Source organism: Peromyscus leucopus, chromosome 19, assembly GCF_004664715.2.
Source record: "Peromyscus leucopus breed LL Stock chromosome 19, UCI_PerLeu_2.1, whole genome shotgun sequence".
Taxonomy (NCBI): Eukaryota; Metazoa; Chordata; class Mammalia; order Rodentia; family Cricetidae; genus Peromyscus; species Peromyscus leucopus.
The window spans coordinates 41896261-41968349 of NC_051079.1; the positions used below are offsets into that span (position 1 = coordinate 41896261).

The 72089-nt window shown below is 41.5% G+C and overlaps 1 long non-coding RNA gene across 2 annotated transcripts; it reads left to right on the top strand.

The window, feature by feature from the left end:
• Positions 1-8650: 8650 nt before the first annotated feature.
• Positions 8651-36307, top strand: LOC114706096. Of its 2 annotated transcripts, none has more exons than XR_003736485.2 (3): positions 8651-8868; positions 27761-27829; positions 35569-36307. It is a non-coding gene; the product is annotated as an uncharacterized LOC114706096 (long non-coding RNA). The 2 variants fall into 2 exon arrangements; XR_003736486.2 differs by lacking the exon at positions 35569-36307 and adding an exon at positions 28716-29480.
• Positions 36308-72089: the final 35782 nt, after the last annotated feature.

Sequence of the window (72089 nt, forward strand, 5' to 3'; positions counted from 1 at the left end):
AGAAGCACTGTTCTAGATACCTCCAAATAGAGAGATCCAACTTGTACCTTCCCTTTTCCAATTTCCTCTCCAACCTGAGCTTGCAGGAGGAATTTATAAGATCAGCTATCCCCCCAAAATCCCTTGTGTTAAGTGGTGTTTTTGCCACTGTGATGAAATACCTCCAATAAACAATGTAAGGGAGGAAAGATTGGTTTAGACTCACACTTTCACAGATTTTGGCTCTCACACAGATTTCCTGGCAGAAATGTGAAAGCAGACTGTGCACCTCATAGCAGGCAAGAAGCAGAGGCAGAGACAGGAAGGGGCCAGGGGGATGATACCCCAAGATTTGCCTCCAGGAACTTACTTCTTCCAACTAGGATCCATCCCTGAAGCCCATTCAGCTACAAACTTGACAATGGATTAACCCACTGAGGAGGCTACCTTCCTCCCCAGCCAGTTATCTGTCTGTCATGCCATCAGCTGGTGACACATGAGTCTCTTGGGTGAACATCCCCATTCAATGACGCCACCTTCTTTACCCGAGGTGTATAATCCTCACAGGGGCCTGTGGTGGTTTTCATTTATACACACTCACAAGGTGAGTGAAGCAACTCTAAGCCAAAGTTGACCCTTCCTCATTGTAAATCTGAAAGTCCCAAAGGGTCATCTGCCTCCTGAGAGGTGCATCCGCACCTCCTGGGGAAGTGAGCATTTTAGGCTCCTCTTTTTACAGTATTCCTTGATGACAATCCATTTCCTCACACTTCCTATTGGTGACTTCAGGAGACATTGCCCCATAATGTGACACCTTGGCATGTGAGCAATCAGGGATGGCAGGACCTTATATCAACACTGGAGGACCTGGAAGGATGTTCAGACCTCCTCCGAAGCCAGTCATGTGACCACAGGGAAGAGGTGCCCCCTACACACTAAGGAAAAGACGTTTATCTCCAAAGGGAAAAAGTCACAGAAGAATGGAAAAAATGGGGGGGCATCAAGAAGATGTAAAAAAAATTTAAAAGAAAACAAGAACTCTATCAGCTTGTTTCCCCAATTGATTACCATTAGTCCCCCTTTTTGCTATAAATTCATTCAGCAAGGATTTAGACATAGACGTGTATTTAACTGTCTTTAGCTTTTACATTCTTCTGAAGGTTTCCAGAACACACAAAATGTCTATGAAACGTGCTTCATGTTTTCCGCTATACCACCTTTTGTGACAGGGCCTTTACTCTGAGCCTCGGATGGTTGAAAAAGATGCTTTGAACTCTCACTATCTCTCCCATGAGACTACTGTAAGAGGGCTTCCCCCAATTTAATAGAAATGCTATCTCAAGAATTTGCATGCACATATGCTAATTTTGTAATTAGACCAGCTTTGCTACTACACTATGCTGAGTTCATATTTGGTCAACTTGTGTAAAGCAAGAATTTTTAGTCATTATATGTATAATGTATTAAAATGTGCATCTGTGTTCCTGCTTATTCATCATTGTGTAGTATCTGCAAGGGTCTACTGACTAACGTATGCCGTAACACACGAATACACATAAATAGTGCCATTTATTTATGCTTTATTTATTTATTTCACAACTGCTGTTTTACTTGAGTTCAGGGACTATGATTTAGTCTGCAGCCATGTCCAAATACTGAATTAATTCTCAGAGACAAGTGCTAAGTTTCAGGGGGGCTCCAGTAGTGGAGCAAAGGTCATGTGGAGATGGACACCCAGCTTAGAAGCCAATTTCATCAACTACCAACAGTATAACTTGAGACCTGTTACTAAATTTTCTTTTGTGTGGTTCAGCATTCTAAAGTGGAAAATAAGAATAATAGTCATACCTAGGCAGGCCAGAGATTTGGCAAAGGTAGTAAAGGCGCTTGTTACCCAACCGTGCAAATCTGGTGAACTGGTTTCAATCCCTGGACCCCACTGTTAACAACATCACAGCACTGATCATGTGAGAAAATCAGCTTCACACAGGGGGCCTCTATACAATCGCACCATGGCATGTGCACTCTCTAACCCCCCCCCACACACACATATAATAATACATTAAATAAATAGAACTAAATGTCAGCAGCAATGTAAGATTGTTGGGGCGATTAAGTGGGATAAAGTGCTTAGGATGATGTGATAATAATGTGCAATAAAGCTTTTGGATTATTTCTGAAAACCCCCAATATGTCATCTTGACCTTTAATCCATCTCCTAGAACCAAAGTCAGTCTTGCGTGGATAACATCACCTGTGGCTAGAATCCAGGTTTCAGTGATGCTGGTTCCTTCCAAGGGTTATGAGAGAAATGTATTCAATCCTTCTCTCTTGAACTCTATCGACAATTCCCAACTTATCCCTGGCCCTAATCCATTCCTCCATCTTCATATGCTCTCTTAGTATCTGTTACTGTGGGGACTACCTCCAAGAACAAAGCCATTCTTGGTTAGGGACCAACCATTCTCCATTATGACCTCACTTAACTTAGTCCATAACAGTCTTATTTCAGATGAGGTCATACTGTGAATACTGGGAGCCCAGATTTCAACATCTTGTGGGGATGTACAAGTGAACCCAGAGTTCCTTCACAGCAACTCATAGATCCTTAATAGCAATTGTTGTTGTTGTTGTTGTGTGCGTGTGTGCATCCATGTGCTTATTTATTCATCATTGTATATTATCTGCGTGGGTCTACTGACTAATGTGTGAAATACATACATAAATACACATGAATTGCCTCATTTATGTTATATCATAGTCTCACAATTGCTTCTCCATTAATTTAACAAATTGTACTGGTAAAAGATTTGTTGTTGTTTTTATTTATTTGTTTGTTTATTGTTTTGCTCTTAGGTGGCACCTGATGTGCACTTGTTTCATACCACATGCACACATCCACTAATTTTACTGTGTGTGGGGCCCTGAGAAGTCAGTGTGATTGGGACAGATGGAGAAACCAAGGCTTAATGAAATGGCCCAGCCAGCATCCCAGTCCACTGAGATACCCTCCAAAGCTTTGCCATTCCACGCTGCTGCCTTTCTCCTTGAGATTCCGTGGCATTTTCAGCTGAAAACAATCAGTGCTGAATTTATTCACATTGACTGAGCTGCAACTTTTTCAGAGATCATCTTAAATATTTCAGGGTCAGAGGGCAGGACAACTCGATCCTCAAAGCAGCCTCTGTTGGTTTAGAATGTGAATTTCAGATACAAAGCTTTACCTGAAACCGTTCCTGTAAGGTTAGGGTCAGATGAGATTTTTTTCAAAATTTATATTTATGTGATGGAGCAGGGGCATTGGCACATGCCACACATGCCATGACATGTATGTAGAGGTTGATCCTCTTCTTCTACCATGTGGGGTCCCAGGATCGAACTGAGGTCTTTAGCCTTGGCAGCAAGCTCCTTTAACATCTGAGCCATCTCTCTGGCCCAGACCAGAGTTTCTAATGGTTAGGAAAGGTGCCCGTGGGTGCTGGAGGAATGTGAGAGAGCCCCAGCTGCATAGCCAATACAAGTTGAGTGTTGACTTTTACTACATTTTGACATTTTCATGTATTATTTAGAATGCAAATATATTTAGTCTACATATAAAGGTAGTAATTCAAATGAAGGCAGCAAACAAAACAGTCATATTGGAGGAACTGTCTGCTTCCTTACATCTCCTAGAATGTTCTCTGGAAGTGTGTGGATTGGTCTCAGAGCACACACAGTATGCTTGCACTTCTTGTCCACAGTCACCATTGGAGCCCCCTTACTCTCTCGTTTCCCCTTTCCTCGTATGCTCTTTTCTAGTGTGCACACACCCCTTTCTTCCCTGACTTCCCCCCTCTCTGTAGAGTGAACTTCTACTCAGCCTTTACCTTAAGGCAGGGTTACAGCCCGGGGCTTTGCCTGCCCTGGGTGCTGACCTAGACTTGTGCTCGGGGCGGTAAGACACCCAATGGAATCCTGGCTGTAGGATTATTAAAGGCTCCGTGGCACTTCTCACCATGGCATTAACTGAGCCATCTGGTCCCTTGCCCTCCCTGCCGCCTGGGCCTCCTGCAGACCCCTTCAATGAAGGTTTATATTAGCCTCTCATCTTCCAAAGACTGCACAGATTTGAGACAATCAAGGCCATTTCTAGACGAAATTTCTGCATTATTTTCCCCAACGCCCAATGATTTCAGACCATTCCCTGGCCCCCTGCACAATTTCAGAACTGTTCCAGAAGTCTCAGGTGGGTGGCATTATATGCTCTGAGCATGATGTGTGTGGGGGTGTGGGGGTGTGGGGATGCTTACCACAATATGTGAGTTTAGGTCAGAACCACTTCAGTTGTTGTCCTGACCTGCCTTGTTTGAGATCATGATCTCTCTCTTGTTCTCTTCTGCATACTCTGAGCTAACTGATCTACCAGCTTCCAAGGAGTCTCCTGTCTCCCCATCTAGTCACTGAAGTGTGATCCTGACTGCACTTCATCCCTGCCTACATCCGTGTGGAAAGTGGGAACGATAACATGTAGTTTGTCTTGATACAAAGACTAAATCCAGAGATGTCTGAAAGGTCTGAGCAGTTAGTGACATATGACAAAACCCAGTAAGCAGGATATGACTAAATCTGATCTATTATAAGGTTTAATGTGTGACTATTTCCGAGTGGTATTTTACAATCGTCAAGCAGATTTAAGTAAAGTAACAGAAGAGCCACATTGAACTCTCTGAAGCTTTGCTAGCTTTGATCCCATTAATGATGCATTATTAGTCTTATTAATGACCACCGTGCCATCTTTTACACAAATATTGAGCTTTGCCTTTTAGCCCTAGGCCTTTTATTCCTGTGCTCATTAGCTCTGTACAGAGAGAAAGTCATTGGCTGCCACTCTTTATTTTTGCTCCTTTAGGTGATTCTGAAAGCTGAGCATGGTGGTGTATATGTGTATTCCTAGTACCGAGGAAGCATGGACATGCAGATCTCTGAAGTTCACTGGCCAGCCAGCATAGCAGTCAGTGGGTTCCAGGTTCAGTGAAAGATCCTGTTTCGAAAATTAAAGTGGATAGTGGTTGATGACTACATCTGATGTTGACCCATGTCCTCTACACACACACACAACACACACACACACACACACACACACAAACACACACACACACACACATTCATGTACACAAATACCCACACATGTATATGTACACAATTGCACAAACATATATGAACCACATCACACACACACACACACACACACACACACACACACACACACTCATGCACACATCCACACAAAGATAAATGCATCAAAGATAAATAGATCCCCCAAATACACATGAATTTGCATTTAGCACCCTTGCCATGAGTGTTCTCCCCATTTTTTAAAATCACAGGTTGGATATGTTACAGTGTTGAAGTCAGACTGTAAGAAGAAAACGATGTTCCTTGTTTGAATTTCAGGCATACCATAAACTTCTGTGCTTCTTGTCTACTTTTTCTTTGCTCCCCATCCCTGAAGGAGAGCCTGAACATCAACATTCATGTTACCATCACCTGAATGCAGTCCCATTACTAGAAAAAAATATGGTCACCTCTTGCAGTGGGCTTCCTGGATTAAGTCAATGTGGCAGAAGCTTGGAACCCTCTATAGATGCTATGCCAGGCTAAAAATATTATTTTATCCCACTCTTTCCTTATGCCAAATCTTCCCTTCACTGAATTCTTAAGAATGAATGGATAAAATTTTGATGAAATGTTTCTGGCCTGGAGAGGTGGCTTGTGCTCACGAGCACTTACAGGTCCTGCAGAGGACCCAGATTCGATGGCCAGCACCTCCATCAGGCAGCTCACAGTTGTCTGAAACTGCACTTCCGGGGCATTTGATGCCCTCTGTTGGTTTCTGGGGACACCTGCATGCCCATGGTGTAAAGACAAACAAGCAGACTGGTTACCCCTATATCATGCTCCTATTTCACTAGGGGTCCTTACCTTCTTTGCAGCATAGCTAAATCTTACTCACTGTTCTAGATTCACTGCTATTGGGAGAGCTATTGGCAACTGGTGGCTGGCTGTCGGGGGAAAATTCACTCTACTTTGGAAAAGAGGAGATTGGTAGGATTCTTGTGCCCTTGTGGATGGCCATGTAGCCATATGCATATGGGCAGCACTAGTAGGACTCTGAGTTAGAGTTATTAATAATAAAAACACCAATGAATAAACAAATAAAAGAAGACAGGAGTTGGGAACAGTGGCAAGGTGGGATGCACTTGGAGCAATTGGATGGAAGTAGTAGTAGATGGATTTTATTGACATACATTGTATAAATATATGGGACTTTCAAAGGATAAAAATATTATTTAAAAACGGTGAGGAAAAGAGTGAAGGAAGAGAAACTTGGGCACACAAAGGACTAAAAGTGCCCAACATGAGCACATAGTGACAGATATCCCTTACTGACTGCAAGAGAAAAAGGATGTCCCATTCGGGGAAACTGAGGAAATTAACCTTGGCAAGAATATACGAGTCAGAAAAACATACAAGATGAAGCAGAATGGAAAAGGGGAGGCCAGATCACATGGTCCAGGAAAGGAGTCCAAAGCCTTGCCTTGTTTGGACAATGAAAAGCCTTTGAGGAGTTTGAAACAAAACAGCGACTTGGACTCACTTCCATTTTTAAAAGATCCTTATGGCTGAGGGGCAGAAAATGGATTAGAGGCATGCAAGAGCTAAAGAGAAGATTCACCAGCCTGTGGGAGAATCCAGGCAAGCAACGGCCATGACAGGACATTGCATGGGTTTCAAAGATGCTTAGGGTCAGGAAAAAATACCCACAGACAAGGGAATGTCCGTGAGTCACAGGGGTTAAGGAGGAGTCTTGGGATTCTGGCTTGAAGGCATGCCATTCACAGAGAGAAGTGACATGAACCATGGGGTAGATTGACAAGAGTAATGATGGCAAAATCTAGCTTCTTCTGGGTCGAAGTGTGAGAGGTGAAAACGTGGAAACAGATGGTAGAATGGATAGACTTCTTATTTCAGGAGGGTTGGCTATGAAGAAGCGCTGCTGTGGGTAATGGGAGGTTGGGGCCAGAGGGGCCAGCTTAAATTAAGCACAGCTGTGAAGGATTCCCGAAAAGAACAAAACCCAAGAGAAGGAAGCTGGAGGTCTCTGAAGAGGCACCCAGCAGCAGAGAGAGGACATTTATTTAGGGGAAGAGATTTACATTCTGCGAAGATGCCGATGAGAAGAGGATGCTGAGAAGGAAATAGTGGATGCAAAGAGAAATTGGGAGACGGACTCGGATGATGGTTCCTACTTCCTCTGCAGCGCAGAATATGATCTCATCTAGTGCAAATTAACAAGAAGGTGCTGGGGCCAAAGTCCAAAGAGAATCGAGGTTTGAGGGTGGGGGTCGGGCACCACAGTAGGAAAGTTGAGGATGATGATCAGGTAGCAAGGGGGAGCCCTGTAGAGGTCCCTGATGCCAGAGCTATAGCTGCCTCATCTCAGACAGCTGTGTGTCTGTCTGGCAGTTGTCAGCATGAGTTCAGGGACTATGTGTAGTGGCAGGAAGTGGGATAGAAGGCTTGCATGACTCTCCTCAGCTCAGAAAGTAAAAAGCAAGGTCTTGATTACGCCTTTATAGAAGAGTCAGCCTACGTGTTGAGGAAGACCCAGGTAAAGCTGATATGTTACATAAAGGAGTCATCTCCAATGGCATAAGGATTGGGGGGATGGTAGAGGCAGTGGGGATCCCAGGAGAGACCTGACACTCTGCCTCCTTCCCACCACAGGGCTCAGTACAATCAAGGCTCTACCCAATGGAGGGGTTAGAGACAATGCTCTCCTTCACATCAGCCACCTACGTCTCTGAAACCTTGCAGTCCACCTCTGTCAACTTTTGAGAGCATTTTCACACCACTGTGAGTTAGAGAAAACAATTCGCAAGGGGCCAAGCCTAGACTCAGTCTTGCCGGAACCTGCTCCTGTTGGAGACAGGGGCCCTGAGTGTTGCTGATGACCTTTCTCAGCCTGCAGGTCCCTGCATTCTGGACTTCTCGACTGAGGCCTCTGTAGCGGGATATCTGAGCTACAGAGAAGAGCCCCTCATTCTCTCTCAGCACATCTCAGAGAGAAGGCAAAAGCTCCCCCTCCCCCATCTGACCTGTGTAAGGTGACCAATCTAGAAACATCCACAAAACACAACGCATCAGTGAAAGAAGACTGATTAGGAGGGAACAGTTACAGCCCTTTGTGTGATGCTAAAGCTGATCGCGGCACAGTTGAAAGCCAAATCAAAATTGTTTTTTTTTTTTTTTTTAAAGAGTACCCTCTCCAGATACTCAGGCCGGAGAGTAGAGGAGGGATTTTTCTTTTCATTTTTCTTCTCTGTCGGATGAGTAATTTCAGCAGAACTGCTGAGTGCTGAACAATAAGACATTCAAGGACCCAAACTGGAGAGTCATTTTCCCCCACAACACCCTCGGGTAGCTAGCTGTTCGCTGTCTCTGGCAGACAAAATTATTTTCCAGCCGGCTCCTGGAGGACCATCTATAAACAAATTAGGAATTTCAAAGGGTTTGTTTTCTGCCTTCTGGCTGCCAGTAGGGGCCGTTCCCTTTGTGTCCTTCATATGAAAAAGTAATTTAACAAAGAAAAAAAAAAGAGAGGGAGCCGTAGTTCAAAAACAGACAAGCGTGTACACCCTCTCTCCCTCCCTCTGCCGGTCCCCCTCTGTCCATTGTCGTGTTTGGTCAGTTTTCTGTCAAAATAACTTTTATTGTCTGAGCCGCTCTGTCCTGCAGGGCTCCAAGAGCTTGGAAGACAAGCTGTTTTCCTCCAGCGATCCCATCAATAAGAAGAAAATGGGAAATGAGCGCTGATTTATGGCTGATTCTTCATAACAAATAGCACCAGTAAGTAAATGCCTAGCCGGCTATAGCTGGCTATGGAGAAGAAAAAAAAAAGTGTGTGGGAGGGGGGGGGGGGGGGGGAAGATATGTCCATTCCCCTTCCAGCTCAGAAACAGACCCAAGCCGACTCAGCTTGGAAGCAGGAGATCTTTCCAAGCATTTTTACAGCAGCTTGTCAAGTCAGGCACAAAGACCTACTTCAAGATAAAGACAAGAATCAAATCTGCCTCATGCTAACTCAGAACAGGAGTTGAACTTGATATCTGACACACGACCCTCTCCCCGCCCCTCCCCCCTCCCCAGCCCCCAGCAGCCTAGCTGCTTGAGAGTACCCCCTATAAAGGTAAGAAAAGGCTCACAGCAGCCCCGCCCCCTTGTGTCCTGCTAAGGACAAGGACGCTAAGACCCAAAGAACCAGAACCGGGGTGGGGTGGGGTGGGGGTGTTCCAGCTATGAAGGCACTGCACATGGTCTTGCAGACAGGACCAGCAGGCCAGGGTCGCTGCCCCTTGTTTCTTGTGGCCCAGAGGCAGCATGTGGAGAATGAGCCGCTTTCCTGAGTCTTGGCACGAAAAGCCTATTTTCTCATTATCTTAGTTTTCATTCTCTGGGATTGATGTGGGGCTTGGCCGACAGTCAAGCGCGGCAGAGCAGGAGGCTCGCAAATACAGTTATTTCTAGCATGCTGATGCTCTCCACTAATCACGGTTTAAGTGGCATGCCAAAAAAACGAGCCTTTGCTTTCTAGGGCCCCATTCTGAGGTTTGCACTTTAAGGTGAAGAGGTCTTAAAAGCCTTCTAACACAGCGCGTTTCACTTAAGGAAATTTTTGGCTCCGGAAAACCAATTTGACACTATTGGGAGTATGCCAATAGAGAAGAAAAAAATTGCTGTGTGGCCTTCATTCAGTTCTGGGTCGTTTTGAAAAACACACATTTTCATATACTTTTATTTGCCAGTTCCATGTGTGCTGATGATTTTGCAGAGAAGTTTCTAGTAGGCACCCCAGTATTGGGTTCAAATAAAGAACCAAAACTGCCCTATGGGAGTAAAGGCACCACAGACAGGTCGAGGGTTCATGCATGTGTATATGCGGGTGCTTGTTGTGGGTGGAGGCTAGCAGTGGGGTGCTGGGGAGTGAAATGGGAGCAGAAACATGGCATCCCAATGAAGGTTAAATTCACCTCCAACTTCGCTTCCTGGCCCCAATTAAGTTTTTCAGTTCATAAGAAAAGACCTGCATTGTGTTTTCACTACCTATCAGAAATTACTTGACTTGCTCTCCAACATATGCCCTACATATATACCCCAAAATGCATGTAGGGGAGCAGGTTGGGAAACAAACACCATTTGAAATGCATTTCTATTTTTGCAATAACATGCCCAGGAAACATATTGCTAATGCGTTTCCCATGAGGCGACGAAGCCAGCCCTTTCTGCGCATGTTAAAGAAAAGCATGATCCTTGGAAGCAGGGAAAGGAGTCAGTTTTCAACAAAAGTATTTATAGTCCTTGGGCTGAGAGGATTGACCTAGGTTCAAACGACTAATGGAGAACAGACAAATAGTCCTTCCGTTCCCCCGGTGCCATAAAAGAATGCAGTATTATGCTGAAGACAAGATTTAATAAGCTTAAACATGTGTAATGTAAAAAAGATGAAATGCAAGTCACAGAGGGAATCTAGGTAGTGTGTCCAGGACCATATAGCAGTTTTACAAATTGTTTATTTCCTTTACCAGATGGACCTTTTAAATTTTTCTCTCTGTGTACCTTAGTCCTAATGGAAAATCCCCCTGAACCGCTTCAATGACTGCATTACCTTTCTGGGACTATGGCCAGGCTCAGTGCACGCAGGGTTAACGCCAGCCTGGAGCGGCTCTCTGCCCTCAGTGAGGTTATTAAACAGGAACATTTGACTCATAATTTGTTCTCCTCATGTTAAGTAGATTGCAATAACTCAGCTGTCCAGGATCTGTTTATCAATGCTCTGTGGCTTTCAGCAGTAGATATTTTATAACCACTAAATAGATGTTCAGACCACTCATCAAATGAAAATCTCTTGTACTCGGGGCGGGTGTTATCATCACACCCCACCAAGTGAAGATCCCTGGAGAGGTAGGAACCCCGACCCACAGTCTATCAGGCTTAGCCAGATTCTCATCCACTAAATGGCTTTAATACAAACTGGTCCAGCCTCAGAAGTGAGTGTACCATCTCAGGGGCTCTTCATTAGCCTATACCGTCCTAATAAACTGCCATTTTATTGAATTTTCCTGTCTCCTTTATATGCTTTCAACTAGATGTCTTCCTATGCATTTCGATCAAGAATGGGGAGAAGCAAGGAAAAAATAACAAGAATAGGAAAACAAAAACCACTGCAATGCTTTAGGTTGCAGATTTCCTTTTTAATTTTGAAGTGTGTATGTGTGCATGTACATGATGTGTGTACTGTGTGTGCATGTGTGTGTATACAATGTGTATGCCTGCATTAATGTGTATGAGTGTGGGTACACCTGGGTCATGCCTTGTGCATGGAGGACAGAGGACAGCCTCAGGTATCTGTCCTCACCTTCACCTTTGTTTGAGACAGTGTCTCTCTTTTTGCTGTTACTGTAGATGCCACACTTGTAGGCTGGCGAGTCCCCACCTTCTATCCCACCTTAAGGGTACTAGGATTACAGATTTCTGCTACCATATCTAATTCTTTTAACTGGGTTCTGGGGATTTGAACTCAGGTCCTTGCATTTTCATGCCAAGCACTCTACTCAGCTGTCTCCCTGGCTCAGATTTCAGAATCCTTGCTTATACCCAAGGAAGATAGCTTGAGGGAGGGTAGAACCCATGTCATTATTAAATTCACTTATGACCCAAATACACACAGCCTGGGGTTAATTTCACACGATATTTCAGTGTATGCCTGTTTTTACTTAAGACTCACACAGGTCAGGGGTGGAATTGTTCACATATGGTGACATGTTGGCACTCAAGTGATTTTGGATTTTGGAGTAGGATAGATTTCAGATTTTTATATAAAGGATGCTGGTTGATGCAAACTGCATTCTGTTGATGCTGTGTCCTTCAAACTCGATCATTTTAAATTATGAGGACATTCTCATTATCATAGACAGATTTCCTCTGTGCTAATCTGATTTTTGTTTATGAACTACAGTGACTTGGGCATTTCCATCTAGCACGAGAAGTTATCTCCTCAAATGGAGGGATACAATTGTTTACTGACAATAATCAAACTGGAGCCTATAGAAACTCTCACATGGGATGAAAGATAGCACAAGACCTGAAGGCTAACATAAGACCACCAACTTTATAATTAAATGGAGATTCACATTCTAGAAAAAAAAAATGCTTGAACTTCAAACTTGAAGGCCAGCCCTTAGGTTTATCAGTCATATAAACGAAAGAATAGCCCCATTTGCATTAAGCTTAATTGAGACACTGTTCCCTGCAACTGAGGAGAACTCAGGATTATCTCTACTAGTGGCAGGTGTGGGCTTGGCTCAACTTGGATTGCTGGCACATGTAGAGTAGGACAGAGTCCCCGGAGAATAGGTGTGCCTCAGCTCTGTAGAGGCATACGGAGAGATACTTCCCCGAGGATTCTCAGTCACTGAGAAAGACAACCAAAGAACAACAAGGCCAACGTCTACAATTACTATCCTAAAACTCCTTTCTCTAACTGTCCACGCCGTCTGTGGGGTGTTGTTAATCACAGAATATTGTTTTTATCACCATAGCAACTACTAAGAATCTCATAAAGAGTGGTTTATAATTAGGAAAGAAGTTAAAAGATGATTAAGGGAAAATTCTCATGAGGAAGTGCTCTTTTTTTATTGCTCTGATTTATTAGCGTGTCTGACTACACACATCGATGATATTTGCGATGATATTGATATTGTAATACAGGCGTTCAACAAGCAAGATTTGTGGTTTCTCTTTAGTCTCCCACTTTTCATTCACTTTGTCCTTTTATTGAAAATAGGCTTATTTTCTCACATAAGACATCATAATTTGGTTTCTCCTTTTTACTCCCAGCTCTTCCCCACTTTCCTCCCATCTGTCTGTATCTCATTAGAAAATAAATATGCTTCTAAGGGATAATAATAAAATATGATATGAAATAACAAAATATAATAATATAAAACAATAACTAACACATCAGAATAGGACACAACAAACAGGAGGAAAAGAGCCCAAGAGAAGGCACAGGAAATAGAGATGCACTTGTTCAAATACTCAGGACTCCCATAAAAAACGGCAAACTGGAAGCCATAATATATATGCAAAGGACCTTTGGGGTAAAAAGACAGGGGAAAAAACCCATGTAAGTAAAATAAAATAAAAAATAATAAAATTAAAGATTTTTTTAAAAAAGGAAAAGTCCCAACATGACATGAAACAAGGAATCTCCAAAGATACCATTGAATTCCTTTTCTGTTGGCCATCTACCTTTAAATGTTTTCCGAGCCTTTGACCTGGGTTCCTTCTCTTTCTTCTATTCCTATTATTCTTAGATTTCATCTTTTCATAGTGCCCCAGGTTTCATGGATATTTTATGGCAGGACTTTTTTAGATTTAACATTTTCCTTGGCCGAGGTATCCATTTCTTTTTATCATATCTTCAATGCCTAAGATTCTCTCTTCCATTTCTTGTAGTCTTTTTCAGAAGGCTTGCCTCTGAGGTTCCTGTTCAAGTTCCTAATTCTTTAATTTTTGAATTTCCCTCGGTGTGGGTTTCCTTTACTGATTCTATTTCCACTTTCAGGTCTTGAACTGTTTTCTTCATTTTTTTCCCCCTGTTTGTGTTTTCATAGATTTCTTTAAAGGATTTATTCATTTCCTCTTTAAGGACCTCTGTCGTAAAGGCTATTTTCAACTATGTTGCTACACTCAGTGCCTATTGTGGTAGGGTTGCTGGGATCCATTGCAGATATGATATCCTGGCTGTGAGTGACTGTGTTTACACTGGTGTCTAGATATCTGGGTTTGGGAAGGTTGTAATTCTAGGTGCTGATATCTGGTCTTGTCTTTGTTGGGTGGGTGTTTTGTTCCTTGGTTTCTGTTTCCTCTCTGGTTCTTAGTGGAGTGGAGTGGTTGTGTGTTGGCTGTTAGGAAATTTTTTCTGGGATCCTGATAGATGTGGTCACTCAGGGTTCTGGTTAAAATGTCTTCTAGGTATTGGGAGCTGACTCTTAGGAATGAGGAGGGGGCGCTGAAAGGGTCCACACGAGGGAGTAAAGCAGAGTTTCCCTCCAGGATCTGCTTAGACTCCTGGGAATGGAGAGAGAGAAGGGGGAGGGACCACAGCAAGCAGCCTGCTGCAGGGCTGGGCATGGGACTGGGAGTTGGATTATGAAGAGGGGGGAGGATGCAGAACTGAAGTTTGCTTTCTTGCTTCTCTGGCCTGCCTGCTTCTCTGCTAGTCTTGACTGGCAGGTTCCCGGAGAAGGCCTGCTGGAGTTGGGGGCTGGGATGACAGGATAGGTGGGGAGGAAGATTGGAGAAGATCTGTGTGACCTGGAAATAGGGGCAGAGAGAGAGGGGGAGGCCGCAGCAGGTGGTCTGCTACATATTTGGAGTGAGACAGGGAAGAGAAGAGGAAATCAACACTTAAGCTACTTGCTTCCCTGGATGGAGGGCCTGTGGATTCCCAGGGAATACCGGTGGGAGTTGGGGACTGGGATATAGTGATGGTTGTGGGGAAGAAAGGTTGAGGAGGATCCACTGTGGGACCCACTAGAAGTGGGAGCAGGCAGGGAGGTGAGCCTCAGCAAGGAGTCTGCTACAGAGCTGGGGATGACATTGGGGCGTCCAATCTGGAGGAGGAGAAGAGAAGATCTGCAACTAGTTTTCCTGCTGCCCTGGCCTGTGTGTTCCGGTGCTTCCCAGGGAATGGCTGCTGGTGTCGGAGGCTGGGATACCCGGATGAGTGGGAGGAAAGAGAGATGGAGGAGAAGATCGGTTGGAGATTGATGCCGTAGGAGGAGATGCTACAGACCTGGTGCCGAGACTAGGGGATTGGAGTCTGAGGAGAAGAGGGAGAGGGGAAGAATCTGCCGTTTGAGGAAGTACAGTTTAATAGGAAATTTGACACATATATGGGAAGTAACAGATACAGGAGTTGGGTGGAAAGAACAGCAGAAGCAGAGCCTCTTAACTCTGAGATTATGAGAAGCTGTGCTCTAATTCATAAACAAAATAACAATATCCAGTTGAAAAGCGGAAACATTTAAGAACATGGGTGGCATGATTTTTTTTAAAGAAAAGAGCTAGCCTCAGTCGTACTACTCCTGACAACAAGTAAAACTGAAAGCTTACGGAACAATTGTTTTAAAGATGGGTCAGAAGAGGATGCAAGCTCAGACTCACTGAAGTTTGCAGAGAGGAAGAGCTTACTTACCATTGCTCTCCTACCCGGCAGGCCAAGGTTGAAGCAGAGTCCTGGGAAGTTTTAGGAGCAAGATTTGATGACTTTTAATAGCTTCATGTGGCGTGTATAACAGATTTCAATCTGCAGGAGCTCCAGAATGAAGGCTCTAAACACTCATTGTATCAATGCCATGAGTCTATACTGAGTGCCCAGGAGTAGTTCCTTAAAGTGGGTAAGGCAAGAGAGATCTGACAGAGAGCCCTTGGGACACACACAACTATAAATTATATATACAGCATATATTGTACATATATACCTTAGATATTGTGATACATATTATTACTTTATATTACATAGTATTATTTATTATGTAGATATTTTACCACATAATACAGTATGTATAAATATACATGTACAACATGTAAAAATATGTGACTTACTTAAAAAAATTTAGTATCTAAACAAAAATACTAAGAGTGAGTATGCATTTATGATATATATTGTAGTAACATATAAAATAACAAGGACTCAAAATGTGAGGCCATAGAGAGTATTATTCCATTTTAATGTTTTTATGAAGTTCATTATAATATATAATAATTTAATAGTTTATATTATGGACTCTAAAGCAATTATTAAGAACAAATTTAACACAGGATGTATAAACACAAGATGTAAGGCCAAGCAAGTACTAAAAGAGATGGAATTCCCTTGAGAAAAGACTGAAAATGAGGAAAAGGAGAAGAAACAAATAGGTTAAGCATAATAAGCATGAGCATGGGACACTTAAATGCCACTAGCTCAATATTTACATAACTGTAGCTGAGCGAATAGTGTGTTAAAAGTGGGGAATCGATTTGGATTTTAAAATCAAGACTACTTTGTACTACTTATAATAAACATATTTTAGTAATGAAGCACAGACAACTTGAAAGTAAAGGGAAGGGAGAAAGGATGACATGATTGGTGGGTGGTCTCCAAGAAGGACCCTATGGATTCCTGCCATGCCTGGACAAAGTGTTGCTCCTCATATCACAAGGTCTAATCTACTGCCCATGCCTTTGGGCTTGAGCTGGCTTTTGAGACTTGAATAGTGAACACAGTGCAGCAGACATGCTTATGCAGAGCTTCTGAAGGCACTTCACCATATATGCCTTGCAGAGTCTGCTGGAGAGTTTAGAACATTTGCGCTTTGATTGCCCCCTTTGAGAAACCTACTGCCATGTTATAAGATACCCATGTCCTTCTCTGTGAAATGAGCAAATCAGAGGATAGGGGTAAGAATGATACTCGAATAGGATCCCTCCATATGGATGGATGGAAACATTTGAAATAGAAGTATTTGTTCATAAAATTCCTTTTGTTTTCTTTTTTAAATGTTTTAATAGAATATAGTAGGTATACATAATGGCTTTCATCATGAGATTTTCTTGACCCCTTCCCACTCTTGCTAAATCCATTTCTCTTCTCAGCTAGGCCCCATTGGACTTCTTTGTCTTTGTGTGTATGCATGCATGTGTGCATGTATTCAATCCCTGGAGTTTTCCTTGAGTTATTTACAGGGGCACAGGGATCTAACAATTGACTACACCACTGAAGAAAATGTCTCTTCCTGCTTCATCAACAGTTAATTACCCATAAATCCTCAGGGCAGCATGGGCTTCATGGGGTGTGAGTTCAAGAGTTCAAGAGCCAAATCATATCTAGAAGTCAGTGTTCCATGCTGCTCCCTGCTTTACTTTAAATGTAAATTAGTAAAAAAGTATTAAAAAGCAGGTATTATTTTGAATTTCAAGAGCAGGACTTTGTACGACTCATAATACATATATTTTAGTAATGAAGCACAAACTAATTGAAAGGAAAAGGGTGGAGGAAAGTATGAAAGGAGTTATCTCATTCTTTTTGTCCCTTCTTCCGAACAGTTCTCTGATTCTTGGAAGATTTTATTTTTCTTAACATTTTGAAAACTTAGTCATAAAATACATGGTCAGTTGTAGAAGGAAATAAGAGAGAAGGAAGGGTTAAAGTAGTGTTATGTCATGTCAGTCCTTTATAACATTATTCATAACACTCTCAACTGGGTGCTTTCTAGGACCATTTAAGGAGAAATATAAGGTCCAACCTCAGGATACTGTAGAATGAGTATGCGTGATGTAATACGAACAGTTTCAGGGACTGTAGCTGCAAAGATTCTCAGTCCCACCCAGCCCTGTGGTCCCGCAGCTGCTTATAAAATAATTACATAGAGACTTAACACAAATTGCAAATTCTATGGCCTATTGGCTCAGGCTTCTTGCTAGCTAGCTCTTACAACTTAACCTGTTTCTATTAATCTATAAGCTGCCACATGACCGTGGTGTTACCGGTCTGCTGGCATCTTGCTCTTCCTTGGGGGAGGCTGGCGTCTTTCCTTACCCTGCTTTCTCTTTCATTCTTTCTTGGATTTTCCCGCCTGGCTCCATCCTGCCTTGCCATTGTTTATCAACCAGTCACAGCAACATGTATTCACAGTGTACAGAAAGGCATCCCACAGCAAGGGACCCTTTGCGTTGAAGGCTGAAAATTCATACTGTCCTATTTTTTCACCCTAAATAATACCCAGGTGTGTTGTCTGTCATGAGTACATGAATACATGAATGCATCAATAATGGCATTAAGTGATAAAATTAAAATACCCAATAAAAGTAAATATTCCCTTATCATGCATAAGATGTCAACACATTAAAATGATATAACATTCTAAAAATAATTCCAAATTGAGATTTTTACCCTTAGAAGATTTTGCATGTTAACTTCATGGACGGTAAAATCTGGGTGTGGTGATGTGGACCTGTAATCCTGTAATAGCAACACTTCCGAGGTGAGATACGTCTACACTAATTTCCAAGGTTCTTCTTTCCTCCCAACCTTGATATTGTTTACTGTCATCTGTGGTGACCATTTTAATTGGGGTGAGATGGAATCTCAGAGCAGTTTAGTTTGCATTTCTCTGGTGCCTGAAGATGTTGGCTACTTTAAAATGTATAAAATATCTATTGGCCACTTGTATTTCTTCTTTTAGAAACTGTAGATGTGTCTATTCAGATCACCAGCCTATACATTGCTTAGCAGTTTGGGATTGTTTGGGTGTTTCATTTGTGCAGTTCTTTATATATTCTAGATACCAACTCCTTGTCAGAAGTATGGCTGACAAAGGTTTTCTCCTAGTCTATTCACTATCTGTTTATGACGCTGATAGTTTCTCTTGCTGTCCAGGAGCTTGTTAATTGCATTTAACTACACCTGTCAGTTGGGACTGTTTACTCTGCTGGTGGGGTTCCATTCAGAAACTTGATAACGACTGATAGTGTCCTGGAATGTATTCTCTTAACAGTTTCAGTGTTTCTAGGTTTATTGTTATTGTTATTCTTATTCTTGTTGGTGGTGGTGATGGTGGTGGTGGTGTGAGTGTGTGCATGAGCATGTGTGTTGGGGTGACCACAGAAACCAGGGGAAGGTATTGAATCCCCTAGAATCAGAGTGACAGGCAGTTGTGAGGTGCCCCATGTGCTTGCTGGAACTAAAAGCTGGGTCTTCTGAAAGGACAAGAAGCAGTCTTAACCTCTGAGCCACATTCCATCTTGAATGTTTCCAGTTTTAAATTAAACTATGATCCATTTGGAATTGTATTTTGTTCAGAGTGAGTGATACAGATTTAATCTTTCTTCCACAAATACATATCCATTTTTGCAAGCACTATTGGTTGAAAAGAATGTCCTTTTTATTCCAGTGTATGCTTTTGACACCTTTGCCAAAAATTAAGTATCCATAACTATGTAGGTTTATCTCCGGGTATTTGATAACATTCCATTGTTCTGTATGTCTGATATTGGGGGCAAAACAGTACTGTGTGAGGAGAGCAGAGGCAGAGAAAAGAATAGGGAGCTGAGAAGGGGAAGGTAAAAATCAACCAAAATGAAATATATATGAAAACCCCACATGGAACCCTATTATTCTGGTAGTTAATATTTAAGTAAATAAATAAATAAATTTGAAAATACAATGACTTTTTTTAAAAGGGGAAAAAAGGAAACTCCCAAAGCTGCCACTGCCACTTCAAAATCCCCTCCCCACAGAGTTTGATGAAGACCAATGTCATTACCCTGATGTCATTACCTAGCCTTTCTCCTCCCACAAACAGTCCACCAGCATATTCTCTTGCAACCAGTTTCCCATATTTTACACAATAACTTCAAAACATTTGTCAAGTTAAAGTAGGATGTCATGTTAAAAAAAGACTCAGTTTGCAAGTTTGCTCATCTTAGGTGGTAATATGTGCCTGCAGATGACTTCTGGGTCAATTATAAGCTGCCTTGTGTAGAAGAGCCTCAGTCAGAGCAGGCCATCTCTAGTCTGTAACCATGTGTTCACTCACCCTCCAGTCATTGCGGGGAGTAAGATCATTACACAGATAGATAGACAGACAGTGATAGATGATATGTATAGATAAATAAATAATAGGCAGGTAGATATAGATAGGTAAATATTAGAGAGAGAGAGAGACTATAGATAGATTATAGATAGACAGATGATAAATGACAGACACAAATAGATGATAGGTAGATAGATAGATAGATAGATAGATAGATAGATAGATAGATAGATAGATAGAAGATAGATAGATAGACAGATGAAAGATAGAAGATAGCCATAGGTTAGTAGGTAGATAATGGATTGATCCAACAGACAGACAGACACACATACAGGTATATAGACTTCCTAGAAAAAGAGACACAATGTCTCTTCTACTATGTTCTATTGAACAGAGCAAGTCACACACCAATCAAGTTTTAAGAGAAAAGTTATAAAATTTTCCATTTGATAAGAGGAGGGGCAAGGATACTTTGTAAAAGATAAAAACTACAGAAAGAGTAAAGGATATTGAACATTTTTGTAACCTACCATTTCATGGAGCAGAGATTCCAAGATAAGAACAATGAGTTTACAATCAGAGCAAAATGGGGTAAGAAAGTAGAAGGTTGTTGAAGGAAATTTCTAAGAGGGAGAACGGAACTGATATCCTGACATGTGCGACCAGATTGAAAAAAGTTTGAGTTCTCTCAGACAATATAACCACAGACTGTGAAACACAGAAAATAGGTCCTTCAATGGAACGATGGGTGCATAATTATGTTAAGTGGCCAGATTGTGGGTCAGCAAGAAACCAGTTGATGAATTTATATAAACATTCAAACTGTTAGCATTTGAGAAACTAGGAGCATTTCAAACACAGTGAATGTGACAGAACATGGACTTTATGGAATGTGGTCATGTTTATAAATTTAGCTACTGATGTAGATTCATGGTCATAACATCGATGCTGAACATTTATTTAGCAACACAAACACGTGGTATAAGGAAAAGAGAACAGGGTGGGGAGAGGTGTTGCTGGAGGGCTTCTCTCCAGGTTCCCCAAGCCCCACAGTCCCACAATCCACTTATAAAATAATCACTCAGACGCTTATATCACTTATAAACTGTATGGCCATGGAAGGCTTCTGGCTAACTGTCCTTTTATCTTTAACCCATTTTTATAAATCTATACCTTGCCACATGGCTGGTGGCTTACCGGCGTCTTCACATGCTGCTTGTCCTGGCAGTGGCTGCAGTGTCTCTCCCCTCAGCCTTCCGCTTCCCAGAATTCTCCTCTCTCCTTGTCCCACCTACTTCCTGCCTGGCCACCTACTTCCTGCCTGGTCACTGGCCATCAGTGTTTTATTTATATAGAACGATATCCACAGCATTTCCCCTTTTCTTCTTTTTTTAAAAAGTAAGGTTTTAACTTTAACATGGTAAAATTACATATAGCAAAACAATTATCGAGCAAGAATTACAGTTACAATATTAAAGAAGATGTCCTATCTATCTTATATTTGTGAATTTGAGGTTTTATATCTAACTTATCTTTTATCATAACTGAGGAAATTACAACTATCTAGTTTTCAACCACATCAAAGACCTGAGAAGGAACATAATGGTACCTGAGAAATGGTAGATGGATGCAAGCAACTTCAGGAATCTTGCAAAAGTAGACCAAGACAGCTGGCAGCCTGGACAGTCACCTAATGTTTCTCAGCATTGTTGGTGCATTTAAATTGGCTTCAGGCCTAGAGTATCTGACAGACCATTTTTAGAAGCAGGAATTCTGAGAGACCATCTTACCCTGTCTTGGCAGAGTACAGTGGTCACTTTCCTTGTGTCCCGCTTGTCCAGAAAGGACAGCATTATATCTGTACTGTTAGCCATCAAGGCAAGGGCAGTTCTTTGCCCAGTAGGCCATTTTGTGCCAAAAAGACAAACTTCCAAATGGAAATGTCTTAGAAGCCCAACATTCTCTCGGGATCAATTGGTGCAGCCAGGAGCAATTGTGTCTCACGTCAACAGAATTTTAAGTTATTTAAATGCCATATTCTCTAGGTCTATGAAGTGTTTGAAGATTACCTATCTATCTGAAATATATCTATGTATACCTAGAAGACTTAACTAACATGGCTACAAATATGATTATCATAGATGACTAATTATTAATCTATTTCTTAATTATCCATTACAATTTTAAATGAGTTACATAAACATAATACCTCAAACAAGAATATATATATACAGTATAACAAAATTAACTTCAAGTTTGTATCAATAAACTAAAATTTATAGCAATGTAAAACATTTTAAACATAAACTAAAATCTATACCAATGTAAAACATTTTAAACAAGTTGTTCTTTAAAAGTAGGTTCGTTAAACTACCCTTTTATCTTATCATCTCCATATCCTCCTATATATCTATATCATATCCCCTTTTCTTTTTTAGAAAGAGATCACATTTATAATCAACCTGTTTTAAATAAAAATATTGGTTTTTCTCTGTCCCACACCAGAGGGCTCTTCTGATTTGGGACACAAGAATCTCTTAAACATTTTTTTTTTTAAAGCAATATGTCTGGGTTTAGAGGGGGAGTGAGCCAATTCCACCTCTAAAGCCAGCTTGGTATATTTGGGAATTTGGACGTAGCATCTCTTACTACTTCCTGCTAGAGGGGGGGGGGTGCTGTATCTTATGGGAACACAAAGAAAATTTTAGGCCTATGGGGTAGTCCGTGAAGCTATATTGTGTGAACCAGTTGCCTTGAAACCGCTCTGGATGTTGGATCATCTGGGCCATGGTGTCATCGGAGACCTTTCAGGGGGTCTTGGCTGGTGAAACCTGATGTATCTTAATCTGGAAGAAATCCACAGCCTCTGGCTTTCTGTGGAAACAAAAGCAGAACCTCTTTTCCAAAGCAACATATCCTTAAATTCAAATTTTGAAGTTAAGGTACCTTTAAAATATACATTTGGCATAACTCAACAGCTTTTGTAATCAAATGTTTTTCTTCAGTTACGAATATCAAAGAGAACATAATCCAGATTCTCTGTGTGGTAGCCATCTTTACGTGGCTTATTTTTTATATTACCTTGAGCCTATTGCTTTAAACTGCACCATTCTAAGACTGAAAAGGCGCAGTGGCTGCTGGCTCCGCCCACTTCAGCTTCCCAACATGGCAGTGGTACGTTTTCTGCCAGCTCTGGGAGTCATCAAGTCTCAGAAATAGTGGGTCTAAGCTTTTATCAAAGCAGCGTGTAGCCCAGAAACCTCTTTTTTTTTTTTTTTAAAATACTAGTAAAGACTAAATCTACCACACAGCTTAATGTGCCGCTGGCAGACGCCTCATTTCCGCCATACTGCCGGTCAAACATACCCGCCAGAAACCCGCCAGTGTTCAAACCTGCGTTTTGCAGCGTCTAGCTGCCCGTATGAGACAAGAAGCAGGAACCTGGTTTTGGCTCTGTTTAGAATTGGTTATTAAATATTCTCAGGTTTAAGTTGGAAACTCGAGCCGTTGGGCGCCATTTGTTGCTGGAGGGCTTCTCTCCAGGTTCCCCAAGCCCTGCAGTCCCACAATCCACTTATAAAATAATCACTCAGACACTTATATTACTTATAAACTGTATGGCCGTGGCAGGCTTCTTGCTAACTGTTCTTATATCTTAAATTAACCCATTTTTATAAATCTATACCTTGCCACGTAGCTGGTGGCTTACCGGCGTCTTTACATGCTGCTTGTCCTGGCGGTGGCTGCAGTGTCTCTCCCCTCAGCCTTCCGCTTCCCAGAATTCTCCTCTCTCCTTGTCCCACCCACTTCCTGCCTGGCCACCTACTTCCTGCCTGGTCACTGGCCATCAGTGTTTTATTTATATAGAACAATATCCACAGCAGAGAGGTACATATTTAAGATGGAGAAAACAATTTTGGGGTTTAGGAAGCAAAACCCAAAGATGAGCAGTAACTTCCATACACCTCATAAATAGTTGGTAAAACTTGACAATGATATTTGGCTTACAGACAACCCCCAATGTGTAAGTCTAGAAACAGGGGTGTAAAGCTATGTAGTTATTATGAAAATTTTGTTATCCTAAATAGTATATTAACAGGCTGAGTCTGTCAAAAAATTATTTGAAGAATCTGGGCAAAATTATGCAAAGCTTTATTTGAAACGTGCTAATTGCACTCAACTAAATAAAGAGAAAGCAGTTTCATGATTTCTAATTACAGATGGTCAACCTTCATGGCTGTCTTTAAAAGAGTAGCTGGTGTAGTATAGAATGAGAAGGAATTTGAAACCTTGAATTTCACTGGGAAGGTTTCCAAAATTCATTAGCATTTGCTTGCAGGGTCTATGGCATGAGCAGGGGATTAAAGTCACTACTTTTAATGACTATAAATGTTCTTCTGTGGCTAGAGAGATGGTTAGAAGTGCTCACTACTCTTCTAGAGGACCCTGGTTTGGTTTATCAGCACTCACATTGGGTGGCTCAGAATTGCCTATAACTCCAGCACCAGCACTCACATTGGGTGGCTCAGAATTGCCTATAACTCTAGCACCAGGGGATATGATGCCTTCTTCTAACCTTGGGCACTCATACATATGTGCCATACATGGATGTACACATGCACATACACACACATACACCACACACACACACACACACACACATACACATGCATACAACACACACACACACACACACACACACACACACACACACACTACCACCGCCAGCGGCAGCAGCACAAAAAATAAAATAAATCTGTTTGGAAATCTTTCTTGGGGCCAGAAAGATAGCTTATCAGATAAAAAATGCTTTCTATGCAAGCCTGACAACCCAAGTCAGTCCCTGGAACCTATGTTAAAAGCCACATATGTGATATGCACTTGTAGTCCTAGGACTCCTACAGTAAGATGGGAGGTGGAGCTAGGAGAATTGCCTGGAACTTCATAGGAGCTGGGCAGCTGCAGAAACAAGAAGGTCCTTGCCTGAAACAATACGGAAGAAGAACTGATCCCCTAAAATCATCCCCTGACCATGTATATGACATGGCACACCTGTGTCCACAATCACATACATACATCACAAACACACACACATTAATAGATAAAATTTTTGACTTGAATGTAAAATTTTTTCTCTATGACAAATATGGTAATTTTGTCTTAAGTAGGACTTGCTATTTTAAGAACAAAATTAGACTTCATCCAGAGACAATTAATGTGTACACACAAAATGTACCACAGTAGAACATGAAGGCAAACACATCCCCGAATGGTGGTATAATCTTTCTATCTATTGTTTGTGGCCAGGTGCTTATGGGTGATTGAGAAGCTTTATAATATTATAAATAAGATTATCTATAAATCCTCCCTGTCAGGGAACTAATAATAATTGACAGTGTTTTTGTGTCAAGACTTTGTTGAAGCAATTCTCTTTCATTTTCTATATTTTGACTACATGCTGGAGTTGCTCCTAGAGGCCAATTAGATTAATGCATTAGCTTTGGGAATGAATAGAAACTGAGGAACTTGCTGGAGCCATTGTTCCCAGAGGTGTGTTCATGGGGCACTCCTGAGTCTCATTGGAGTCCTTCTGTGTAATGCACTCATTTTAAACAGAGTTCATAGGCACTAAATAAAATGTATTTCAGTGGTAAAACCTCTCTGTCCTATTGAGCAGACCACATTTTAGAGCCTCTTGGAAACAATGCCTCTGATGATTTTAAAGTGTAGTGACAAGAATCAGACCAGACTCTGGCTTTGGTGTCTCTTGTCTCACCTCCAAATTCTAGAATGTGGGAGTGGTGAAGAAAAATAGGAGGGTTTTAGTCAATCACTGTAACAGGTGTTTTTTGGTTTTTTTGTTTGTGTGTGTGTGTGTATATGTGTGTTGTTATAGAAAATTTCTATAGAAAAAAAAAAGACTAACACTTTGAGGAATAAAGCAGATGTTACTTTTCTAATTTAATTGAGTGAGGGCTATTGGATATCTTTACCTTCTGAAGAAGTCATGTACAGCTCACACCGAACTGATTAAAATAATACCTCTCACTCCCAGTGTCTCAATAGCTTACATTTTTGCCATGCACTCAGGTACTTCAGCAGTATTTGTAAAATGTAGGCAGTTGATAACCTTGCTTATTTGTTTGTTTTTCTGAGTTTGTAACTTGAGTTCTGAACTGGCTATCCATTCTCAGTTCACATCCTGTTATCCTACCTATATTTAACTACTTTCCATCATTACAGGACCCTGAATGTTAAATAGATTGAGTTTGCAGCCAAGAAATGGAGACAACTTGGATGCTCCTCAATTGATGATCAGATAATGAAAATGTGGTACATCTTTTTAAAAAATGTTTCGCAGGCTTATTTATTGTTTTATGCATATGCTTTTGTTTTATGAGTATGTGTGTGTACTACATACATGGCTGGTGCCTTCAAAGATGGTAACAGAAGAGGCCTTCAGATCCCCTGGAAATAGAATTACAGATGGTTGCAAGCTGCCGTGTGGAGGCAGGGAACCAAACTCAGGTCCTCTGCAAGAGCAACAAGTGCTCTTAACCACTGAGCCAACTTTCCAGCCCTGTGGCACATTGGAATACTATGCAACTGTTAAGAAAAATTAAAATCTGAAGTTTGTACTTATTGACTAGAACTGGTCAAAAAAAATTATTCTGAATCAGGTAGCCTGCTATGGAACAACCTTTTTGTATGCTATGAATATGTATTACTCTCATTGACTAATAAAAAAGCTGATTGGCTGATAGCTGGGCAGGAAGAGATTGAGCACAAGAGCCAGACTAGGAGATTTCTGGGAAGAGGAAGGTGGAATCAGAGGGCATGGTAGAGAAAGGAGTACCAAGGGGTACTTTTGAAACTTGGTACTCCTTTAAAATCATCAGAGGCATTGTTTCCAAGAAGCTCTAAAATGTGGTCTGCTCAATAGGACAGAGAACTTTTGAAAAAGTCATGTGGAAGCCCACTACTGTGGAAGTTTCCTAAGATATAGAAGTACACACAGCTAAAAAGAGTTAAAATGGTTTTATTCTATAACCAGTTGACATTACCCCTACCAGACACCAAAGGCTAACTCAGGAAAAGCTCAGCAATTGGTTATGCCTTTTGGAGTTGTTGAAGAGTGAGGTTCAATAAATCTCCAAACATTATAATATATAAACTGCCAACACCTCCAAAACTTGATGGTAAGACCCTATTGCGGAAGATACCACATACCCGAGTCACAGAACAAGGCAATAACAAACTGGTAGGACCTGGAAACCTCATTCCCATTGGCTAGCTTTCATCATGCTGTAAGGTACTATGCCTGCTACTGGAGGAGAAAAGTAATCATTGGTCTTACTTATCTTCAACTTATGAATTCTTTCTCACTCTACCATTTAATATCTGCATGCGTTTAAGCAAATTGTAATAAATTCTTCCTTGGACGTTAGTTTAATTGCTCAAAAATTGTGTGAGCTAACAGCACTATCTCCCAGCGTAGAGGTCATCAGTCTGAGTGATCAGTGGGAGTACAGATACCTAGATAGTAACCAGGGCAATAGTGGAGACAACCCTCCACTCCTAACTCCTGTGGTCCTTGACATTCCCACGTGGGGCTTTATTGTATATTTCACAACCTCTCTCCTCCCATAGTCATGATGATGGAGGAACATTTTCCTATGAGATACTAGGTGCATGGAACTTAATCATCCCCTCCTTTCCTCTCACATTTGTGATGGCTTCCACAACCCTTCTCAGGCATTTTCGTCTCTTTGACTGACTGACCTTTTGATTCTTAAACAATGACTCCAAGTTCATAACATGTGTATGAGAACATTGTGTATGAGAAATCCCTTCATTTCCACAAGCGTTCATTATCACTCACTCCAGAACGAGGCTTCATGGAACAATGTAACTGACCCCATAGTATTACCTGTTGCTACATACCTTGTATAAGTTATAATTTTTCCAGACATCCTCGACACTACAGTTTCTGTGCAGCACAACTCACTAATCCCTCAGCTCTTCCCTCATGCCAAAAAGGTGGTCCTGTAGAAGCTACAGACCACTCAAGAGGTCTATTTTTTTTTTAAATTCCTTAGGTCTTCTGCAAGAAAGAAGAGCTATGACAAAGTACATGAAGATGTCCCAATGGAACAGACTTTGTGCTGGTGAGAAATCTTTTACCACGCCTCACAAGTCCAGTCCTCACATTTGTGTCTTTTCATTTTATTTTGTGACTTGCTGAATTTAATCATTGCCAACTGTGTGACCTTGCGTGTTATACACTGGAACCTGGTGGCTCATCAGTAGGTACATGAGTGAAAACAATGCCTACCCGCCCCCTGGCCCCCCTCACCCCCATACCCCCACACTCCCTACTCCCCCACCCCGCCACCAAGAATCTACCAGTAGCCAATAATTCAGCAGGGAGGAATCAACCTTCATGGCTCCCTCCCGGATCCATGCCTGCCTGCTGAAAGGCTTGGTCTTACACAGGCCCAGTGTAGCTGCTCAAAAGATTGAGATCACATTGGCTGTATCATACCCTGAAGACAGACAACATTTTGCAGCCCTTCTCCCTACCTTCAGGCTATTACATTCTCTCCACCCCAATTCTGGAATGTTCCCTGAACCTGAAATGAGGTGGCATAAATGTCCTGTTTAGGGCTGATCACTGAACCCTCTTAGTCTCAGTGTATTGAGCAGCCATGTATTCCTGTATTCACAGGGGTCCACTGCAAAAAGAAGTTTCTCTGATGAAGGCTGAGAGTAGCACTTGTTTAAGTTTTAAACATAGATATTGACAAGACACCTTAAGCGAGAGAAACAGAAGTTGGAACTGATGGGGTGCGTTTATGGAAAGCAGCCTCAGCTGTGGAGCTGTATTGTTTAGTTAATGCTAAGACATTTGCCTGGAAGTTTGACAAAATGAGAACTATTTTAGAAAGATAAATTCACAAGCAACATAGATGACACAGTATAGCAGTTAAATAACAGAAACAAAAGAACACCCACAAGAAGGAAGTGTATGCTGCCTTTTGTTTGTCCACATAGTGAAATCAGAGAAGGAAGCGTGAGTTCAGAGTTGGGATCCACAGAACGTCAAACTCTGCAGTCTGGATACAGTTGAAGAAATGAAGATGACCATCCCATCCTCACTCTGGGAAGAGAACGCTAACTCACCCGATGAATTCTGGGAGAACTGAATTCAGAGAAAGAGTGGTTTTAGTTTGACGAGATGCAAATGCAAGGCATGACTGTCATGTAATACGGGCATACCAAAGGGAGCTTGGGAAAAAGAAGTAAGTATAACCAATATCGAGGTGGCACCCAAAGCTGAGGACTATCTAATCCAGTCCAAGGTGGAAGAGAAGGACAGGCAGAGTTGTCGAGGGAGTGGATGCTTAGGAGACAGTCATGGAAGAAATGCTGAGATACGGGATCGAGAAGGTGGTGATATTGTAGATATTCTTCCGCATTTACCGTTGGAGCCCTGCCGTGCTTGGTAACCTGGGAGACTGACTTACATGAGAAGAACCGTGACTCCCTGGTCTCTGAGAGAAGGTCTAAGGTGGCCCATGGGGAGATCTGATGCAGATCACAGGGCAGGAAGAGAGTGAGGACATGGCATCGATTCTCCTAGCTGCCTCACTTCTGTGTTGTCCCAGGTTCTCCACAACCCTATGTGAAGTCCACAGCTTGTAACAGGGTGTGATCCCAGCTCCCATATCTTGTCCCCCAGAATTGTCACCACATTCCTCTAGCCCCAGTGGACTCAGCATTTCTTCTTCATTTCCTGTACCTTGCTTCATCTTTCTCTTCTCTATTTTAAATTTTTTAATTGACAGGTAATGTCTCTATATGCTTATAGAATACACTGTGTTGTTTTAATGAATATATAATATGTAATGATCAAATAGGATAAGTGGCATACTCAGCAACTCAGAAGTCACATGGCTCCGCTGATAATATCTAAAATCCTCTCTAGCTGTTCAGAAATATCCAATCAATTATTGTCAACCAGAGTAACTATTGTCCTACGTAGCTATTAGAAGCTATTTTGCCTTTTCTAAGTGTGCACTCTGTTCCCATTAACCATCCTCTCTCCATCTCCTCTACCTCCAGCCGCAGGTAACTAGTATTCTGTTCTTCACCTCTGTAGGGTCAACCTGTTAAACTTCTATGGGTAGGTAAGGATATTCAGTATCTGTGTTTCTGCGTCTGGCTTAAATAAGTTTATATGGAACCTTCCAGGCTCATCCTCACTGTGCCTAATGGAAGCTTCATTGTTTTATAGCTCAGTATTATTCCATTGTATTTATGCAGCACATCTTTGCTATCCATTGTAGACATGCAGGTTCATTTCACAGCCTCTCTACCATGAACAGTGCTGCTGGAACAGACGTGAGAATCCTGCCTGTGTTCATCTCTTCCTTGTCTTCCCTTCAATCAGTGAGTGTGCATGTGACATCTGCCTCCTGCTATGATTCCTACCGATTGATTTCAGGGTAAACCCAGGAGGAAGCATTTCCTGAATCCACAGTAGAAGGGTTTACACAAGTGCTCTGACCACAGAATGAGATGAGAACTAGTGAGAAAAAAAACAAAATCACAATTTGCCTTGTTCAAGACTTAAAAAAAAATGTTTCTTCTTTTATTTATTTATTTTTTGACTGAGAAATGAGATGAGCTGGGATTCATTTGCAAGCTTTGGCAGAAAAAAAAATGATTACTAAAAGGAAAAATAGAAATAGTAAGTAAAACGATTGCTTTGACAAGGCTGGTAATTTAGGGGGCCAAAGAGAGAGATAGGACATCAGTCTGGAACAGAGCTAATCCATACCTTTAAAGTTAAGGAGAGCTGAAAATAGCACCATAAAACAGCTTTCTTGGGGTCAACCGCTTGATTGTCACATAAGGCAAATGGCCTCTTTAAATTACCAAATCACCTTCTCCCCAGGATTTTAATATGACAGAAAGGCTGCAAATATGACCAAGAGACAGCTAAAGATGAAATATCTACTTGGCTCTTACCTTTGTGAGCCATTGCAGTTATTAATCATTTATAGGACACCATAAGCCGGCACTAGGAAAACGATGATTCTTTATTGCTTGTTAAAAATATTTACATTTTTCCTCTACCAGCTGTATAGGAGGAATTGATATTTTCCGAATGGCTAAGTCAACAGCATCTTCCTCGCGCCATCAAAGGATTTGATAAACCAGCAAAACACGAGAGCCTCTGCCGCAAATAAGTGGGAGGCACTTGGGCTGTCAGGCAATTAAGTGGACCTGAATAAGCTGATGTAATTAAGCCTCTTACTGCATAATTATCTTTATTTTAAATGTGTCTTTTGACGGAACATCTGTTCCCTGCTCCGGATATGAAAAGAGGGACCCATGCTCATGAAGCAAACAGATCTGCAAGGGCTTCACACATGCTGCCTGGGCCACTCACATTCAAGGCAACACATGTTGTCATTTGTTCCTCTTTGCCTGCAAGAGGCAGGTGTCCTCACACCCTCAGCCCATGCCTGCCTGACCTCCGAGATTGCAGCAGCTGCCTGGAGTCTTGTTACACACAGCAGTCCCCGAGTGCCAAGGGCCTCTCAGAGGCAAGGGTGCAGCTAGAAGAGATAGGCAGGCGTCAGATGGGGCACCAGGGGTCAGCAGGACTCTCTTGGAGTTCCGCCTCTGGGTGGCAGGGCTCACGACCTGTCTCTTTGCTTTTTGGCAAATATAGTTCATCAAACCCGACCTGCTGAGACGCAATCAGTATCGTCTTGGGGAAGCGGCAGTGCCGGGCTTTTGTCCATTTTTTGAGTCTGCCAGCCACAAACTCCGTGTGGCGGATCCCTACGCTGGTGTGAATTGGGGATTTCTGAATCACTCTAATGTGCCCGGAATGCTCTGCTGAGAGGCTGATGGGGTTTTTTATATGCTGCTGCTGCTGCTATTTGTGCGCTAAGTGACCAAACAATCACTGTTCTTTCTGTCTTGATTCGCTCAACTTGGAATGTGCAATCACGGCACCTCCACACAGGAAAATGGCAAGAAATCAAAGGCCGGCAGAGAACCTAACGGCTAGTGTCTATACTACATTAGCTGACCAGAATATAAGCAACTCCTTCCCCTCCCCCACTGCTGGCCCAGGGACCTAAACACTAGCTTGTTGGTAAGTGCCGGGGCATTGGCTCTCATCAGAATCAGTCAGCTTCAACTCTCTACAGTGCTCCTCAGTTTGGAGAGCCAGAGGGCAGGCCTTTTAAGATGAGCATTTGAAATGAAGACCATCCTCACCGTTCAGCGGTCACAGCCCTCAGTCTGGGCCACACCCTCTCTGGTTCACAGTGGAGGCGAACCTTTCTGTTTTGACCTTGCACCTCCGTGTCTTACATCCAGTCTGATTATTTCTCCCCCTCAACCTAAATATCCTCCGCACTAGCTCAGCTTTGAGCATGCTGATAGATTGAGTCAAGGCTTTCATGCCCCTCCTTTTTTCTTAATAGCTTTGTTGAAACATGGCTCTCATACCATACAATCCGTCTGCTTTAAGTGTATGATGTATGGACTGTATTTTCACAGAGGAGGATGTTCATCATCATAGTCCATTTTAGAGCACTTTTACCACTCCAGGAAGAAATGTTACATCGTGTAGTCATTACTTCCTGTCCCCCTATAGCCCTGGGCAGCCACGAATCTTTTTCTGTCTATGTGGTTTTGCCTATTCAGGACATTTCATATAGATGGAATTATATAATATGTAATGCTTGGCATCTGTTTTTTTTTTTTTTTCACTCAGCATGATGTCATAAAGGCCATCCATTTTGTGGTATGTATCAGTTCCTAATTTGTTTTTATGGTTAAATAATATTCCATTGAAAGGGATATCTTATATTTATTTATTGATCCATCAGTTGGTGTGCACGTGATTCTTTCTACTTGTTTTGCTCTTATGCACAATGCTGATAAGCTCATTCCTGTCAAGGTTTTACATGAACAAACATTTCATCTCCCTTCTATACATGTTTAGTAGAGGGATTATTAAGTTATGTGGAAACTATACTTTTAGCTTTTTATGTATTTTTCCCCCTTAGTGCTGGGAATTGAACCCAAGATTATAGTGATATTTTATTTGTACTAAAATGTGATTTGTATGTTAATAAATAAAGTTGCCTGGGGGTCAGAGCTATTAGAGCCATGGCAAAAGCTGGGTGGTGGTGGTAGATGCCTTTAATCCCAGCACTTGGTAGGCAGAGCTAGGTAGATCTCTGTGTGGTCAAGGATATAGCCAGCATTGGAGACACACACCTTTAATCTCAATACCAACCATAGAAGACCTGGGGGTCTGTACAGACAGGCAGTGACGAGGCGGTCATGTGGTTGGGTTTACAACCAATGAGAAGGCAGAACAGAAAGTCTATATAAAGACAAACACACAGGAAGTAGGTCTCTCTTGGCTGAAGAGGATTGCTGAAGCAGGAAGGGTAAGGCTCTTAGCTCTGACCTCTTGGGCTTTTATCTTTACATTGGCTCTGTGTTTCTATTTAATAAGACGGTTACTTCTACACAAGATCTCATCCATGCTAGGCAAGCACTCCACTGCTTGTCTGCACTCTCGACTGTTTTTAGCCTTGGTAGGAGGAACCAGTTCTTCCATCTGTTTGGGTTTTGATTTTGAGATGTTGGTTTGTTTTGAGACAGTGTCCTGTGATATGATCCAGGCTGGGCTAGAATTTATGAGCCTCTAAGCCTTAGATTCCCAAGTGTTGAAGATACAGGCATCACCACCACTCTCAGCTTTCCTAAACTGTTTTCTAGATCATTTTTAAACATTTTAAGCCCCCCACTAGCCATACATAAGGATTCTATAATCTCCACACATTACCAACATGTGTGATTTTCTTCCCATTGCTCATGCCGTGTGTAACATGGTATTTCCTGAGGTTCTGGTTTCCACTTTCCTCATGGTTAGCCGCTCTAGGCTGACACCAAGGCCTGTCAATGGCCTCCACTACTAACTGTTCCTCCTTAATGTATCTTATTTGGGCTACTTTGCACTTTACACATGATCTAGAGCCAATATACTTTTTTTGCTGCCATAAGACAGTAACCTAAGAAGCTGCTTTGGAGCCCAGACTGTGTGAAAACATGAAACTTTCCATTTTACAATAAAAAAGACAGAAAGAGATGAGATGAAATGCTTCATCCTAAATCAAGGACTGTGGGAAGCGATATCATGTTAACTGCACACTGGGGAGGTGGGTTTCAGGGGCTGTGCCAAGACAAGATGGAGTCAACCCCTAGAACAAGCTTCTTCTTCTTCAGTACTGAACTTTAATCATCAGACAGTCCCACATCACTGGTCATGGAAGTGAATACCCCAAATCCAAAACCAGCACCAATGGCACAGAGTGTGAACTCTGCTTCCAACTTCAGATATAAGGGGTTAAAATCACTCACACTTGGTGGCTTTTTTAAATGTTAAATTATATTTATTTATTTATTTATTTATGTATTTATATGTGTATGTGCATACATACATGTATCTATATGTGCAATGGTCCATTCTCTCCTTCCAGTATGTGGGACTTGGGGATCCAACGTGGGTCATCAGGCTTGGTGGCAACTGTATTTACCTACTGAGCCGTATCTCTAGCACAGATTAAAATTTTTATTAAATAGAAGAAAAAAGGGAAAAGCTTCCTTAAGGAATTATTGTGAAGACTATTTAGGGTAAAGTTGTTGAAGCTGCTTGACAAACTATAAAGCACTGTGTCGATTTTATATCAGATGCTTATAAATAAGAATATCTCACATTGACTGAAAATTTTCTGGGTTTGGGAGTTGGACTTCGATTCTGGTAAAGACAATGTCTTTGTGAAACTTAGGGAAATAGGCCCCCACTCCCTGTAACCCTTATCTCCAATTGCTGTGTTATTATTGCACATTGTAACTATCAGCTGGCAATGGTTCTTCCTGGAACTCTGAAAGGGCACAGATGCTCACATCTGCATGCCAAGGCACACTAGCACTGTGGAAAAATATACTCTGTGTCCCAGTAATCTGGCTGGAAAAGGAGCAGACATGAGACCTTAGAATGAGGCAGACTACCAAAAGAAATCACTCCCAGGGAAGACCCAATCAAAGATAGACAAAAACACAGGGACACTGAGTGAGTGAGTGTGTGCCTTAACAAATGCTTATCATGCATTTATAATTTATTGACTGGGCTGTGCACACACCTGCATTCAGGTGGAAGTTTGCCTCAGCCAGAAGATTCAAGACAGCCTCATTCTCATTTGCCATCGCAGTAATGTGTGGGATGGAGCCGATCACTTCTTTATGTGGCCAATCATCTTTCAGTTGTCTCGCTTGGTTTCCATTCATGGTGGTCCTAGGACAAAGCTTCATGAACACAAAGGCTGACATATCATGTTAAAGTCAAAGATCAGCTCAGATGTAATAAAGTAGAGAGACAGACTACACCTCTTGATAGGATACAATGTAACAAGTGATTTATTTACCCAGCTCATAGACTAGGGTGTTGTGTATATGATCTTGCAATATTATTAAATTGGCTATTGATTTATTCATATTGTAGATAAGGCAATGGACCTAGGTTCTCACATTGCCCCTACCACAAATGAGACCCTACTCAAAGGTTTCCCAAGTATCCTACCACTCTCCTGAAACCACACGCTGCCTCTACCACCAGATAGCCCCTTTCTTGCTTTGTCTCCATGCCAACACACCCTCACCTGCTTCCCAAGGTGGTTTAATACTCTACCTGTTTTACCAGGCCCAGCCTCCAGGAATATGTCACAGTCACACCAAGTCCCTGAGGCTACACCTAGTAAGAGATCTGACCCAGTTTCACTCTCAAATCTGTTCTCTCTCCTATTAGGCACTCTCTCTAGACACCTAGACTACAAGACCATCCCTACCGCCTTGGACTTTTCAAAGACATCCAGTAGAACACCTGACCGAAGAACACTTTCCAGCAGCCCAGGCTTCTAGCAAGAGGCCTGCTACCCTCCACTCTGTCCACTCAAGACTTCTCATGCTACTCAGATCACTGCCTACTGGTGTGCTTAGAAAACATGTCAAAAGATACAACCATATCCAGATGTCCAGGACACAGCACAAAAACACAAGCAATGTGAAAAAATAAGAGGGTACATGTACCCCAAAGATCACCAAACCTGTAGTAAGTATCTCTAATGAGAAAACAAATAAACAGACAAAACCTTGGAAGAACTCAAGGCACGGAAGTCAAAGGAACAGTTAGTTATAAGATGTCTAAAGCGTTCCAAGAACTCAAAGGATGCCAACAAGCAAAATGACTTAAAGAGCACTCTGACAAGGCGGTGGAGACACAAGCTTGAGCGCACAGCTTAGGTGACACACAGGTTTGAACCCAGGTCCATAGGACACCTACTATTGATTGACTCTGGAGAGCTGAATCTTGTTATCATCAAAACTCCACAGGAAATTGCTCTCTTCTCTGTCCTCAGTATGTCAGGGCTGGAACAAATTGTTGCCTTCTCCGCTATTTATCCAGGAGACCCAGTTTTCCCTTTAGAAAAATTTAATGTCTTCTCCAAAATCTCTAGTTTCTATAAATATTTATTTTTCCTTCTCCAGAAATGGATTCTACTCAGAAGGCATGTGTTCTTAAATGGAAACGTTAGTGTTGGGGGTATGTGATGTCTCCTGACAAGTTATTGGTCAGGAAGGTCAGAGAGGTTCCCAAAACAGCATGGGCTGTTGCCTTTGCTCTTGGCTGCCTTCTAAAACTAGATGGTAAGATCCTGTTGCTGAAGACACAACACGACTTTGATTACAGGATATACAGAAGTCCAGTTGGAATTGACCTGAAGATTTCCTCCTTGCTGGCTAGTTTTTCACGGTGCTAGGAGGAGAAGAATCACCAATGGTCCTTCCATGTGCTGAAGACGGAATGCTGCAATAGTGTCCTGCCAGACAAGATAAGTAAAACAGTCACATAGATTATGGAGGTAAGCAATTGCCTTCTACAGGATGTGAGGGTTGATCCACAGGAGGGAATTCACACCTGGTACCATAAACTTCCACAAACTCATGACTAGGGGAGTTCACAGTCCCTAGAGGGAAACCTCCTACCAATATTTTGCTAAATGGTTATGTTGTCAAACTGCCTTCTAAATATTTATGTTTATACCAGTAGGTTGGTTAGGCCTTCTTTCAACTGTGTACCGAGAGGCTTCTTCCAAAGTCATCAGAGGTCGATGCAGACACTCCTGACTGGTCAAAGTGATGGTAAGTGTGTGTTGAGTGATTAGCCGTATGACACATCCATATCAGGCCTCCTTCCTCCAGCTCCCTAAGAATATCCTGAAAGAGGGAACAGAAAGAATGTGAGAGCTTGATGAAGAGGAAGAGTACTGTGAAATTCTGTCTTTTGGACATAATATGGCTGCTGTGGTATTAGCTGATTGTAGCTATGGTTCCCTGCACAAGACCTGCACAAGGTCAAGCCATCAAAATCAATTGATATTCCAGGGGGCAGCACTAATTAGACTCAGTAGGTTACTGAAAGAGAGAAGATGTGACAGCGAAAAAGGGACATATTAAGGGGGCTCAGGTGGATAGGGAGGGGAATGTCATCAAGACACATTGAATACATGTATGAAATCATCCAAGAACAAATAGAAGTTAAAAAAAACACATTTAGTGTACACACACACACACACACACACACACACATACACACACATGCTCATATATATATATGTGTGTGTATATATATATATATACACACAAAGTGTACATATATATTATTTAAGACACTATTTCTAGATAGCAAGTTGGGGGTGACTGTTTTCCTGTATATTCAGTATTAAATGTAAGGAGACGATAGAGAAAATATATCCCCATCTCTATGGAAAGGTAAGGAAAAAATGACAATTCTAAGGTCACATTCATAAGAACTCTGCAAATGGCAAGCTATCTGTTCTCAGGCATGTCATTTCAACAGCTTGTTCCCAGTCCTCTCATTTCTGAAATGAGAGGATGAAGTTGAATACTCTCTCAGCTCTTTCAGCTCTGACATATTTGATTCTGGTGCCAGAGTATAATCTCATCATATTCTCCACACAATTTTGTTCCAAAACACGTTGACATCATGTTCAATTAGGTTGACTCATGTTCCCCATGTAAACAATTGTGGTGATTGCCAAAATATGCCAACAAACAAAAAGACAAGAGTTTCAAGTTCTTTCCTCTAATGCTCCAAAAACATTTGTGATATGTTGAAAAACTGCTCTTTATTTGACTCATTAGGTCCTACAAAAAATTTTAGAGGGCTTTTCCCCTACTTTTTTCTGGAATATAATCCAAAAGTGAACGAAAATATTTGAACATGATGTCTTGATTATTTTTTCCAAGTACATCTGTGTTCAAGCAAAAGCAAATGCACAAACTAGATGTTAATCTTTCTGTTTGATAAGCCAAAGCATATTGATAAGCCCTTGCCAAACAGTTTAGATGTATTGTAAATGAACATAACTTTTGTTGGACTGCATGCTGACTGAGCTGTAGAATATGGCCTGGGGGCCTTTATAACTAGATTGGAATACCATAGAATAGAGTGTTCTCAGGAAAAAAACCACATATGAAATTGTGAAATGTTTTGGAAAGTAAGAATTCCAAACTAACCTCTTCCCAGCAGATCTGATTACTCTCATGTGTTCTGATTTCACAGCAAACACTGATCCAGTTGACATTTGGGAAGGAAATTTCCCAAACAAATCATTTGTGGCATCCTTGGGAAGATTTCTGGGAGGTTATACATGATGGGAAGACCTGGCATTATCATGCCTCAAGTTTATATCAGTGAGTTTCTTTAATTAAAAGAACTCTTGAGTAAAGACATGAGCTCAGACTTCGGCATGCACAAGTATCATCTGCCTGCAGGACAAGAATGTAGAGCTCCAGAGAAAGGAACAGCATGGGAACAGTGGTGATTGGAGCAAGAAACCATCTAGACATTGTCACCAGCAACCCCAGAGCCTGGGAGGATCTGAGGGTCCTAACCAAAATGGTTACATCTACAGCACAACTCATGTACATAAGGCTCAGGGAATGTCATGGAAAAGGGTATAGAAAGATAGTAAGAGCCAGAAGACCAGGACATCTGCTGTAAATGTGTACCTCTCAGAATGGACAGGAAAGCTTCACCCTTTTGACACCTTAACACTATGACTGTCTGTCTATACAAGACCTTGAAGTAAAACACTAACAGACATGCTGACATGGAAGCAAGAAGTCTCGTGGGGTCCCACCCCTAAACAAAGAGCTACAGGCAACTAAAGAAAGTGGAGACATAGTCTTTCCCAAGGATTAGCTCCCTAATTGGTTATCCACTACCCAGCAGTCAGTCCTGAAATCATATATGTAGAAATAACACTAAACAGACTGAGCAGGTTGTATGTCTATATTTCTATATTTTTCATATATATATATATATATATATATATATATATATATATATATATGAGAAAAAGAGTATGAACTCGAGAGGGAGCCAGAGGGAGGGGTTGTGGGGAAGAAAGGGAATGGGGGAAATCATGTAATTATATTTTAATATTTAAAATGTTTTAAAAAGAAGTAATATAAAGGGAGAAACCTGCCAAGATAGGATCATTGGATGAAGGACAGCATGTTTTCTCAGGGTATATATGGCCCCACTGATCTACAGTGAACACTGACCTACCCTCAACACCGAGTACTTCCCCAAAGTGTCCAGAAAAGCTGAACCAACTAGATTTCAACAGGGTCACTATGGCCAGCAATATCAGTAATTCCAAACAATGAGGCCCTGGGAAACTGAGTCAGATCACCAGCGAAAGCTTGAGGTGTGACAAATAGATTTGTCCTGAGTTGAGCTGAGTCTAATTTCTGCTATTTGTGGGAGCTGTCAGATGAGGGAAATGATCTTTTCCTTTCCCAGAAAGGAAAGACAGGCATTCTCTTGGTTGCAAGGAACAGCACTCAGCATTATATATTACATAAAAATATAGATTCTATCCCAGAGGAAATAAAAAATATTGATTTCAGGATACTGTCTTAGTGTATTTGAGCTGTTATATAACTAAAGTGTAACGTGATAGTTTAAGCAATTATCTCTTTTTTCTCAAGTTCTGGAGGCTTAAAACTCTAGGCTTAGGAACTGGAATATTAGGTGTGATAGGAAGTGCTTCTTGATTGGCAGGTAGCACCTTCTTGCTTTGTGTTCACAAAGAACAAGAAGCAACCTACCCTTGGCCCTCTAAAAGGGCACTAACGACACTCATGAGAGCATCACCACCATCATGACCTCCTTCCTAATATCAACATCCTGGAGATTAGAATTTTTACATGTCAATGTATGGATCATACCAGACTTCTGACCTTCCAAGTCACTGAATTTGAAGAAATTGTGTAACGTGACTAAGTCAGGAGTGTCAATGTCTCACTTGAAGTTTTCATTGTCCAGGACCCATTTTTCTGTCACTATCTTCTTGTGAGAGCTCGCTGTTTGCTAGAGAGACCAAGGTAGCAATTAAGGGCCATGTCATTCCTTACCCAAGGGACAAGCATAAGATCCATTTCAGCCAACTGAATGACCTTTGCTAGTATTTGAAACTCATCAGACACTTAAAGGCACTGGAAGCAAAAAGAACTCACTCCATGTCCATGATGACTCCTGCTCAGGCCACTGGAATGAATGTCCTGCTTCTCTGTCTCTGAAATTATCTAGTTTCCTTTCTATTCAACTTAATTTCATTACATTAATTTCTTGTTTGTGTTTGTTTGTTTACTTATTCTGTATAGAAAGGCTTATGTATGCCTTGGAGCACTTGTGAAGGTCAGAGAATGACGTGAGGAAATCACTTCCCTCCATCTAACATAGGAGTCCCAGGGAGCAAACTCAGGTTGTGAAGCAGGGATGCGAAAGCCGTTCTACCCCGAGCAAGCTCACCAGCCCATAGTTATCTAATTTCTGTTTGCATCCACGGCACCTTCAAACCTCCTGACAATTCATTGCCAAGTCTTTGAGATCCTTCTAATAAACTCATCCTCTCTCTACTTAACCAGTTTATTTCTGTAGCTTCTAAGCAAAGGCATACAAGGAATACACATCAATATTTAAGCAATGACTGACATCTCAGAGTACATTTATTTGTTTTCCCCCATTCACTCCTACAATAATATGGTATCAGTAGACCAGCTATTATTTTCATTTTATTTGTTGAAAAGTAGTCTCCAAGAGTTTAAACTGTTAGCCTATGTTCTCACAGCAAGAGCATTTGCTCAAGTCCAAAGCCGTTTGGCTTCATATCTAATGCTCTTTCTGTGACAGTGAGGTGCAAGCCTCTCATCTGTTCTCCATAAAATAGTCAAACAAGGACAAAAATAATTGGAAACACCCACACTTTTTTTTGCTAGCATTCATGTGACTACTGTCATGGGTGTCGCTTATGTTTTCCTCTTGTATGCACAGGGAACATTAGCAAGTCCTTCACGTACCTCAGCAATTTTCAAGGAGTCACAACAAAACAGTGTGACATATTCACAATCAGAGATATTGACAGGAATGGCCAGGTGGCTGTGGGGCCATTTCAATTGTTGCCTCATAGAGATAAGATACCAAAGTCCACCAGCACTGTGGCTGATGGCTTCCTCGAAACAAAAATATACATAACTATTTCCCACGGGTACCAACTGTAATCAAGAAGAACTGGGGCAAGGCCATGCATGAGCAGGAAGTGTCTGGCAGTTACTCCTCTGACCAGCTACAGAAAATGAGATGCTGTCTCACTGAACTCGGTTGGTTTTAATCAGGACTTTAAAGTATATTCTTAACTATCATTGAAAGCTTAGTTGATTAAAGCCAATAATATCCACTTGGAATTTAAACATCACCAATTTGTCTGAAGTCACATGTGAGATTCTCAGTGATGTTTACTGCAGGAAGAAAATAGTCCAGACTTGAGTTATGGCCCCAAGGGAGTACCCAAAGCAGAGGCCTTCACCCGATACTACAGCTAAGCCATAAACTCAAGAACTTTCGGTTCCAGCTTTCTCTGAGGCTCCTCCCCTAGCACAAGTATTTCTCACAGAAGAACAACAACAACAACAAAAAAATACTGAGAATATGATGTTTTCTGCTTCTCTCTCTTTCTCTCTCTCTCTCTCTCTCTCTCTCTCTCTCTCTCTCTCTCTCTCTCTCTTTCTCTCTCTCCCTCTCCCTCTCCTTCTCTCTCTCCTTCTCTCTCTCCTTCTCTTGTTCTCTTGTTTTGTTTTGTTTGAGGCAATGTTTCACTATGTAGCCCTGGCTGTCCTGAAACTCACTACATAAACCAGATTGGCCTCAAGCTCACAGAGATCCACCTGCCTCTGACTCCCGAGAGCTGGGATTAAAGGCGTGCGCCCCTAGGCCCTTCTTTTACAATGTTTTTCAATTGAGAAGGAAGAATGATTCAGGAAAATTTCTGTACTGTAAGCTCTAAAGAAGCAGACATGACAGGATTAAGTTCATGACCATGTTGAACTTGTTTTTTTTTAATCTATGTATAAATAAGTCTACTTGACAACATTCAGTTTAGGTCCTATTATAATAAAAGACACCATGGACAAAATATATTTCATAAATAAGAGTTTGAAACCTTGCATTGGAAAACTTGGAAACAAAGCTTATTTTTCGAAGTCCCTAAGTAAACAATTTGATGCTCTTTACCAAGGAAAACGTGAGGCCAAACCCTGGAAGTTTATTCTTTAATTCTCTTAAGCCTTGCTTTAATTTGAATCTTGAATGTCTCTCAAAGGCCCCTGTGTTAAAATCTCTAGACACTCAGTGTGGCATTATTGGAAGGTGATGAGACTTTTGAGAAGTGGGACCTAGTGCGAGGTTGTCAGGTCATTAAGAATGTGCCCTTGAAGGGGGTTGGGAAACCGGGGCATTTCTTTTCCTTGCTTTTGCCCCTGGGCCATAAAATCAATAATTCTTTTTTGCTGCATTATCCCAACATAATCTGTCGCCTCACCACAGACCCAAGGCCATGATGTCAGTGGATTCTAGACTGGAATCTCGGGCTCAAATCATTTTTTCCTATAAGTTTATTAGCTCAAGCATTCACTATGTGACATGAAGCTGACTTATATAAACCTATTGGTATTATTCATGCTTGGGTACACATTAACTCACTGTAATATGCTTTATTGGGTTTGCTTGATTTGGAATATTCCTTTACACTGTGTGAATATATGTCACTGTGATTCGTTTAATAAAGAAGCTGATTGGCCAATACATGGACAGGTAGAGGTTTGTAGATGAATTTCTAAATGGTCTTATTAAATAAAAATCATGGAGCCAAATATATGGGTGAAAGCCTTAGAGAGATCAGGGAAATAGGGAAAGCCACCAGCCAACCTTACCTTACCAACTCTGCAGCTTCCAAATGCTTCTTCCTATATACTCATGCTTATATGCTTTTTCTGCTCTGTTCTCTCATTGGCTCTCTTAGCCCAGCTACATCACTTCCTCTTCTTGCCCAGCTCTGTCACTTCCTGTCTGTCTGTACAGACTTTCAGACCTCTTTGGTTAACTAGTGTTGGAATTAAGGCGTGTGCCACAACACCCAGCTCTGTTTCCAGTGTGGCCTTGAACACACAGAGATCCTGCCTACTAAGTAATAGGATTAAGGGCATGTGCTACCATTGCCCGACTTCTTTGTTTACTTAAAATGGCTTGCAATTTCCTTTGATCTCCAGGCAAGCTTTATTTATTAAAGCAGAAATAAAATATTACCACATTTCAGCACAAATAAAATATTACCACAGAGGTTAGGTGGGACTGACAGACAAAAGGAGAGCAAGATGAAGAAGAGAATGAGTCTTGGGAGTTGTGAGGAGATGGAGAAGAAGCAGGAAATGAACAAACCATACTGAGAAAAGATACCGAGTCAGGTGGCAGAGCATAGGTAAGAAATATGTGTTAATTTAAAATGTAAACGTTAGCTAATATTAAGTCTGAGCTATTGGCTGAGCATTTATAATTAATAATAAGTTTCAGTGTAGTTATTTAGGAGTGGCTGCTGGGACACAGAGAAACTTCTGCCTACAGCTTGATATGCTTCTTAATTGCTTACAAAGCTGGTTTATAGAATCAATGCTAAAATATCTATGGCTGGAAATCATGAGCCAAAGTCCAAAACTGACCATCAAGCACAAGAAGTAAATAAAGCAAAACGCAAGTGAATAGCAGGATTTATAAAAGTCCAACAGTCACATAAGTATCTGATTTATCAATTGAAATGTTTCTAAATAATCATGGAACATGAGCCATAGTACTTGGTTGTTCAGCTCCCCATGGAAGTCAAATCAAAAATAGTTCTCAAAGTGATGGTTGACTGACACTCGGTGTCTAAACTGGATCAAATGTGACGCCTCTGTTCGTGTGTGTCCCTTTAGTAAGTTTCCTCCCTCTGGCATGGTGACTTATTCATGCTTTGATTATTGACTTCAACACCGGTTACTTCCTGCTCTTCAGCAGGTATATGTTTACCGTGTCTATGAATAACGAGTGAGTGTCCTTATTAAGCATTATCAACCCAAATCCAGTGTTTGGGAAATTAAGGAAGGGAATCTGCACAAAGTGATGGGGGTGTGTAAAGTGGGGATGAAAGTAATTCTGATGATTTTTCCCTGGAGACATCTCTTCTAAAACAATTATTTTGATATTATGAAGAATAGATTCTTTGTAGTATTCTAACTCTCTTGTTACTCTTTTTCTTTTTTTAAGTGCCACGAGCAATTACTTACAGGGTACATAAATGAATTCAGAGTGTAACTGAGTCCTTCGTTTTGGGGAGAAGGAGGTGAGAAAGAAGAAGTATCTACAAGTTGCTCTTTTGCTCAGACCTTTCTTGTGGCCCTCTGCTTTCTCCACCTCTATCGAACTCTATCTAAGCTCCTAAGATGGTGATGTAGGTCAAATTCCTCTGTTCTTTCCCACGTCTTTTTAAGAGCATTTCCTCTGAAGACTAGCTGACTACTTGGAAATTGGCAACCAAAGACAGGGAGCCAGGAGGCTTCATCTGAGGAATGATAGTCTCCATTTGTCTGCAGAGAGCACTGTGGGAGCCCCAAGTCATTTGTCGGAATAAGTAGCACTGCCCCCCCATCTGGTATTTCTGAAGCAGGCTTGTGGTGGCCTCTCTCTAGTTTCTACAAAGAACAAATTGAAGCCCCATAGCCAGTCACCCTATGGTGTCATACAGCTTATTTATCACAAAATGCCCATTGGTAAAAGGGGGGGGGAGCTTAACATTTTTTTTAATTTAGTTTAATTTTTCATTTTTTCTATTTTGGTAGACATTCACTTTCCTAGTCTCATCACTCACTGTTCATTCACCAAGATTGACTCCAAATGCATCTTGAGAGCCCGCTGAATCCAGAGCTTAAAAAAAAAAGATTATAGATTACATTCTTTGAATGTGTCAGAACCTGAAAAAAAGTGCATGCTAGAGACTACCTAACAGTGAGGTCTGGGTTGGTTTTATTTATTATTTATTTATTAATTAAAAGATTTTGTTGTATATATTTATTATTGTGGTGGTTTGAATAAGAATGGCTCCCATAGGCTCACATATTTGAATGTTTTGTTCCCAGTTGGTGAACTGTTTAGGAAGGATGAGGAGATGCAGCCTCGTTGAACAGGGTGTGGCTTATTGGAAGAGATTTGTTACTAGGGGTGGGTGAGCGTTGAGGTTTCCAAAGCCTACGCCAGGACCAGTCTTACACAGTCTCTCTTTGCCTCTTGCTTGTGGGTCAGATGTAAGCCCTCAGCTACTGCTCCGGCATTGTGCCTGCCTGCTGCCTGCTTTTTATCATATGGTCATGAACTCACAATCTGAAACAGTAAGCAAACCCTCAATTATATGATTTATTTTATAGATTGCCTTGGTCATACCATCTCCTCACAACCACAGAGCAGTAACTAAGACAATTGCACATCAATGTGGTAGTTTCCTTGCTAGTTGCATACAAGTATACATATGTTTGGCCATGCTTTCCCCTGTAACCCTCTGCCCCCTCTGTTTTACCATCAATTTCCTCTTTTCAAATAGAGTCCTTTTCTACTTTTGTGTGTGTGTGTGTGTGTGTGTGTGTGTGTGTGTGTGTGTGTGTGTGATCATTTAGATTTGGCATATGAGAAAATTATGATGTTTGTCACTATGAGACTGATTTATTTTGCTTAATGATTCCAGGTTCCATTCATTTTTCCTTAAATGACAAAGTTTGGGTTTTTATGGTTAAATAAAACTCCATGGTGCACATGCATCATGTTTTTCTTTTTTTTTTTAAAGAATAATAAGCTCTATGTTTGTTTATTTATACATGATCTAGTAATATATTTCAGCATAGTAAAGATGGTTTAACAATGAGAATATTATTGTGATTTATTATACTAGCATCTCTAAGAGAAATCATTTTAGGATTGTTTCTATAGATTTTTAAAGGTACTTGGTAGAATTAAGAGTCTATTCTTTTTTAAAAAATCCATATAATCAATTTTGATCATATTTTCTCTTTTTCCAAATTCTCCCCAAGTTCATATTCATTTGCTTTTTCCTAAAAAAACAAAAAATGAAAATCCCAACAAACATACAAAAAAATTAAGACAAAAACTACTCAAACAAAATGAAACAAAAAGCCCACAAGAAAACACAGAAGGAGAAGGAGGAGGAGGAGGAGAGAAGAAAGAGAAAGAGAAAGAAAGGGAGGGAGGGAGGAAGAGAGAGAGAGAGAGAGAGGGCTCAGCGGGTAAGAACATAGGCTGCTCTTTCAGAGAACCCAGGTTCAGTTCCCAGCGCCTACATGGCAGCTCACAACTGTCTGTAACTCCAGTTCTAAGGGATTTGACACCCTCATACAGACATACATGTAGGCAAAACACCAATGCATGTGAAAGAAAAACAGAAAAAAGAAGGAATGGGGGATCTGTTCTGTGTTAACTACTCCTGGCTATGGGACCTGCCCCTAGAGTGTGGTTAATGTACCCAGTGACACTTCATAGGAAAAAATGGAGTGTCTCTTTTCACTCAGGTGTCTATTGCAAATAGCTTTTTGGTTAGGGATGGAACTTTCTGTCCACTTGCCCTTCTCAGTGCTGGGATTTTGTTTGCTTCGAACTTGTGCAAACCTTGTGTATGCTATCACAGTCTTGTGAGTTCATGTGTGTATCAGTCCTGTTGTATCTGGAAGGCATTATTTCTTTGGAATCATCCACCACTTCTGGCTCTCATGAGCATCAACAAGTATAATTAAAAATTAATCAAGACATGTAGACTTGCACACACACACACACACACACACACAGAGAGAGAGAGAGAGAGAGAGAGAGAGAGAGAGAGAGAGAGAGAGAGAGAGAGAGAGAGAGAGATTGAGAATTCAACAAGGAAAACTAAATAACAGTGTACCAAGGAGGGAAAAGAGTATTCTTCAAAGAATGTTTTAGGAGGAGATTCTATATCTACTGTTCGATTCACATTTCATGAAGGTATGTACTCCAAACCTCATTGATTTTAAAAGATGTGTTCCTTATATTTGTGTTATATTCCTGTATCTATCTATATACCCCAGGATCAAGTGGCATTTGTGCCTAGGGCAATTTTGACACAATATAATACCCAAATGCTTCAGTCCTTTGTGCCGTGCTGTCTTAAACTTCACAGATAACCATGGCTTTTACACGTTGAAGGCTTCAAGTCTGTAGTGGCCATCTTCTCAACAGCACATGCTCACTTCTTGTCTCTGGGTTATTTAAATAATCTCAAACGACTTCAGGCCTTTACATGATTATTTTATCTGCTGTGATGACATTGATCTGTGGTCATTGATGTTACTGTTATAAATGTTTTAGGGTATCATGAACCAAGCTAATAGAAGTAAAAGTTAGGCCAGGCAGTGGTGATGTATGTCTTTAATCCCACCACTCAGAAGGCAGAAGCTGGCAGATCTCTGAGTTCAAGGCCATTCTGGTCTGCAGAGTGAGTTCCAGGACAGCCAGGGGTACACAGAGAAACCCTGTCTCAAGTCCTCTCCCCCACAAAAGTCAAAGTTAGTGTCATCTTATTGATTTGTGCGCCTTTCCCTGGTCTTTGTTGTGCCCCATAAGGCCTGGGCATGAGGTCCAGTGTAACTTCCCGAGCCTAGCTTGAGTTTGGCGGCAACCTGTCTTCGGACAGGACTTCCGCCTACAAGTGACTGAGCTCTACTTGACCTAGAATCGCCTCTGCTTAGTAACTGCTGAGATGGCATCATCTCATCGACCTGCTGTCCTCACCCCATCCCTCGTCACCCCAACCTATATAAGTCAACTCTGGATGCAATAAAGCAAGTTCCTGCTTTGACAAGACTCCGAGCTCAGTGTGCTTCTCCCTGGTGAACAGGGGAGGTCTGGTCCATCGATACTCACCATCCCGCTCAGCCCCAGGGAGAGACCAGCTGGACCCATCCTGCCTCAGCCCTACTAATCGGTCAGCCTAACAAGTATTCCTATTGTCTTAGGCACAACAGTGTTGGATTTAAGAACCAGATCTGCACTTTTTCTGATATATGCCTATATATCATATTATAAAAGAAAAAGTTATCTTGTTAATTGATGCTAAGAAAGTATTTGTCAAAGTTTTGCATTCTTTCATGATTTAAAAAAATTATTCAACATACTAGGCCTGGCAGAATGCTATTTCAACATGATGAAAGCAAATAAAAACACCACATTGAACATCCCAGTAACGGTAAAATTGCTAATTGAAGATGAGGGACTAGGAAAGGATGCTTAGTTCACCACTTCTATTCAGTTCAAGGTATTCTAACCAAAGCAATTAGACAACAAGAGGAAACTAAGACAAGCATGGTGATGGCATACATCTCTAATACCAGTACTTGGGAGTCAAGGAAGGAGGATCATGATGATGTCATTTCAGACTACACAGTAAGTAGGCCAACCTGGGGTACATGGTGAGGCTTGTCAAGAAGAGGAAGAGCAAGAGGAAGAAGAAGAAGAAGAAGAAGAAGAAGAAGAAGAAGAAGAAGAAGAGCAGGAGGAGGAAGAGGAAGAGGAGGAGGGGAAGAGGAGGGGAGAAGGAGAAGAGGAGGAGAAGGGATGAGGAGGGGAGGAAGGGAGGAGCATGAGGAGAGGAGGAGGGGAGGAGGAGAAGGAGAACGAGGAGGAGAATGAAGAAGGAGAAAAAATACACAGAAAAGGAGCCTAGATTAAAAATGAAGAATTAAATCTATCCTTGTTTACAAGTGTTGTTGTCTGTATAAAACCCCTAGAATTAAAACAAAATGAGTGAGTTATAACTAGCAAATGAATTCAAGAAAGTAGCATGAAATAAAACCAAAACACAATATTGGTTACATTTGCACATACCGCAACCACTTGAAAAAGAAATTGTGAAAACAATTCCATTTACAATAATATCAAACAGAATAAAGTAACCAAGAACATGGACAATTTGGACAATGAAAACTGCCAAGTATCATCGTAAGAAGACAAATAAATGGAAACTCATTCATATTCACAGACTGAGGAGTCAGCATTGTTCAGCTGTTTACAAGCCAATCTCTGTCAATACTTCAATAAAGGAAGCTCATGCTGAAACCCATGCAGGATTTCAAAGGGCCCAAAGAGTCAACACATTCCTGAGAAAGAAGAACAAAGCTGAAGAAGACTTCTTGACTTCCACATTGAGTACAATACTAATTAAAGTGATGTGCTGTGAGAACGAAGACAGAAGGATGGACCCATTGAGTAGACTAGAGTCTGGGAATACAGTTGAATGGGTTTTGAGAAGCAGGTTGTGGGTGTTCAGTGTGGGAAAAAGTCAATCTTTTACCAATCAGAGATTGAACTCTTATCAAGCATCACATAAAAGATTAATTCAAAATGGCTCAAAGATCTAACGTCTGGCATAAATCTATATACCTTAGAAGGAAAAAAAGGCAAATCTCACAGCATTATATTTAGTAATGATAACTGGGCATGACCCCAAAGCATTAGGCAACAACAACAATTAAAATAGACTTCAATTTCAATTTCCCATCAATGGGGGGAGATGTGCAACAAAGGCACCATTAACAGAGTCAAAGGTAATAAAATAATGAAATAAAATATAAATAGAAAGTATTTCTGATAAAGGACAATAGGCAGAATATATGGGGAATTCCTAAACTCAACCATAAAAGCCCGGACAATCCAATACAAAAAGGATCAAAGGACTTGGATAAACACTTCCTCAAAGATGCTATGCATATGGCCAATGTCACAAGAAAGGATGCTCAATGTCACTATTAGTGAAAGGTACAGTGAAGTACCACCTTGTAGCTTATAGAAGTAGGGATTGTTGTGCACAGTCTGAGGGAAATGTGAAATGAAACGAAGTGGCAGGGGGAAGATCCTGTGATCCAGTGCTCCAGAACTCTAAGAATGCAGTTACAGCAAGTGCAGCAAGCCTGAGGAGTCTGTCCTTAGGAGAAAAGACCCACAGTAATTGAAAGTAGAGTCTGAAGAGATGCTTCTTTCCCATATTCGGAGCAGTATCCAAAATGCAGAAGTAAACCAATTATCCATCAATGCTTGAGTAAACCATGTCATACACATCCAATTGGTTACAATTCAGCCATTGAAAGTTGGGAAATTCTGATCTATGCTATGATTGGTATGCATACACAAGAATTGTGTGGTAGGACAATTCTCTGAGGTGATGATTTTGTGAATAAACCAGCTCACAAAAAAGTACAAATTTCTGTCTCATTCAGACATATTTCTGATTTGTATGAGTGAAAACAGTTTGTATCAGTATATCATATAGGAGCTGGAGAGGTGGCTCAGCTCGGCAGTGAAGAGCATGAACTGCTTTTGCAGAGGACCCAGATTCAGTTCCTGGCACCCACATGGCAGCTCACAAGTGCCTGTTACTTCAGTTCTAGGGCATCTGATGCACTCTGGATTCCTTGGGCCACGTGGTACTCATAAACTCATGAAGACTCCTACACATACACAAATAGATGATAGACAGATAGACAGATGGATAGATAGATAGATAGATAGATAGATAGATAGATAGATAGATAGGTGATATATACATATGTAGATGTATAGGTAGATTAAATAGATGAAAGATAGGTAGATAAATCTTTAAAGTGATTAGGCAGTAAGAAACAGAAAATAGAATGGTGTTATCAGGGAGTAGTAGACAGGGTCAAGTGGATGGCAGTTATTTTGTAATGGATAGCTAAACAAGATGAAAAGAGTTCCAAAAACAAATAATGATTTGTTAATTAAAAATGCAGTTAATACTGCTGAGCTGTGCAGCTAATAATGGTTGCGGAGGTCCCCCTGCCATCTCTCTCTGTTTTGGGGGACAGCCTGACCTTGAACTTGTGATCATTCTACCTCAGTCTCCTGAGTGCTGGATTTATAAGTGTGTACCACCATGCCCATCTTATATCACCTGACTTTTAACACATATACATAGAGAAAGAAGGAGGGGAAGAGGAAGAGAGAGAGAGAGAGAGAGAGAGAGAGAGAGAGAGAGAGAGAGAGAGAGAGAGAGAAGAGAGGATAAATGACAAATAAACTAGAAATAGCCAAAATATTAAGAGGATGACTAGATAAGATACGGTATGGCCCATCCACACAAGAACACCATTGTGGTGGTATTGTGTTCCCCAAAGTATTGTGCACCCTAATAAACTTATCTGGGGTCAGAGAACAGAACAGCCACTAGATACAGAGGCTAGAAAATGGTGGCACTCACACCTTTAATCCTAGCATTCCAGAGGCAGAAATCCATCTGGATCTCTGTGAGTTCAAAGCCACACTGGAAACAGCCAGGCATGGTGACATACGCCTTTAATCCCAGAAAGTGAGCTTTAATCCCAGGAAGTGAGGGCAGAAAGCAGAAAGGTATATAAGGCGTGAAAACCAGGAACTAGGGCCCTGGTTAAGCATTCAGGCTTTCGAGAAGCAGTTCAGCTGAGATTCATTTGGATAAGGACTCAGAGGCTTCCAGTCTGAGGAAACAGGATCAGCTGAGGAATTGACAAGGTGAGGTTAGCTGTGGCTGGTTCTCTCTGATCTTTCAACGTTCACCCCAATACCTGGTCTCAGGTTTGATTTTATTAATAAATACCTTTAAGATTCATGCTACACACCATACAGTTGGTTAGATAAGTATGACCATCCAGAACGCATGGATGCCTTTGAAAAGCTCCCGCACCATGGCTTCTACAGGATGCACTCCCTACATGAGGATATCATCTGCCTCAAAGAATACTAGGGCTCACTGGCTGTACTGCTCCCCCACTCCAGGAAAAGGAGCTCTGGATCCCTAGTTTTCATAATTAAAAAGGAACATAAATAATATTTAACTTCATTGTGTTATTGTGGAGCTGAAGTTAAACATACTCAGAACAGTTCATAGCATATAAGAAAAGTTAGCCATTGTTTCTCTTTCTTTAACAGTTCACACATTAAACATTCTCTTTGTGCACAAAATTAACACACAGGGACACAGATAGACCTCTAGGAAAATGTTCCTGGAGGCTATATACTGTTATACATGAAGTTCTCAAAACAAAACAAAACAAAACAAAACAAAACAAAACAAAACAAAACAAAACAAAACAAAACAAAACAAAACAGCACCACACCTGTGCTAAGGATTCTACAAGGCTGATTGACTGATTTGAACTTTAGGGAGATGGAAGTTTACAGGTCTGGAAACTATCTGGGGCTATGTTTAGTCCTCTTAATTGCAATTCATTGCCCACACCTGTGTTTGACTTGGCTCCCTGTGATTATCAGGTAAGATCCCTTGCAGAATGTCCAAACACACCACTAGCCTCCAACAGCCCATAGCAAAGAAGCCATAAGGTAACATCTAAGATCTATACCCAAGACTTCTCCACTTTGCTATATCTACCAATATAATTGACAAATGTCTTGATTTATGACTTTTTTGTTGTATTACTATCAAACCTTTAGGAAACTGTTCCCTTTCCACATTAGAACAAGGTATTTGAGGCATCTTAAATCTTTATCTCCAGACAGACCATGGTCACAAATATTTGACTCCAGAATAAGCTATCCATTGTTCCCTTTGAGTTAAGAGCTGTGCTTTTGTGTCAATAGTGATTAAAGATGCAAAGGGAATCCAGCCTAAAGTTGGGGGTGTGTTGCCTTTATTAATAATCTTACAATGAGGAAATAGTCTTGTATTATTATGTACTAAAAAAAAGAAGAGAGTGAAGACTCCTGAGCGGAAAGCAGCCTGTTCAATTTAACAGACTCTATGGCCAAAATGTCATTATGTTATGTATGCCCAACATAACCATATAATTATAATCACATAACATGCAAGCAATAGAATTATTGGTTTCTAAATAGCATAAGATTAATGATTTTAGGCCCCTACAATATAATTCAATGATTGTTTGTGAGCTTCCATAACTCATTCGGGTTGAAATGAGTCCTTTCCTCCCTCTGATCACATACACCTTTTAGATTTTCTTCAATTATTTATTTTTTGAGGTTATAATATAATTACATCATTTCCCCATTCTCTTTCTTGCCTCCAAGACTTCCCATATACTCCTCCTTGCTCTTTTGCAAAGTCATAACCTCTTTTTTCATTAATTGTTGTTACACATATATGTGTGGTATATATATGTATATGTGTATTATGTATATGTATGTGATGTGTGTGTTCCTAAATACCCAAATAGAACCTGCTCATTTTGTGTAATGTTACTCATATGTTTGTTTTCAGGGCTGACCATTTGGTACTGGCTAGCTAATTAGTGTGCTCTTCCCTGGGAAACCCTCTTCCTCCCACGGTAAGCATTCCTTAGCTGCCTGTAGTTCTTTGTGTAAGATTGAGGCTTCCTGGATTTTTCCCCTTCACTTGGGCATGTCTATTGGTGCCATCCCTTTTCAGCTCATGTTTAGGAGTCATGTTGGTGAGAATTTACTGGTGTAGCTTCTGACATTACTTGGAGACAAAAATCTCACAGCAAACCCCATGTTCCTGTAGGGCTTATGATCTTTCCATCCCCTTTTCTGTTTTCCCATGCCCTTTTCTGAACGGATCTCTGAGCCTTAAGGGCAAGAGTTGTATTATAAATGTGGAAACTAGGCTCCACAATTCTGCATTTTGATTGGTTGTGGTTTTCAGTCATGGTCTCTGTTGTGAAGAGAAGTTTTCTCGATGAGGGTGAAAGCTATGTTTATCCACTAGACCCTGGGGAAGGATGTATATTGTGGAATATTACTTTCACTATATAAAGGTGTGTTACATTTATTTATGATGCATTTGTTTAATTATGTAAAGATGTGTTGCTGTTTTACCTTGCCTGCCTAAGGCACCTGACTGGTCTAATTAAAAAGCTGAATGGGGGCTAGAGAGATGGCTCAGAGGTTAAGAGCACCAACCTCTCTTCCAGAGGTCCTGAGTTCAATTCCCAGCACCCACATGGTGGCTCACAACCATCTGTAATGAGATCTGGCACCCTCTTCTGTATAGATAATAAATAATAATTCTTTTTTAAAAAAAGCTGAATAGTCAATAGCTAGGTAGTAGGGGGATAGGTGGGGTTGGCAGGCAGACAGAATAAGAGGGAGAGAGAATGAGAGAGAAGCGAGGAGAGAATGAGGGAGAAAAAGAGGGAGACACCTAGGGCCAGCCAGGCAGGCAGCTGCCAGCCAGCTAGACAAGGAGCAGGACATACAAAATGAAAGGTAAAAAAAATAAAACCCAAAGCAAAACACAGATGAAGAGAAACAAGCTAATTTAAGTTATAAGAGCTAGTGGGACAAGCTTAAGCTAAGGCCGAGCATTCATAACTAGTAATAAGTCTCCATGTCATGATTTTGAGGCTGCCTTGTCCTAACATTTTTTGTTGAGTTTGTTTTCTTTGCTTTCCTTTTGTTTTCATAGAACGTTTAGAACTTTGTAAAGTACTGTGTAAATCTGAAACATCAAACACTAACTACAAACTTATAAACTTCCTCTCTGCAGACAGAGGGATAGCAAGAGTGTTGTCCACTCCAGGCTTGACACGAAATGCCTCCTCGGTGAAGTAACCCCAGCCTCTGTAAAGAAAAGCCCTGTCCTGTGCCGAGAGGTATCTCCAAAGTCTACCTCAGCCTTCATGGAAGCTGAGGCAAGCTTACTGTAATAAGAACAGATAAATGCACCTTGAAGGCCTGAGCACACTAGGAACTTCAGAAGGTGGAAGCTGAGTGTGTGTTGGTATCCTCTAACTTAGTTTCAGCCACAGGTGGGCACAGAAGACTACAGGAATAGACGAAATCAGAGGGCTTTCTTAGACCCCACCTCCTTCCCATCCTAGCACCTTTACTGCTTGGAATGACCTGCTCAGTGTGCCCGCCAGCCTGCTCTTGAGTTCCGCCCTTCCCAGCATGCCTCCCCTACTCTTGACCACTGGTACCAAAGCAAAAGCACCCTACAAAGAAAAGACTTCTGGGCACCAACCCAGATGACAGGGTGAGAAGTGGAGTTATGTGTGGAAACTACACAAATCTAAACAGAACTTGGCATACATTTATACAGAGAAGTAGAGGGAAATATTTAAATAGGCTTCCCAGGGTTGGCCTGCTATATGCTTAAGAGTTTCTGAATCTGTTTATAACACCTAGTCTCAGAGGGACCATGTGTGCTGCAAAATGTCAAGTCTGAACCTCTGTGGCAGGGCCTGTCATAATGCTGAGGAGACACCCTGAGGAGGGTGGGGAGAGGCAGCCGCCTCATGCCTCATAGAAGGCTCCCTCACTTGTCTTTCCGATCTGAAAGTGTGCTTTACAACACACGGAGCAGATCTGATCTCATGTCACCAGCCCCTGATTCACTGTGTGGGGAACTTCTTGCGTCGGATGCAATTTCAGGGCTTTGTCTGAAACATAAAACAAAATCTTGCCTTTGCGGCTGATAAGATGAGAACCGTTTCCTTTCTTTCTCTGGGTTTGACTGAAACTGGCAAAAAAAAAAAAAAAATGGAGTTTCTGTCAAGCTGCTGTGGGTCACTTGCTTTCAGGGTGAAAACTCTAGCTTCGAAGGAGCTGTTTGAAGTTCTACTTGCTTCTATAGTGTGGGCTCAGCTAAGGTGAGGGCTAGGGTGGCCCCAGGATTGCTAGCCCAGGAAAGGCAAGGACTTGGCCTCTCTCACCATTTCCTTCTACAGTCCAGCTTAACATACCACTTGTTCCTAACACTGAGCTTGCTCTCACTTCTATGATGTTTCCATAGTCTAGTTATTATCCACCGCAAGGCTTAGGATTCGAAATGAATGGCTTTTAAGAACAATTGCTAATAGGACAACTGATCCTTGGAGAAAGTGTTTACAGCACAGCCAATTTAACCTTGACATTCTTAACCTTTATTCTGCCCCGCCCCCACCAATTCCCATTTAGGAGGCAACAAAACTTTGTGCTGAGCTCTGGAGCTGCCCAAGTTACTTCAGACCTTGAAGGCTAATAGGGAGGTTTCACAGTCATAGCTCCTGTGGTGTGGCTATACAGTCTTGCTATCAGCCAATCAACAGCCGCTCTGCTGTACTCTAGACATTTGCATCTTTTTGTTTTTGTGTGAATGTGTCATGTGTGTGTACTGCTTCTCTGTATGTGAACCACGTGCCTGCAGTGCCCGAATAAGCCAGAAGAGGGTGTTATCCTGCTGCCCAGAGCTGTACTTGGGGGGCGGGGGGTGAGACACTTGACTCCGGCGTTGGGAGCTGAACCTCGGTCCTCTGCAAGGGCAGCCGTGCTCTTATCCGAGGAGCCATTTCTCCAGTCTCCACGTTTACTCCCCCCCCCCAACTGTGGGCAGCATTATCATTTCCGATTCAAGGCAGAGTCCTGACAACTGGGTTTATGACAAGCAGATTGTAAAACTGGTTCATCCAAGCATTGTGCTTCTGAGATCTTTCCTAAGCCCAAACCTTCAAGGCAGCAGGGCACACTAATTGCCATTCTGCAGCAGTGACCTTTTCAACTGGACAATGCCTGGATCCAGTTCCACATTGCCGACCCTCCTCTTTAATCACAGTGTACCGGCAGGGAAGCAGCACTGGAGGGTACTGAATACAGCAGTGTCTGGTGTGTGTGCCCATCTCGCTCTGCTGACTGAAGGGCTGAGGCACCTGGTCTGTTCACTTTGTTCATTTGGATTCCAACAGGAATTTAAGCCAGTGGGATGGGAAGTGCCTTGGGACATAATAGCAAGACCTTCAATGGGGACATTCATTTTCAAACAGAAACAGTCAGTAGGTGAACAATCCAGAGACATCTATTTCAACACTGAATCCCCACGACGTATGGTTTGAGTCAAGGTCAGTGTTTGTGGTTGCAGCCTGGTGAACGTCATCTCACTGTGGAACTAACTATGTGCACCAGCTCAGTGACTTTTGCGTATGCAAATCCACTTTGATTAATCTGATCCAGGCAACAATACCTGGGCTGTCACCGAAAGTTTCCATGGAGATTAGCAGATGTTGGCACCTTACAAAGGACTTTTCTGTACAAGAGGACTTTGGTACAGACAAGTAAAGAAAAATCTGTGGGAAACACTAGTTGAGTTGACCTCATAAGTCTGTAATGCCACCCGCAGGTTCAAAAAAAAAAAAGACAAAAAAAACAGAGTCTCTGGCAGCACAAGGCAGGAGAGGAGGTAGCAAAGCCATGGGCAGCCACCTCATGGGCTTTCTGTCTTCAGTGAGTTGTCTGTCTAGCCACAACCAAGAGCTTGAAGCCAGAATATCCACTGTCCAAGGGGTGTGGTAGATAAAACGAACCAGCACACATTCCCAAAGCCTAATCAACACCCTCCTCAAGTTGCTCAGCGTATTTTGATGGAACAAGAAAATATGCCAAAGGGAGAGATGAGACCTAAGAGAATTGTAAGGGAAGAACAAAACCAGCACATCGGGATGCTGATCAAAGTCCCCCAGCACAGCAGGCATGCGGTAGGGCACTGACTCTCAGTGGTTGCTGACACCTGTTTTTAGTTTTGTTTCTGTATTTTTACCAACAACTTTATATCAAAACTGAGAGCCTCAAATGACTCATTTCTACCTCCTCCTGTAACCCATGCACCTTAGCTAACCCCTTTTCAATCTCCTTTCACAAAAGCTATGTAAAATACATTTACTCTGTAGACGTGCTGGACGTTGTAGAGGTCGCAGCCAGTCCTTTGCTCTCTACTTAAAGAACAGCTAAAGGAAATATAAGAAAATTTGAAGAGAAACTTGATTGCATACACAAGTAACTATATTTTGATAAGCAAGACCATTACAGAAGATTGTGGTCCTGTCTACAGAATTGGCTTGATGGCTAACCTCAGGTTTGTGTGTCGGGAAAAGGAGTGAGAAAAGGCTTGTCAGTTGCTTAAACCACAGACCAGAAGCTTGGGTCTGGATCAGAGCCTTCCTAGCAACCCCTCCTGTGAATGTTCTAGCTGTCTTTATCCTCCACGGGGATAACATTTGTGTTTCAGTTCTATTCACGGCAGTCCAAATTCAAGGCCGGTGTAAGTACTTAAGCAAAATCTCCTCGGAGAATTAAAGAGCATTATTTCTAATCCCTACTGGGCACCTCATGCCGACATCAACTAGCCAGAACTTGATGATGGAATGAAGCTCTTAATAGACTTTTCATCAACAAAAGACGTTATTTTCTCTGTGGAGTTCTGTGAATGAGTCAGTTAGATTCCCTCTGAGTTCTTGCGTGGCTACTATGATAACTAACAATGTGGTGATGGATTTTTAAGGAAAATAGTAGAATTTCCATAATTTCTCAGCCATGTCTCTAAAATGTGTTATTGAATTGCTCGGCTAAACATTAATTCCATTGTCTTCATGTAAAGGGGTGAAGATGCTGGAATTACTGCCTTCAGAGGGAGATTTTCCAAGTGAAATGGCAGGATTCATTTCCATGTAGGCTGACTGACTGTCACTTTTATAACTTGGGGCTGAAAATGTTTCCCAGCGGCAGAAAGTTCCAGAGAGCTTGAGGTGCCCAAGTGACCTGTGTCACTGTTTGCTGCCTTTGTCCACTGAGATCAGATTTGCTTACTGTTGCTGACCCACATAGCATAATTCCTGTCCTTTACATTATTGACAAAATAGCGTATTTTCCAACTTGAAAAATACAGATGTGAACTTTTTTTTTTTTTTTCAGAAGAAAAAGCAGAAGAACCACTTGAGTCTGGGTGGAGTTGGCTTATCTTTAGCAGAGTATGACATCTATCAGTACAATTAAATGATACCAGAAAACAATTCACTGAACAGTTAATTTGAAGATCTGTCCAGCATCAGTTTCAATTATTATTGGTGAAATTATTAAGGCCACTCCACATAGTTAAAAGGGAGGTTTATTTAGTGCTGTAACTTACAAATGAAGGGATAGGTAGGTTGCAGGGTCTGGGAAAGACGGAACGCAGTCTGGCCGTGTTCTCTGGAGAACTCTGCTTGGTCTACTTCCAGCATCCAGGGTCCAGGAACCAAGAGAGGTGGCACATCCAGATCTCAGGTCTTCGGGGTCCTCTCTTGGCCCTGCCTTGTAGGCATGACAGTTACCGAAGCCTCAATGGGGGTTGGAACTTCCAGATCAAAGCTGGAATGGCTACCCACTACAAATTACTGGTGGGTGGATGGTGAGTTATGATGAACTTCAACTACTTTGTAAGATCCTAATTCTTTTCAAAATAATAAAATATCCACATTCAGAGTTTATCATAGGAATTATTGGGAAGAATCCTGTCTGTTCCATAAACAATAGGCTTCATCTGTTGTTTTATGGACAGAGTGTAGTTATACCTAAAAGGCCACAGAAGGCCAGTGACATGGTTCAGCGGGTAAAGTCACCTACTACCAATCCTGATCACCTGAGTTCTGACAAAACCCACAGGGTGTAAAGAGAAAATTGATTCCCACAAGCTGTCCTGGGACCTCCATGTGCACACAGTGGCACATGCATGCATGTAAACACAAACCCAAAACAGATAGATAGATAGATAGATAGATAGATAGATAGATAGATAGATAGATAGATGATAGATAGATAGATAGATAGATAGATAGATAGATAGATAGATAGATAGATGTGTTTTGTAAAGATCAAATGAAAAGCATTTCAATGGCTAAGACTTAGACTTTCTTCCCTAGAGTTTTCTTGCTGAGGAATTCTACAATCAGGAGAGCAGCAACTCTCTTGTCCCTGGGAAAGTCAGCCATTCGCCTGCCCTCTTCCCCAGCAAGCACGAGTACCCAAGAGTCAACCAGGAAGGACTGACAACGTATTATTTTCCCGCAGATTGATTTGGTTCTTCGTCTTTATGTACTAAAAGAAACATGACAGGAAAACAAATGTCCCTGTATTGTTTACATTTGAGGTTTACAGAAAGAGCAATCAGCAGATTTTCTGTAGGATCCATCTATCTGTCACCGTGTTTTATTGAATGCAGCTGCTGCTGAATCAAGAGGAGGAGAAAAGGAAAGGGGTAAAGTGGCAAAGATTGCTATAAAAATAGCAAAGGGGAGTGAATTCTCTGGTGTGGGGGAATGGGCCAAATACAGCTGTGAGCAATATCCCTCTGTTTTTATGAAGCATGAGCAGGCTCTGTTGCCACATATGAAAGAAATTATGAGCGCTAAGCATATTTCGTGTTTTGGCATTGTTTTCAAATAGAATTCTCCAAGATTATGAGACAGGATCCACACTGTGAACAATAAGATCCAAGCTACGTCATGATTAGGTCATCATCGCGGTCCCGTGCCTCATACATACAAAGCTTAGCAGCCGTCAGCTCTCCTTGTCCACAAAAGGAAGCCCAACCCCAGATGATGATTTAGTAATCCCAATCATCTGGGGTACCTTTTGTCTATAACCTAATCCTCTTGGTCTCTTGCTGCCCCCAAGGAAAGCAGTTCCTGTGTTCTCTTGCTATGGTGTGCTAGCTAGCCTAACACTGTGATGAATTCTGACAGTCTGGCCCTTACCGATGTCCCTGACCATTTGGACAATGCTATTGTTACTGCCACGTTGATTATATCTTACTTGTAGAAACCATAGCTGAAACTGGAACAAAGGTATAAAAGTTTGTTGAACAGAAATAAGATGTTGTAGTCATTTACTTTGTGGTTTGAAAGAAGTGGTTATTCTATCTTCCTCTCTCCCGAGTGCTAGGATTAAGGCATGCACTACCATGCCCTGAATTATTTTGTGTTCTTTAAAGTCTCTGTGGGGTACAAATGAGTCTGACCGCTTCTGATTCAGTTTACCTGTGATGTTTTTGGAAAGGTAAGAGGTGAGCTATCCATGACCTCATCTGCTTCTTCATGCCCCTCCCTCTTGCCATCTTTCTCCCCTTACCTCTGTCTCTCCATATCACCCCTCTCCTCATCCCCCTCTCTCCTTCTCCCTCTTTCTCTCCTCAGACTTTATCCATGTGCTCTCTACCTGGGAAAGGTGAGATTTCTTTAGAGCATGGCTCCCTTCCCACGTGCTTGATGGAGTTTAAATTGTCCTCTGTGACCCCCTCATTGGAATTCACATAGGAGCATCCTCACAGCACTCTGTTCAAAACAGAGTTGTCCACTGGAAGCAATATAGACTCCAAGTTTTGTTGGAAGGTTGTCAGAATCACATATTCTTCTGGGGTAAGGGTAAAAAAGGAATTTCTGAATCCTTGATTTTTCTACTAAATAACAGACATGCAATCTATCTAGTCAGTTGTGTTTTTATGTGGCCTTTTTTTTTATATAATGCATGCTTTTTAATGGCTTTGCTTTTGTAATATTTTAATGATTCTAGTACTGTTTTTAATGTTGTAAATGATCTTTCCTAAAACCACCTAGGTGTACTTAGTGACCAAAATCTGACAAGGATAACTCATTACTTTCCTGTCTTGTAAAGCGTAAGAGGAAATTGCTATGGAGACAGTGGGATGGAGTCATACAATGAGCAAATGCTTGCAGCATGATGCCACTTGCTTCAGATTCTAGCCAATCAAAGCAAGGGTGATAGAGTCCAATGGAAGATCATTCAAGACCCTACTATTCTCACCATCTAGACTGCTGTCTATAGACAAAACTCACCTAAAACATGTCTCTTCCTGGGCAAATATTTCACACGATCGAAGAAGTCGCAATGTTGTGCTTCGTGAAACTGATAATGGTGTTCCAAGGTCTAATGGTTGATATGTTTAGTGAGTCTGTGACTGACGTAGTCAGATTCAGGATGGGTACTGTTCTCAGAAAATCTGGCCCCAGAATCAAACCATACTTTCAGGATAACTCATGTTAGTGGCTTCTGCCACTCCATTATAGGAGGATATTTAGTCCTTAGCTGGATTTCTAATGGCTCTCCTTCAGGACTCTGTCCACTACATCCACTCTATCCTTGAGTGTTCCTCGTTTATATCCTACTGCTTAGGAGTTCCCTTCTTCGGACTCAGAGATGCCCCTGCCTTGAATACATCTCTGCTATCTGGAGAGCACATGCATTTTCCTCCACATTTGATGACATTATACCTCTTCCACCTAAACCAAAGTACCCAAGTGGGCAAAGTTAAGATATTCTTCCACATTAACCAAATGTAAATATTTACTCCCTGAAAAGCATCCCTTGGAACACATTATCACAAGAGTCCAAAACTTCAAGTTCTTAAGTGTTGAGAATGGCCATGTTTCTCAGAATATCCATGGAGGAAGAACTTGAGAACTGGTTATGTTTGCAGCTCAGGATTCTGTGTGGAGAGTGGATAGAGTCCTGAAGATGCATTGTTGACAAGAGCAGAGCCATGCCAAGGACCCCAATTCCTCAAACCCATGGGAATGGCAAAGCCTTCCTTGGTCAGAATACAGACATTTATGAGTGGATGACCTTGAGCTGAAACCAGTGTTTGCAGAAATTATCAACCACTGAGTCACCCTCCCTGATAACCATAACTGAGACCGCTTCCTATAGAAGGATTCCTAAGAATCCTCCTTAGATTAGCCAACCCTCTGACTTCTAGCGTATACTGTATATAATGAATAACCTGTGCTGTTGCTCTGTCTCCACAAAATTCCAAGGCCCACCCAGATACAGCTTCTCTATACATCTGTCTATTGTTTCTTCATTCTCCATTTCTGCTAGGTCAATCCTTAAGTCAAAAATCAAATCATTACTAGGTAAGTGTTGGGAGTGAGGGCTATCTTTCTCAGGGTATTTGAAGAGGAACAACCTGGAATCTGGTTGTGTTTGGTGCTCAGGATTCTGGGTTGCTAAGACACTTTCATGTGTCACCACACAGGCAAGGGCCTGTTTGGAAACCACACTTCCTTTTGTCCGTTTCTAAATTGCTTGTTTGGATCGCTCCAGTTTTCTGATGGTTTTGTAAGGCATGGAGTGACTAAGCAAGACCAAGAAACCCATGCATGAGCTCTGTCAGTGAGAGCAGGAACTAAGGTCTGTGCCTCCTAGGTGGGCTTGAGAAGGCAGGAACTAGAGTTGTCATTTCCTAGCCCATTCTATTCCTCTCTTCCTCCCTGCCCTGAAAGTCCTATCTCAGCTGAGGTCCCCAAATTTCCACTGTGTCCCCAAAGGAGCGCCACTAGTCAATGGCTGAGCAAAGTAGAGAATGGGAAGTTGAGAAGTGGAGCTGTTCACAAATCAGGGGGCAGGAGACACCTACCTGCACAGTCTTAACTGGCAGAGAAAAGAAGCATGAAAGATGCCGGAGACAGAGTCCCGCCCTCCTTTCTCATTTGGTTGGGGCCCAGCTGCTGGGCCATTCACTTCTTTTCAAATGAACTAGCATTAGATGAACAGGTGACTTGCATTAAACTTTGGTGAGCTGGTAAGGCATGTTTATTCGGCTTTGTTTAATCCCAGATTAGGTCGTTTTCCTTTTGAAACTGCCCAGGGAGGGGAGAGATGTCCTTTATCTGATTGCTCTTGAGAGCACAGGTGTAAAAAGAATTTTGTTGTTAAAAACTTACAAGGGCTATTGAGTGTTCAGCTTAAACAATGTGAGCCTTCTAAAGACTAAAGAGAAACTCAAACATTCGCAAGCAACCGCTGAAGCGTCTCTGTTTCTCTGTTGAACCTCCGCGTTCCTAAGTCACAGGTTCCTAAGCGGAAACAAAATCAAGGTGCTTATCACATTTCTTCGGCCCCACGCCCTGCTTCGGTTGTTGCCTGTACTTGTCCTTCCTTGGAGGGACATAAAGAATTTCACTGGAACCTTTTGTGAGTCTTGGGAAGGGGTGGCTGCTGGTCTTATTCACCTCTGTAATTATCGAGGGCTCTGACCAGATGACCCAGCTTTGCCAGTAAGAGTCCCACCCCTTTGCCAGAAGGACTCTGCTGCCAAGAACTCTGCTCCTCGCTCTCTCTATCTGCTCTCTTGACTTCACGGGACAAATATTTCCTAGGGGAGGCCCGAGTGAGAGCCTGGGATAAAAGCATAGTTGCGGTCTATAAACATTAAAATGTTAATCCTTTCCAAATAGACCCCGACAAGAACAAACCTAATTGCAGTAATGACCTGCAGTGTGGATGCTGCCCTGCCTTAATCTCTCTGGCCCTAGTGGAGTCCTTGGGAGGAATATTAGGGCTGTGCGTGCGTGCCTGCCTGCCTACAGGTTCCTAACTAACTATGGAAATGAGACTGAGTGCTGGCACTCCTGCTACATGAGCTAAGTCCCATTAAAGGCCCAAAAGATAAAAATATAATTGCTTTTAACCACTTTTCAAATGCTGAACATTATAAGAAAACTTTTTAATGGAATCATTATTCCAACGTTCTCTCATCTGTTTTAATTTTTAATGTTTAATTATAGAAACTATTCTAGTTAGATGAAATGTTTTCATTTGTATTCATTGGGAAGTGTATATTTATGTAATACCCATGCTTGCTCCCAAAGGCACCTGAGGTATAAGAGGATTCCACTTTGATGAACTGAAAATGTATATAACAATTTAAAAGTTATTATGACAAGAATGGAGGTTTGCCTTATGCCCTCCTCTCTTTTCCTCTGATAACTTCACCCTAGGACACATTCCTGGCCTATAAACAGGTACAGTTTTGAAATCAGGACCTTTTGGGGAAACACACACACACACACACACACACACACAATCATCACCCTACATTCATTTGTTCTAACAATCATTATTATATTTGTTTTCTGTTTGTTTATAAGAAATCTTAATTCCCTGAACCCCTGAACTTTGGTAATGCCCTTCCCTTCTGCTCCCCAGTACCTAGAATGGTGTGGGACTTGTAGGAAACTGGCATTACTGCTGTGCTACACAGTGGTTCTACTTCTGATTCTGCCCAGTTCTTCATGTCTCCTCACCACACCAGCTTCCTCCATCCAGGGCAGCCTCCAGAGCTGAAAATGAGCAGCAGGTGATTTGTGAAGAAACCCAGCCTTGACTCTATGTGCCTGAGAAAGCTTGAGATGTGTTCAGGACTATGATACCCTCTAATAGATGACCATATCAGCTGGTGAAGTATTGTATTAGTTTAATTAAAATGTAAAACGAATCTTGTAAAATTCTTGAATGTATCCCAATATTATTTTAAAGTAAAAGTCATTTTTATTTGGAATTATTGTTTTTTAAAAGATTTATTACTTTATTATGTGTATAGTGTTCTACTTGCATGTATGTCTGCAGGCCAGAAGAGAGCACCAGATCTCATTATGGATAGTTATGAGTCATCATGTGGGTGCTAGGAATTGAACTCAGGACATCTGGAAGAGCAGCCAGTGCTCTTAACCTCTGAGCCAGTTCTCCAGCCCTGGAATTATTATAATGGCCATCTTTCTGAGGAGAAACTAGAGAATTAGTTTTTTTTTCTTTTTTCAGTATTAACTTAATCTGATTTATTATGGAAGTAATACAGAGAAAAGGAAAACTATGCATACAGCTACAAAAATTTAATAAATATTGATACTTTTCCAGATTTTTTTTTAATTTGTGGAAAAAATAGGGCATCTTCATGAATGAAAATATAGTTTTTGACCATTAAAAATGTTTAAGTATTACTGTGACGTATAAGTCGGAAAGTCTTGCTGAAAGACATTGAGGATTACTGAATTGGAGCAGGAGCAATGGTTCAGTGGCTGTGGTGGTTTGACTGTAATTGGCCACATAAGCTCATAGGAGTGGCACTATTGGGAAGTGTGGCTTTGTTGGAGTAGGCGTGACCTTGTTAGAGGAAGTGTGTCACTAAAGCGGTGGGCTGTGAGGTCTAACATACGCTCAAGCCACACCCAGTATCTCAGAAGACTTCCTATTACCTGCCGAACAAGGCATAGAACTCTCAGCTCCAGGACTATGTATGTCTACCTGCATGCTGCCATGTCCCAACATGATGATAATGGACTGAACCTCTGAGCTGTAAGCCAGCCACCCCAGTTAAATGTTTTCCTTTATAAGAGTTGCTGTGGTCATGGTGTCTCTTCACAGCAACAGAAACCCTAACTAAGAAGTAGCTAAGAGCCCTTCCTACTCTAACTGAGGACCCAAGTTCAGTTCCCAGCGCCCACTTTTGGTTTATGACTACCTGTAACGCAGCTTGAAAGATCCATCACCCTCTTCAGGCCTCCTCAGGTACCTGCACTCATGCTTACATGTTACACACACACACACACACACACACACACCAGAAATACAATAAAATAGATCTTTTTAAATAAAAGGTTAATGAATCAAACTGATGTCCTTTCCTTGGAATTGGAACACATCGAGGCAAAATCCCTTCAACTTCGATCATTTTCATTTTCTCTGCAAATACTGTGATATCAAATAATGACACCGTGATCCTAGAAGCAGGATGTTTTACTTAGTATATAAGGTTAGCTTTCCTATAAAACATGTATAAGAAACATGACTGGATTGAGTATCCATCAGGCGGGCTGCTGCCTAGCACATTGCTCAATATTATAGAGTCTATAAGGAGCACTATGAAAATGACTGCTATCATGAAACAGAGAAACTTGTCATCTACCCTGTCTCTTCTCAAGGTAGGATGTGGACATGAATCTGGAACACCAAGTGGTGTTGAGCCTGACTTCCAAAACCTGTGGCCTGTAAGCTGAGGATTTGCCCTGATGTATTCAAGTTCATAGAGTTGAGCGGTGTGAGACATGAAAGGGGATGCTGAGACACTAAACCCCACCCCCTTCATCTACTCAAGAAAGAGGATGCTGAGATGCTAAGCCCCGCCCCCTTCATCTACTCACAGCACTGGCTCTCAGACTTTCTTCCAAATGAATGCGGAAATATTTTTTTTTTTTTTAAAAGTCTGACTGCTGAGTCAGCTTTCCATTACATCAACTTTCAAAGAGAAGAAGGGTTGTTCTCGCCATTCGTTTTCGAGCTATAAGCCTGTGATTGGTTGGCACCGTTGCTTTGGGTAAGGGATCATAGTGAAAATGTGTGAGGGCTAAACTGTATCTCAACAAAATAAAAATGGAGGCAGTCACATTCCCTTCAAGTGTGTGCTTCCCTGCCTCAAAGACCTAAAGGGATTCCTGATATGAATTCACAACACACCCCCGCGTTGGGCATGGTCGCGTATGCCCGGCGGGACCTAGTCACTTCCACCTAGTCATTTCCGGCTCAAACACCTCCTGTGACCCAGGACGGTGGCTTTACACAGTTGTGTAAAGCACACAACGCAACCACGTGATCTATGTGCATGCGTAGAATAGCCACATGGGCCTTGTGCGCAGGTGCAGCCCAGCCCTTATAAGCCTGAGCCGTGATTCCCAGGCTTCCTTCACTTCCCTTCACTTTCGTGTCTTTCTGCAGGCCTGTGCACATCTGTCTCCTCCCTTATCTAAGTAAAACTCTTGTTAGTGGATTCTGTTGTGTTTCGTGACTTTTCCTCGCAGGGTAAGAGTGCCATAAAAACCAACAATTCCAATAAGCCCCACCATGCCACCTCCCAATATGGCCATCCTGGAGAGCATGCCTTTACCACACGGACATTCAGGGAGCTCTTAGGACCCATACTATATAGTAATGATCCTAAAAGATCTCAACCTTAACTGCCAAGAGGCCTTCAGTCTTTCTCCAAGGCTGTCCACAAGTCATGATGACAAGCACCCCTCCTAGAAATGGCTGAGCTCCGAGTGAGCTTGGCTATCATGTGACTCATTACCATGGAAGAATATTGGGTTAGCAGCTCGTTTTTATAGATGAAAATTGTAATTAGACGATTTTTCCCCAGTGTGTGAGCTGGTTGTCAGCAAAGAAGAAAATGTTTATTATTGTTATCATTATCATGATTATTTTGAGATACCATTTCATAGAGCCCAGGCTGGCCTTCCACCTCCCTGTTTATCTGAGGGCAAATATGATCTCCCTGACTCTACCTCGTGAGTGCAGGGATTTAGACGTGCACCACCATGCCTGGTTTTGTGCTTGTGCGATGCTGAGATTTGACCCCTGGCTTCATGCATATTGGGTTAGAACGCTACCAGCTATCAGCTGATCACTAAACCACTGCTTTATTTCTGTGCATTCTTCTATAAACTGCCATCTCATTATTCCCAACTTTTCTCTCATAATAGAAAGGCTGATGCCACTGCCACCCCCACCCCCACGATGTATCATATTCTTGGGGCTGGAGAGGCTTGTCCCAGCCTTACATACTTTCCTTACCAGGACAAAAAAAATGCACATAAAACTGGCTCTGAGAATACTTCTTGACATTTTTTTTTTCATTGTCTCCTGTTCAAATAAATGGACATAGAAACATCTTCAAAACTGGGTGTGGTAACTCAAACCTGTAATTTATAACTCCAGGAGACTAAGGCAGGAGATTGAAGCCAACTTGGGCTACATAGGAAGTTCTAGTCCAGTCTGGGATATCTAGTGAGCCCTTCTCTCAAAACAACAGCAAAAGGCATCAGCCCCAGATAAAGAAGAATAATTGTGAAGCAAGATAAGTCTCAGCTACTATGCCAATGAAGATGGCTTGTATTGTTAATTTCACAACCATATGAGGGAAAGTTCTTCACTCACTATTCAGATATAATTCCATGATGGGCCCTAACTGAACCACAGCAGAAAATTACCTATGTCCAACTGTTCTCCATTTGTAATCTGATTAAAATGTATGTTGAAAGTTGAAAGAGATACCAGAGAGGCTCTTGCAAGCTCAGCATTGCGACATGGGCTGGTCCATAGGTGGAAGATCTAAGGTAGTCTTGATTTTCTTCATTTTAAGTAAGATTTTCAATCTGAGAACAAGATGCTCGGTTTAGTTCCACCTCACTGCACTTCTGTGGCAGTGCCCCCTAGATCATTTGTGAGACTTAGGCTGTTATAAGAGGGAATAGTTGCAGACTGTTAGAATCTAGAGTAAGTATATGATGAGGGCTTAGCATAGACTTCAGGTTGATGCCTATCATCTTTCAGCCAGTGTTATCAAATTAACCCAATACAATGGGGTTACAAGCCAGGAAACGGGAGGATACTTATTTGTTTGTTTGCCTGCTGTGCATATCGCTCCATATAAATAAAACACTGATGGCCAGTGACCAGACAGGAAGTATAGGCGGGACAAGGAGAGAGGAGAATTGGGGAAACAGGAAGAAGGAGGGAGAGACACTACCAGCCGCCGCCATGACAAGCAGCATGTGAAGACTCTGGTAAGCCACAAGCCATGTGGCAAGGTATAGATTTATAGAAATGGATTAATTTAAGATATAAGAACAGTTAGCAAGAAGCCTGCCACGGCCATACAGTTTGTAAGCAATATAAGTCTCTGTGTTTACTTGGTTGGGTCTGAGCGGCTGTGGGACTGGCGGGTGACAAAGATTTGTCCTGACTGTGGGCAAAGCAGGAAAACTCCAGCTACATTTGCCCGTTTTCTTTGAACTGGAAACAGTTGTCATGCAAAGTCAAGTTGTTAAAAGGTGCTGTGATGTGATCAAGCATTCACATGTGTCCTGTGTCATGATGTCCTTCCACTTGAGCCTCTTCTGCTAAGCTCACTGGAGCAAACAGTTGGGTTGGCTGAGATCTGTGAATTGGGACTGGACTTCTAGGAATCCTGATTCTTTAGGTTCATAATAACGTTTATGAGAAGTTGATGATCTGATGCATCATGGGAATGAATGAATCCATTCATTTGGGATTGTGGCACGCAACACCAGTGACTCTCTGAAAAGATCACTTACCCTTGGATTTTTTTTCCCTCCCAAATGATATGTAAGTCATAGCTTTAGATCTCAGTGTACCTAATATTCAAGTGTACACAGTTTAAAGTGTGTATATTAAATATGAAAATACGTTCTTTCTGCTCTAGAAGTATTTACTTCTTTGCCATGCTGCCAAAATGTTTATTTTCTAAATATATTTCTTCTGACTAGGCTGAGTGTACATACTAACCAACTTCATTTGGACAAATTTATGAAAAAATAATCTTCCATAATGCAAAAGCCAACACTTCATCTTTCTAATGTTGAGTATCTTGTGACTTCCATAAAAGCCTGGTGACTTCTGTAAAATCTGTGGAGTGAATGATAAGACATGAAGACTTGTTAGCATCTTGCTCCTGAATACAACTGTGCCTAAATTCTTCCAGACACCACAGGCAGAAAATATACATAAAACAAAAAGTTTCTGTTGTTGTTTATTTTATTACTCTCTATTCTTTTGACTCTTTCCTCTTTGGGGGGCCTGCCACACAACTCCCAAATAACTCACAAGAGGCTTGTTCTTTCTTATGAATGCCTGGCCATAGCTTGGCTTATTTCTTGCCAGCTTTTTGTAACTTAAATTATCCTGTCTACCTGTTGCCTCTAGGCTTTTACCTTTCTCTATTTCTGTATATCTTTCTTTACTTCTTACTTGGTGGCTTGCTGTGCAGCTGGGTGGCTGACCCTGGGAGTCCTCCTTCTTCTCTCATTCCTCAATCTTTTCTTCCCAAAGATCTCCTCCTACTTATTATCTCTGCATGCCAGCCCCACCTATCTTTTCTCCTGCCCACCTACTGGCTGTTCAGCTCTTTATTAGACCATCAGGTGTTTTAGACAGGCAAATTAACACAACTTCACAGAATTAAATAAATCTAACATAAAAGAATGCAACACATCTTTGCATTATCAAACAAATGTTCCACAGCATAAACAAATGTAACATTTCTTCACCTAATGTTCTACAACATTTCTACCATTCATTTTCTTGAAATAAGTTCAAAACTGCATCTATACAGTAATAATTATTCACCTAACTACTGATAAAACATGTAAAGAATTTTCTTTTTTAAAAGATATTTATGTGGTTGGAGAGGTGACTCAGCGATTAAGATCCTTGACTGCTCTTCCAGAGGTCCTGAGTTCAATTCCCAGCAACCACATGGTGACTCACAACCATCTAGAATGAGAGCTGATGCCCTCTTCTGGCCTGCAGGCAAACATACAGACAGAACACTGTATACATAATAAATAAATGTTTTAAAAAGATGTTTGTGTATTATTATTATTGTGCATGTAGGATATATGACGGGAGTGCATGCATACCAAGGCACACATCTGGAGGTCAGAGAACACCTTTGTGCAGTCAGTTGCCTCCTTACATCTTTAAGCTGGTTCTGCAGAGAGCACTCAAGTCATCAGGCTTGCTCAGCAAGCACTTACCCACTGCCACACCTCACCACCCTACTGACTTCTTATAATGACCAAGTTTCCAAAATTTCATAAATCTACAGAACTTCATTTGGACTACTCAACCTTAACACGGAGGGAGATTCAGACATGTCTTCTAATATATATGAAACCTGACAGCACAGAAAGACAAATATCTTACCCCATTATATGAGGGATTTAAAATAGTCTAAGTCATAAAGAGAAAAGGTAGCATGGTGATTGTCAGGAGCTTGGAGTTGGAGTGGCAATTTACCCACTATTGATTATGGGTATAGGATTTCATTCTTATAAAGTAAAACGAATTATGGAAATTGATGATGGCAGTTGGACAACATTACAAATGTATTTAGTGCAACTGAACTGTATAACTAAAAATACTTAAGATGAACCAGCAAAATGGTTCAGTGGATAAAGGTGCTTGCGACCAAGTCTGATGATCTGAGTCAGAAGGAGAGAACTAACTCCACAAAGTTGTTCTCTGACCTCCAAACTCACAGTGTAGCATGTGAACACTGCTCCTATGTCACGGGCATGCACACAAAGATAAAAAAGAATTAAAAATTAGTTACAATACTAAATTGTATGCATTTAACACAAAGAAAATATAACAAACTACTATAAATTCTTTTAGTAAAAAATAAAATTTATCTCTATTCAATT